Source organism: Mercenaria mercenaria, chromosome 5 (genome assembly GCF_021730395.1).
Source record: "Mercenaria mercenaria strain notata chromosome 5, MADL_Memer_1, whole genome shotgun sequence".
In the NCBI taxonomy this organism is placed as follows: Eukaryota; Metazoa; Mollusca; class Bivalvia; order Venerida; family Veneridae; genus Mercenaria; species Mercenaria mercenaria.
The window spans coordinates 27,660,353-27,732,441 of NC_069365.1; the positions used below are offsets into that span (position 1 = coordinate 27,660,353).

General features: G+C 34.1%; 3 protein-coding genes across 3 annotated transcripts in view; 1 reads left to right on the forward strand and 2 right to left on the reverse strand.

The window, feature by feature from the left end:
* The first annotated feature begins 893 nt into the window (after positions 1-893).
* Positions 894-26,688, forward strand: LOC123556709 (uncharacterized). The gene is made up of 12 exons (XM_045347629.2): positions 894-1,033; positions 9,847-9,952; positions 10,458-10,558; positions 14,123-14,284; positions 14,424-14,520; positions 14,815-14,872; positions 18,671-18,753; positions 19,495-19,733; positions 21,410-21,467; positions 23,225-23,439; positions 24,097-24,305; positions 25,093-26,688. Exons 2-9 carry the CDS (start codon positions 9,856-9,858, stop codon positions 21,449-21,451), a joined length of 879 nt encoding a protein of 292 aa, XP_045203564.2. The 5' UTR covers positions 894-1,033; positions 9,847-9,855; the 3' UTR covers positions 21,452-21,467; positions 23,225-23,439; positions 24,097-24,305; positions 25,093-26,688.
* A 25,038-nt stretch (positions 26,689-51,726) lies between these two features.
* LOC123558238 (uncharacterized) lies at positions 51,727-54,216 on the reverse strand. The gene is made up of 2 exons (XM_053544835.1): positions 53,790-54,216; positions 51,727-53,439 (listed from the first exon to the last, which is right to left on the reverse strand). The coding sequence occupies exons 1-2, from the start codon at positions 53,909-53,911 to the stop codon at positions 52,653-52,655; spliced, it is 909 nt and encodes a 302-aa protein (XP_053400810.1). The 5' UTR covers positions 53,912-54,216; the 3' UTR covers positions 51,727-52,652.
* Positions 54,217-69,945: 15,729 nt separating this feature from the next.
* Positions 69,946-72,089, reverse strand: part of LOC123556710 (uncharacterized) — a 2,562-nt gene continuing 418 nt past the window's right edge. Inside the window, exon 2 of the mRNA XM_045347630.2 lies at positions 69,946-71,864. Within this exon, the coding sequence (XP_045203565.2) occupies positions 71,075-71,864 (790 nt within the window). The 3' untranslated portion in view covers positions 69,946-71,074. The remainder of the gene's footprint in view (positions 71,865-72,089) is intronic.

Here is a 72,089-nt window from a genome sequence, read left to right on the forward strand (position 1 = left end):
ACAATTAACCTTAAATGCATTTCATAGAAATATTATATGTTTTACATGTAGATTCTATCATAATTTATAGATTAGTGGTAATATTTCGGAAGCAAAATCGAGTAAGAGTTATTACGAAAGGTTTATTCTATCTATGGCTGTCGTCATAGTTAAATATTTTTTATTTTGATTTGAGGGAAATTTTATACGGAAAGATCAAAGGAGAGGTAGGCAGTACTTCATGTTCACCCTGTATAATTATCCCTTCAGTTCTAGGGTGATATATGTGTGAATATTTAGTTACCTAGACAATTGAAATTGGTATGTAAAACTATGTAATGGTTATGTTATTACTATTCTAGCTTTTTTCTAACATTTTCAGTCTCCAGTTTGTAAACGTTTCTATAAAACATGGTATCATTCTTCGATGAAAAGAAATAACAATATGAACATAGATCTTCGTTAGTTTCAACTCTGTCTGTGATTCGTTTTAGAATGAAACAGTTACAGGTGATAGTGTGTTGAGTGTTGCAGATATTAGTGTGGATATAGCACCTGCAAAGATTCTGCAGCACGTGAGTTTTTCAACTTGTAATGGAGACGTCCTTGCTGTCATGGGCCCGACAGGTAAGATCTTAATTCAAGTACCATTTTGTGTTTAAACTGCAATATATTTTAAGAAAATAAACATTTCTCTACTGAAACCATTGTTAGGCGTTTTGATACGATATTTTTATTGTGAAGTGAGAGACTGACCTATAATTTACATTAACTATACTTCTTTAAAGGTATGATGCAGCAAATTGTTACTTTAGTAATTATACGTCACAAAACATGTAAAGTATATTTATCATAATCAACTGTTATTTCATACAATTAGGGTCTGGAAAGACAACATTACTCAATGCAATAGCTGGACGTCAACCACTTTCTGCAGGAAACATATATATATCTTTCTGGACAAAAATTCAACAAAAGACTGCGCCGACAACTTGGTTTTGTCCTTCAGCAAGATGTTTTCTTTTCAGACCTTACGTTATGGGAAACGTTATATGTAAGTAACTGCATTTCCTAAATTTCACTTGCCGGAAACTATACATCCTAACCTGATAAGAGAAAATTTAACACATTGATGTTACACACAGAGGCTGCTTATAGGTCATTCGTTCCAGAAGCATATAACCCAACAGCAGGCTTTGTTAATAACTGATTATGGAATGTGCTAGCCGTTGTCACCACCTTCAGGGGTTATCTCTTTTTTAAAAATATATTTAAACGTGCTCAATTGTACCCTGTTATGAAAACCATCTATCAGATACTTTATGTGTGCTTCGTATACGCAATATCATACCAATATATACATATTTTTAAATATGTCAAACCACAGGATTCGCAATTTCACAATTAATTATGACATAAAATAATTTAATAATAACTATACATCCATACTAAATAAACACATACGTAAAATCCTAGATAAGTAGTGCCATATTAAGTCCATGATACTATAGTGAGATATTTCTGCCAACCAGACATCCACTTATTTATGTAGACAATTTTCTCTAAAAATGTCACATATCCAGTTATAATCTGGCAAGTGGCAAAATTGCGTGTTATCCAGATAATTATGTTAACAGGACAAAACTGCCTGTTAGTGCCAACTTTTGCCAACCGCATATTCACATAAATAAGTGGTTATCGTGAAAGTTTTCTTAATATCCAGTTAATATTCGTACCCAAATTGGCGATTAACGGTTAGACTTTTCGTCCCCTATACGGAATTGTCACAGTATTATGGTAGCATATTTCTGCTTACCACATATTCACTTATTTATCTCGAAATATTTCGTAAAAATGTCACTTATTCAGTTATTATCTGGCAAGTAACAAAACAGCTTGTTATCCATTTAAGGTATTAGATCACTAATAGTAATGTTTACAAAATGGCCTTTGCTTGGTATATTCTGAAAGGTAACCGTGTTTTGCACTATTTTGCAATTTTTAAACAACTTTTACCGTGCCGTTTTTTATAAATTTTGTATAACTTATGGTATCTCCTCGAGCTCAAGTAGAGACGAATTTCAAAGTGATAGCCACTATCCAAAACGTCTGCTGAGAACTCATTTTACCATTTATTTTAATAAAAGAAACATCAAACTATTGGTAAACAATTATAAAACACAAAATCAAAATGTCAGTATCATTTTTTCAATGGTGCCTCAAGTAAACGGATTTAATGAGACAGAATTCATACTTCAACATTGAAAAAATAAGAAAAAATAAGGCCGAATGCTGTGATTCTGTTTTGAATTTTGCTTACTCCATTTAAAAATAACCTTAGGGCAGACGTAAAACCTACCTAAATTTCTTCCACAATATATAATCTAAGAGTGAAAGCAAAAAATAGAGAACTTTCACCGCGTGTAACTCAATATTTTTAAAGATGTGTAACTCTAGCCCTTCTGTTTAAGTAGTAAATTCACTTTGAACACCAAGAAATCGCTTATAAGATTCGTCTTTTACCATTTTTGTACAAGAAATCAATAATAAGTCTTGAAAGAAGTAAAAACTTACTAGAAAAAAAGGAAAATAAGGAAAAAAAAATTGGTCCCAGTACGGCTTGAACCTACGCCCCCCTAAGAATTGCAGTAAAAGTAGGTTTATGGTAGGAATTGAATACTCTTCAAAAAGGAGATTCTGTGTTAGTGACCTAATACCTTAAGTATCTTAACAGGACAAAACTGCTTGTTAGTGCCCACTACTGCCATCCACATATTAACTTACGTTAACTAGGTATCTTGATTTTTGTCAGTTAGTCAGTTATAATTTGCAATATCTCGTAATCGTCCCCTGTCATTACAGAATAAATGAAAATGCGTAAAGGAGCATAACAATTATGCAAATTTATCATTCCAAATCCTATCTATAGGCACAAACCATTAGGGGTGGTGGTAGGGGATGAGGTGTATATACAATCATTCATTCTGTCACAGGGTGAGAAAAATATGAAGTCAGACCAAGACTCGAACCCGGGGCCGCGGAATGCCGTTCCGATAATCTACGGACTGAGCTACCCGACCGCCTAGACATTTCAATATTCAAGTTCTATAACGTGACATATGTCCCCACCATTTTGAAATTCGTCCTCGAACCCGGGCCTTGGAATACCGTTCCAATGCCGTACCGACTGAACTACCCGGTCACCTATACATTTTCTCCCCGCCTTAATATTCAAGTTCTATACTGTATGGTGGCATATTTCTGCCAACCACATATCCACTTATTTATCTCGAAATTTTTCGTAAAAATGTCACTTATTCAGTTATTATCTGGCAAGTAACAAAACTGCTTGTTATCCACTTAAGTATCTTAACAGGACAAACTGCTTGTTAATGCCCACTACTGCCATCCACATATTCACTTATGTTATTAATAACAAGGTATCTTGATTTTTGTCAGTTAGTCAGTTATGACTGGCAATATCCTGAAATCGTCCCCTATCATTACGGAATACTTTAGTAAATGAAAAAAACATAAAGGGGCATACCAGTTATGCAAATTTATCATTCAAAATCCTATCTATAGACACTAACCATTAGGGGTGGTGGTAGTGGATGAGGTGGATATACACTCATTCATTCTGTCACAGGGTGAGAAAAAATGTGAAGCCATTCCGGTAATCTACGGACTGAGCAACCCGACCGCTTACACATTTTCTCCCTGTTTCAATATTCAAGTTCTATACCGTGACATATTTCCCAATCATTTTGAAATTAGTCTTCAAATTTCAGCGGGTACTAATTCAAGCAATAACAGGCGTCGGAGACTAACCAATCTAATGCCGTCAAGGCCCCACGTAGGGCGACAAATGTCACATGATAAGCAGCCTGACCGGGACTCAAACCCGGAGCCTCGGAATATCGTTCCAATGTTGTACTGACTGAGCTACGCGGCCGCCTATACATTTTCTCCCCGTTTCAATATTCAAAATCTATAACGTGACAATTTCGTATAGGGGACGAAAAGTCTAAACGTTAATCGCCAATACTAACTCAATATAAAGAAACATTCACAATAAACACTTATTTATGTGAATATGTGGATGGCAGAGGTGGGCACTAACAGGCAGTTTTGTCCTGTTAACATAGTTATGTGAATAACACGCAATTTTGCCACTTGCCAATTAATAACTGGATATGTGACATTTTTACGAAAAATAAATAATTGGATATGTGGTTGGCAGAAATATGCCACCATACAGTACAGAACTTGAGTATTGAAATGGGGAGAAAATGTATAGGTGACCGGGTAGTTCAGTCGGTACGGCATTGGAACGGTATTCCGAGGCCCAGGTTCGAGGACGAATTTCAAAATGGTGGGGACATATGTCACGTTATAGAACTTGATTATTGAAATGTCTAGGCGGTCGGGTAGCTCAGTCCGTAGACTGTCTAAATAAATAAGTGGATATATGGTTGGCAGAAATATGCCACCATAAAAATCGCAAGAAAATTTGTCAATCTTAGAATTGTGTGTTGTTTTTTTTTTATTTACAAATAATGCTTCATTGTACTGCTGCTTGAATGCCTTCAGTTAGCATGAATAGTCTCGAGTAATTGATAAGATGTCATTTTAAAATTTTCAATTTTTGCTCCAGCAAAAGCAAGTTATTCAAAAAGTCCCCGGCTGATATACTCTATAATACGACTTGTCGAAGGACTATAGTACATTGTAATATCTATGTAATAAGTAATGAATAAAATATTTTGGCCACATTCATGAACATTTTTTCCTAAACCGTTTCTATTTACATACCGGGATTGATCATACTGTTTTGTCATGTTTAATAAGGATATTTTCAAGTGTTATGAAAGGCAAATTACATTTAGATTTAAAGTCATAATTTCTGGAGAAATTGGAAATATTGTCTTAACAATTATCTAATGATTTTTTATATGTATAGTAATTAGATGTATAAGTGATATTCAAAAGGACCTGATGAAGTGTCGTGTACATGTTTTCTATTAGATATAATAACGCACCATTTATGTAACATTGAGCATTATTAATAATTGACAATATTTGTCTGAAAGTAAGAACTTTCAAATATGCGGATATAGGACAGGTGAAAGGTTGTCAACTCTTACATCACCCGTAAGGACAGACTGGTTTGATAAGTGACCTCTGTCCTGTTTCACCGTGACTTTGAAGTGTCTGGCTTTTGCACAATATATCCATGGGTTTTTATTTATATATGTTACATGGGGATATTTGTGTTTAACAAAGTGTTTCCTATTTTTACATTTACGTATGTTAAGGACCCACCGGGCTTGGAGCGATTTTACTAACACTGTCCTGAACAACATACACGAACAGTGTATAAATTTGCAAGGATATGCCAGCTGGTGGTAGCCAGAAAATAAAATGCACCGAGTAGAAAACGCTGTAAAATACAAATTGTATACTTGCTATGACGCTGCACATTTATATAACCGCTATAATATATCATACTATAAACATTATGATAGTAAACGGATACCTGTAGATATTATAGTAAACAGATACATGTAGATATTATAGTAAACGGATACCTGTGCCACAAAAACACAAATCCGTCTTTAAATATATATCTATGATATAATACAAAGCTGTGCGGGTCTATGGTATCTTTGATTGTAGGTTTTCCTACCATGCTTTTATATGAAAAATGGTAAGTTATTAAATTAAAAGCAATTTTACCTGTATCATACGAGGGCTGTTCAAAAATACCGTTGACTTTTGCTGTCAAATGTTGCATGTTGTGTAAATAATAATGTGAAATATACCGTTGTAATTCGGAATCTTTCTACAATTTGGCCATACATTTTTGTAACAATTTTGCTGGTAGGCGAAGGTCGTCGGACGTCTTTTTACCATAGCTACGTATAACCGGCGCAGTCGCTTTTTGATCTGTCGTGATTTGAATTCGATCGCTAATGTTCGCACTAATAATAAACTTGTTTGCCCAAAAAATGCCCCAAAGTGCAGCAACACGTCAAGGCAATATGCACCTAGAGTATGGCGTCATTCCGACGTGGGAAGCGGAGGAAAACAACGTTTAAACAAAGTGAGTATTACTGTTTATAATGCATGTAATGTCGTCATCGACTCGCACTGATACTAAGACAGTTGCTTAATAATGGAGAAATTTTGGCGAACAGAAACTAGTGAAGCAGACGCCACAACGATGTTCAGTCAGCTGTGTCTTTATCTTCAAGTGGTACAAACGATTCTCAAATGATCCAGAATTGCTTAAAGACAGTGAAGATGGAGGGAGAAAACGGAAACACTGCGAATGGTTGTTAACGCCAATGTATGACGCCGTAGGTAAAGACCAAGTTCTCACGTTGAGTATCCTGTACGAGATGCGTGTCATAACTGTCCATACATTTTAGTATTCTAAACAAACAATTTCTTATGACCTAAATATTGCTCATGAAAATTTATAAAATAAATTTACAAATATTTATTAATGCAAACTTAATGAAATCATCACCATGAAAGCACGACGTCGTTAACGTTGTTGAAATATGATCGCCGTGCGCCGGGTCCGTGTAAGTGGCTGTTTTCGAGGAGGCGTAACTCCTACAAGCATAAGTAAGTAAGTAAGTTTTATTTGGCACAAGTGTACATGACATGGCAATATAGCGATAAAACAAATGACAAATCAATGCATAATAAATATTACATAGTGACAAACCAACAAATCATTAGACAGTTATATCATATTACAAAGCAAAGCATTGTAATGCTCACTAATACCAGGGATAACACAAAAAGATGAAATGATTCTTCTTATTTCCATTGTGGTCCCTGTTATTGGCGGCATGACACAGAAAGTCATGTTTAACTATTATATTTTGAGTAATAAAGCTAGATACATACTCTTAAATACTAAATAATTTATGAAAGCTAATTGAGATCACATATATGTATCACAGTAAAAGATTTATCACATAATATTTCATGAGGAATGATCAGTGAATGATAAAATGATCACAAAGTTGTCAGCCAAAATAGAAAACTCACTACTTCTGACGAAAATAAAAATATTTATACTTTAAAAATGTAAGCATAGCTACATTTAAATGAAATCAGTACAGCAGCAAAAATAAAAAATATAAATGACTGAGATAAGAAATATACTTCTAAGACTTGTCTGTTTAAATCAATTAAAAGATTTTAATATACTACAACTGAAAGACTATTAAAATCAATTAGGCATTAAATAGGATATGATGGCATGCTTAAATGAATGGGAAGATTCAATATCTCTAAGATGTTTAGGGAGACCATTCCACAAAACAATCCCATTGTAAGCAAAAGACTTTCTACTCATCCTCTCTGGCAAGGAAAACCGACCAGTATCAACAAAGGAATAATTAGAATCAAAAGAATTTGATGATGGAAGTGCAGACACTCTAGATCTGGTAAAATGGTTATGGGCTGGAAAATGGGATGTAAAATGCTCCTTAAGATATTCCGGTGCAGTGCCTGACCTTATTTTATCAACATGACAGAGAGTTATCTGATCTACTCTCTTTGAGACAGGTAACCAATTTAGAGACTTGAATTGCTCTGACCCAACATGAGACCTACTATCCATTGTCAAAACAAATCTGATCATTTTGTTTTGAGTAGTTTGAAGCCTATTTTTCCAATACTTGGTCAAACCTGGATACCAACTAGAGCATACATAATCAAAATGACACTGAAGATCCAATAACTGGTTCTTTCTATGAAGGAATTTTAACCGAGCATTAGACTTTGTGACCACTGAACGTGCAATTCCATCTCCGGAAAGATTTTGGTCTAATGTAGCACCCAGATACTTCACTGAACTGGTTGCTTGATTGTTTGTACCATTACAAGAAACATTTAAAGCATTTTGTGTCTTTAACCTAGGCTTAGACCCAAAGAGAATAATCATAATCACGTCAAATTTGCAGCGCATTTAGTAGAAAGATTGCAAACTATGATGGTATATGTCTTGTTTTGCTTCATTAAAGTATATAAAAGCTAGAGAAAAAGTCTACGTTATTTTTGAAGATCCCTCGTATGAGCTACTTAAGTAAAGATACGTAATAAACTAGGGAATATGATCTTAAGAAAGTAATAAAAAAAGAAAAGTATATTTGAAACTTTTATTACCGAATAGTAATAAGACATATTAACCTATATACCCTTGAGAAAATCCCTTCGTATTAATTGCGTCGTAACCATAGAAACAGGAAATTACCACAACATAGCACACAATGCAGTTTTACCTTGTAAAGGTAAATGTAACTTCTATTTACCGTCGCTTTGTGAAACAATTAACATAAGCCCTGTAGAGCTTTAAAACGACCCAGCTTTAAGAACAGACCAATTATACCGTACCCCCAGCAATCTGCTGGTACCCATTTATAGCTGGGTCGACTGAGGCGATCATGATGAAGTGCCTTGCCCAAGAACACACTGCAATAGGAGCAGCCAGGATTCAAACCAGGAGCCTTCACATCCGTAGGAAAGCATCATAGCTTTCTCGACCAATGCGTCCACATAAAATCGTCTGGCACAAATTCGAAACGTGTTAAACAAATATGAGGTGTGCTCAAAAATAAGTAGACAGACTAGAACTTTGTTCCCGTTATATGCAATGATAAAAATATTTTCCGACGCTACCAACTGCAACGAATAAAATTGCAAAACGTAACAGTACACAGTCATTGTTTATCTTGCCAACACGGCCATGTCGGCGTTTCACTGTGTTCAATGTAAAAACAACAAAACGTACAAATGACATTAGATCAATATCAGCAATCATCACACCTCCAAGACTCATTTTTGTAGTATCCAAGTGACATTCCCTCACCGACCAGTATTTTCTAATATAGAAGTTTCTCAGTCGAGGAAGAAAGTAGTACTAAACAAGGGGTTTAAAACAGTACACGCTTAATACATGTATAGTTAAACGCAGTAGAGATAGGTACTACCACTAAACAACTGGAAATTTCTAACAAACAAGAGTAAATGCATTGCCGTTAATGATAAATCACAATTGCTATATATATTTCATTTGATGACGATTGTCTACATTTGAAGTGATGATATATATATATAGGCAATCATATATATTATACCAGATTTATATAGCGCCCTTTTTATGATAAGCACGTTCAAAGGCGCTTTACATATAGCAAGCGGCGCGAAATTCATCCTGTACTAGTACAGTCACAGCGCGATCTGGCCAGAGGGACAGAGTGAGATAAAACCGCAAGAACAGATAGAGAGAAACTCTTTTAACTACAGGCTTGTCCGGCTAACATAGCCTAGCTCTTATCGAATAGACAGTCTGGTACTTTAACTTGCCTGGTGTATAGCACCGATACACACGAAGCCGTATTTCAATGAATATTTACAAACCTTTATACAGCGATACAATTTTGACATTTGTGGTCATCTTAAGTTAAATGACTAAATAACAGTATCATAATAAAATGAATTAATCTATAAGAAGTAATGCTGTTCTATACATTTAATTCCACAAACATATTTTGATAGTTTTAGATATTCACTATTGAAACAAAATAGCTGCACTTCAAGTGGTCACTGTGAGAGGTATATGTTACCTGTAAATCTGAGTTAGCATTTGCTGTATTTACCCTTATCATGCTTTACACAATTTATTCTTCCTTTGCGACCAGTGTAGATCATGCTCAGCCTGCACATCTGTTAGATATTTTGACAGTGAATGTCAAAATTGAAAGGTTGACAAGTCCATTATAGAAATTTAGCAGGGTAAGAGAAATGCACACTAGAGTCTTTAAATTCTTGGATGTCCTTCAGTTTACAGCTATGATTTCTCTTCCCGAATCTCTACCGAAAGCTGACAAGTTGAAAAGACTGGAAAACATAATCGATCTGCTGCAGTTAGGAAAATGTAAGAACACAGGTAAGAGAAAGCATTGCCATTGATATGAATTAAACCTAACACATAACTATAACAATACTAGGAATAGGTTTGACACCAGCTAAACATTATCCTGATCTTATGGCATATTGTAAGAATATTCAAAAACATAAAACAAGGCAAGACAAAACTGAATGAAATCTAATTACAAAGTCAAACGCTGGACCTTCCTTAATGAAAAATTGCGCTAAGGAAATAGAATCGATGCCCACTTTCCGCACGCGAATAAGATTTAAAAAAAAAAAACAATGCGTCCCTATATGAAATGCGAATAATACGTTAGAACTGAAATAGTAACGGATAGCAATTATCACATCAAAGATGTCGATGGCATTAATTATATCATTTTTGTTTGATTTATAGGCTCAATACATGTATTTTACAAATTTAAGTTTTGCTAGTGTTAAGCATGTTTTAATGTAAGCAACGGGTTCTGTAAAATCTGTGTTGTGAATTTATATGTACTGAATTTATAGTTTCCTTTCAGTGATAGGTGGCATATTTCTCAAAGGCCTCTCTGGTGGTGAGAAGAAAAGAGCCAGCATAGCAAAAACACTGCTCACAGATCCTAATATTCTCTTACTTGATGTAAGTAAAATAACAACACAAGAACATTTTTACATGCGTTGATATTCCCTTACTAAGTATATCAATATATCACATACCATGTTTTTACTCTTACTAGATTTAGTTTTATCAATGTATTATTAAATAAACTCATCACATACTGTAATTTTATTATTACTTTATGTATGTTTTGTTTGTTTGCCGTTTTACAAGTGTTTCAGTTACGTAACGGCGGGCAGTTAACCTACCAGTGTTTCTGGATTCTGTACCAGTACAAACCTGTTTCTGCAAGTAACTGCCAACTTCTCCACAGAGAATCAGAGATAGAGGGCTAATGATTTCAAACACTATGAAAGTATATCGGCATATAGCAAGCGCACTGCTCATATACTTGATATCCCCTTGCCTGATAATAGTAAATCAGCAAATGGTAAAAATAGAACACATATATCCTAGTAATATACTTTTATTTTAGTTATATTAGGCACATGGAGATTTTGATGCACTAGATACTAGGTTAAATCATCATTGCAAGTACACTTGCCCTCTACCTTCATGCAAGTAATGCTGATACTCTCGTAATTTGTGATAGTAGAGAGCAAGGTATCTGCTTACATGTTACTTCAAAGATGTATGTTAGGATAACAAATAACATCCCGAGACTAATTAATTAAAGCTAGTTCAGGATTAGTACAAGTACACTGCTCACAGAACCCGACACCCCTTACTTATTTATAGTTCAGGATTAGTACAAGTACACTGCTCACAGATCCCGACACACCTTACTTAATGATAGTTCAGGATTAATACAATTACAATGCTCACAGATCCCGAGACCCCTTACCTAATGACAGTTCAGGATGAGTACAAGTACACTGCTTACAGATCCCGAGACCCCTTATTGAATAACAGTTCATGATGAGTACAAGTACACTGCTCACAGATCCTAATAGAGATTTTCAGCTTACTTCGACGCGTACTGCGGACTTACTATAGGGGTTTTCTCAAACTGTACATAATGAAGTTATGCATAACTGAACAGTGGCATATTTAGCATCCGGTTCTAAAGTCGTAATACTGTTTCTATTTAAAATATCTTTCTGAGAAGACAACGATGAAAGGTTATAAGATTTATTAATATCCGTTTTATTGTAAATGAATTACCAATATATTTTGTCTAACAAAAATTTGTAATAGCTTGGACGCATTTTTTTATTTTACCCATTACCTTTCATATCACTTTTTTGTTAATGTATTTTAATGTAATCTTACGGTCGAAACCACCGTATTTATGAACAAGAACCTAGAGGATCGCAAACTTGTTCTTTTTTGATTGAAATACTGCAACTTACTTATCCGCTTGCTGTAAATTTCGTGAGTTTCTAGCCAGTATTCGCTAGCAGTAAAATTGGCAGTTGATTCAACGATCACATTACCCTATAATCCAGGATTTGAACCAATGACCACCCGGTGAGGAGACAGACACTCTTCCTCTGCACCGGAAGAGGTTCAACTTTTTTAGTTCAGAGGCGATCCCTATGCGTAGGGGATCGCAACAACATATGTTTTTTATTTAATATCAAAGAATGTATGTAGTGTATATGGAAACGTGGAGCGACACTAAAATAATACTGTGGGAAGCATATTTTTTTGGATATGCAACATTTTAATGCATCGCGGTAAAATAATATCGCACGTGGTATTATATATTCGTAACCATATCAAACCATACAATTTCAGTTCTATACTATACTGAATTCATTTCCTGGTCACCTTATCATGATATACCTAATGGCTACAGTATGTTTTCAAATCAATACCAGTATAGACTTGTGTTTTTACTAGTATTTATCTTTGTTCAAGTCCACTTAAGCCGAATATTTGCACATCATATATGCATGTGTTCGAATAGGTTCTCGTCTAAAAAAGCTTTGTCAATGATAAAAAGCTAGGCTCGACTTCTAAGTTGGTCTTTCAAATGGTCTCTGTGAAGTTAGCAGAACAGCAGAATAGCAGAATAACTCCAGCATAATAGCAGAATAATTCGAGCAGAATAGCAGCATAACTCCAGCAGAATAGCAGAATAACTCCAGTAGAATAGCAGAATAGCAGCATAACTCCAGCAGAATAGCAGAATAATTCCAGCAGAATTGCAGAATAGCAGAATAACTTTTTTTTGCTTCATTTTACCTCGCATCTGTAAGGCAATTAAAATTAGCCTAAGACTATTTTAGCGGTAAACATGTAACCATAATTTGTTAAAAAAAACATTTTTATCAGTTAAAATAACAACTTTAAGACCGACTTCAAACATTATACGTCTCGCATATTACCTCACATAATTAGCAGCAGAATAACTCCAACATTCAGAATAGCAGAATAACTCCAGCAGAATAGCAGAATAACTCCAGCAGAATATCAAAATAGAGGAATAACTCCAGCAGAATAGCAGAATAGCAGAATAGCAGAACAACTCCAGCAGAATAGCAGAATAACATTAAATGACAAAAATGCTAAATGATTTTTTTTTCATTTTACCTCGCATCTGTATGACAATTAGAATTAGCTTAAGACTATTTTTGCTGTAAACATGTTACCATTAACGGATATATGCAGGACATGCTAAGGGGAAGTAAAATGCGACAGAGCATTTAGCTGAATCTAGAGGCATCTTAAATATAGACATTTGTGGAGCCGAATCGTTAAAATGTGTCAAAAACTGATTTCTAAAAATAAATAGCATATGAACTTCTGAAAACTGCGTGTAAGATGTGTGCTGATCATTATCCATATATTTTCAAACGTATGTATTGTATTAGCAGAGATCTATATCACAATATACTAATTTCTACAATGAAGACGACAAAATGTACTACACATATAGGTAAAAGTAACACATATAGAATAGGTATGTTTTCCTTCTTGCGTACCTTTAAATGTTTTGAGAAAACCCCTATTGTAAGTACGCAGACCGCTGTCCACAGTCCGCGTCGAAGTAAGTTGAAAATCTCTATTACCCCTTACTTAATGATATTTCAGGATTAGTACAAGTACACTATGTCCTCTTCAAAAGTCATGCGGTCAAAATCGCAGCACTACAGCTTATGTGTCCTACAAAAAACGCTTATCGTTTTGGATTTAAATGATATCACAAGTTAAATTGTTATTACAGCACGAATATTTACAGAGCAATGGACAATATATAAATTTTATATAAATTCTGTATGTACATACACAAATGTTTCACTATAGCCATTCTAAAGGTAATACATAAAAAAACAAAAAACATGACACATATGAAACTAACGCTCTTATCCCATTTATTTCACTATAAAATGAATCGTCGATTCTATATTTTAGAAGTTGAAGTCTGTTGTTTTAATGTTTCTACTTTATATATCCAAACGTTCCATAAGGCCGTCTCGCTTCGCCATAAACACTAGTATTCTGAGGGATTATGGTTATGCAATAAAATCAATAGCCGAAGTTCTTCGGATCAAATGAAAGAAAACTGTATCAGATTTTTGGAATCAAGTTTAACCATATCTATATTAGTTTTAGATCTTTTTGCTTGTTATCACACAGGAACCGACATCTGGCCTTGACTCTAGTATGGCGTTACAGATGGTCAGACAGCTAAAGACTCTAGCTAGCGAGTACAACAAGACTATCATAGTAACTATACATCAGCCTTCCAGTCAAGTGTACCACATGTTTGATAGCTTGCTTTTGTTGTCCCAAGGAAAGGTAGAGTATTCTGGAAATAAATGTTTGATTGGTCGTATTTTCTGTGCAGTTGTTTTGCTCTAACATGTATGTGTTTGTTACCAAATTTTTTACCTGCTGTGTTAGTGGCGCTATTATATGAATTTGTTCTATTTCTCAGGTTGTTTATAATGGAAGTGCACATCGAGAGCCGCTGACTTTTCTTGAACGTTCAGGATACAAATGTGACCCCTTGTATAATCCAGCTGACTTTATGAGTAATATATTTCAAATTATACTGCTTGTTTGTACCTTTCTAAAATACTTACGTTCCAACACAATTGTGTACTCCGTATCAAACGCCAAAATTAGGATAATACTGCTACAGTTCTTTGCATCATCAAATATCTAAACGCAGATATCATGTTATACGCATATAGTGTGAGGTAGACATATAGAAAAGACTATAGCCCCACTCAACAGAAAAACTAAAGCGTCGAAAAGGAAATAGAGATTTTAATGTAAAGTATATATTCAAAGGTTTATTATATGCTCATTGTATATTCTTTCAGTTGATGTTCTGAGTTCAGATGGCTCTGAAATAGATAAATTAGTCAAGACCAGAGAACTGTAAGTATTTACATCATTGGTGTATTTATTATAAATATTGATTATTTGTGGTTCTATGTCTACATACATATGGATTGGACTCCATGACAAAATCTACTAGAAAATAAATAACAATGAGTACAAGTACTGGGGACTATTTACGACCGCTACATTGCATCTAAAACCTGCAGAATAAAAATGATATATGGGATAACTTAACTTTTCAAACTGAGACTCCTGTGTGTTTGGTAATCATAAAATTGTTGCAAAAAATGAACCGAAGCATTTATTATTTAACGACAAGTAACATTGCGCATGGGAAATCAACGTAATCCACAATTCACTAATATACTGTTAAAATGTATGTAACATATAATGAGTTACTAACATCTGTACACAAATGGTGAGCAACTTAAAGTGAAATTTCCGATGATGTTCACGAGACATTAATGAAGTCTGATTTTCAGATATACGACATCAACAGTCGTTCCAAGGCTGTAAATAGATAAAATCAAAGCAAAATATAGAATTAAAGACTTATTCAAAGATGTTTGATTTTCAACCGTTTAATATGCAAGCAAAATTACTATCTCCAGAGTATTTAAACCAAGACTCGGATTACTTTTACCCCAAATCCAATTTTAATTCGAATTAAATTGATAATAGATCTTTCTAGCTTTAAAATCAACTGTACCTGCCACATGAAATTTGTAAGTACAATATAACTAACAGATAAAATATGGACTTCTATCGGGTATATCATTTGCATATATAACATTTAAGTTCTGTGATCATATAGAACCCAGATTAGTCAGTATTTCGAAATGTTTGCCTATTTCATAAGTACTACACGCAGTCTCATTTGAACACTGGTAAAATTGTTTAACTATGATCTAACAATTCTGTCCCAATACTGCGGCGCTCTGCAGCTAAGGAACTTCCTAGCTACTGTTCTCATTCTTCCTCATAAGTGTGTTGCAGGCTACAAGGTGAAATAGCAAAGCCGTCTGCTGATACTTCCGGGAATTACCTACACATTTTAAGCGAAAAATGAATTCCCTAAAAAATCCATAAAAAGTGAGAAATGAAAGTGACTAATGGTATAAACTGATTGACATACGAGTTTTGCAAGGTATTCTTATAAATAACCAAAAGTATTGTGCAGAAGGTAGTAAACTGTTGCAACTTTAAATAATGCAGAAAATTAACACTCTTCTTGCATTTTAACCAATATCTATGACTTTTATTTTTACCCACTTACCTTTTTCATTTCAATATATACATTCTATGCCACATTCTATCTTAGTGGAAACGAACATGTCGAAAATTTCACCCAAAGATTACTTTGATCTTGTCCAATGCGCAGTTCATATGACTTCAAGAAATATAGTATAAATTTCAGGTAAAATATACTTAGATGATTTTGAGGCAAATATGAAAGTACAATACAAGATGTCCTATAGTAGGGATTTTGAAATTTGAAATATTGGTTTGAAACGGCTGTAAGAATATCTAAATTTAAAAAATGGTCTCCTTTGTCAGTACAGCACCCGCATTTTAGCGCATTTATCATATGTGCAAAATATTCTAAACATAATGGCAATTGTGCGCTACAGTACAAGTTTGACACACAAGAAACTCGCATTTTACATGGATGATACATTACTGCTTTATACTCCTGTAAAGTTATATTGAAAAATGTTGGAAAGTTTCGGAGAAATTTAGTTTTGTAAAATTTATGGTCATATAAAGTAAATAAAATAGATGTTGCTATGAAAAGCGAACACAAATCTGAACTAAGAGCGTACATTAAAGGTGCTGATCTCCAGATTTGGCTAAACCAGAAATATATTCTGCATGTTGTTGCGCCAGCACCTTTGACCTCTAAGTGTGGCCTTGAGCTTAGACCTTGGGACCTGGTTCTTGCGCACGACATCATAAAGGTGAACATTCATGCCAAGTTACACCAAAAACCCACCATGTATGAAGAAGAAATGCTCCGGACATTTGACTTCCAACTGTTACCTTGACATTTAAGACAGGAACATGTGGTTTACTCATGACATTCCTTCTCATTGAGGTAAACATTCACTCCAAATATAAACAAGATTGCTCCATGCAAAGTTATATTCCGGACAAAATCATACGGACGCTAGGACGCAAGGACGCACGTACGCATGCGGGCTAAACAAAATAATCTTTCTTTCAAATTGAAGTTTGGTCATATTATGAACATTAGAATATGAGTTTTTGCTTCTAAAATATTTATAAAAATTCCAAATAAAGAAAAAAAGATTACCGCGCCGGGAATCGAACCCCGGACCGCCGTGGCAATAAAGATTTTTTCCGTCGTCGTAACCAATAGAGCTATAACGGAATTAGTGAATTTTGACTTCAGAATATAGATTTTTATAATCGAGACAGTTTACCTGCCGATTTTCAACGTAAAAAGGAGTAAAAACTGCAAATTCTCATGTGTTTCCGTAACATATAGTTTGTCAGTAGTTAAGTTTTAAAGCCTTCTTAAGAAATATAGCATTTATTTCCAGAATTCTAAAAAAATTATTTGTTGTCGAATTATCTGGAGGCCAGTCCCTTTAAAGTACGTTGTGTCAAGACAAATACTCTGTGAATTGCATACTTCATAAGAGAAGTTTGTAGCATCAGAGAAAACTGTTTACAAGAGTTGGTACGTATTTTTACAACTCGTAATGTAGTCCTTAAAGATCTGGCTCGTCCTGGCTGGCAGGCCCCGAACCAGCAGTGACATCAAAGAACAGTGCTGCTTTAAGACGTTTGATTGAACACAGTGTCAGAGAAAACGTTTTTTCTTGAGAACTCATAAGATTCTCATTCAACACTTTTCTGCCCGATAAGTGCCTCACATGTTAATCGAGGAGCAAAAGGCCAATAGGGTCAAATGAGCTAACGAAACGCTGATAAAGTTTCCCAATTTAAATTACCCTACAATGTCACAGCTCCTAACACGAGATGGAATCTGGATATACGTTGACGACAGACAGTGGCTGCGAAAAGGTGACCGTGGGCGAGTAATTGCAAAAATAGCTAAAAGTGTAGTCCAGCTTCTTTAACTCAATTGATGCTATTGTACAAATCACTACAATTTTAAGCAAAGTAAAACACTGGTTTTATAGAAAGAAAACACTGAAAGCTGTTAGATGAAAATACAAAAATATGCGTACAAAGACTGGTCTTCGCTGTCTCCAGTCGATCCATGACAACGCTGTGGCTCACATAAGTTCCATCATTCTAAAGTTGTTGAGAGACGAATAAATGGTACAAATCCCGCTTAATAATCAGATCAAAATCTTTGTGAATTTTTTCTCTTTCCAAGACAGTTAAAATGATGGCTGGGCTGAAATATATGTCGAATAATGCACTTGGCAAATATATATCGAATATTGCACTTTGGTGTGATATTGTTTTTATCTACGTAAGATCAGGGAGAGTCTTCTCTGCAGCGTTCATCTCTTGGACTTCTCGACTGCGGAAGTACGTTGAAGTCTGGGATAAACTGAATTTGAAGACTGTACACTGACTGTGTACGATCGTCATTACTTTTAGAATGACCCTCGTATATATATATTTCAGAATACTAACAAAGCTGTTTAGCATATTTTTGTTTGAATCTCATTTAGTAAATAAAAGTGAAAAACATATTCATCAAAAAGAAAAATCTTACTTATTTTTTTCTCATTTTATGTACATAATAAAGAAAGATCGCACTATCAGATGGACATTGAGTTTGATAATTACTATGTGCAAGTTTATTTTATGTGTTCTTTTCTTTATCTTCAGTGTCGAGAAAGAAGTTGTAAACCGAAACTCAACAAACTCCATTCATGAAGATGGCCTAAGCACAATATCGACAACAATGAGGTGTAGGTATTACATCTTCAGAGCAATATTAAATGTTAAATGCAGCTATGAAAAATAAAAATAACATAATTGACTTTGTTGCAAAAGTTTACGCAACATAATACGTTAGGAATTAAGGACATAGTGCAAGCGGAGAAGGATATAATTTTTTTATCTACAATCTCAAATTGATGGCACAGAGGTTGTACGTGTTCGATGTAAGGACTTAAATAAATGGTTCTTGTTACGAGGATGTATAGTTTTTCCCACACCTACTTTAGGTTTATGGTACAGGCAATGAATAGCATAATTTGTATCTATTTAGTGTTATAGGAACTTTGGTAAAACTTAAAATCTGGCAAAATGAGGGTGGAAATAGACTATTTTGATTAGAATTTGATAAAAAATGACTTTTTTGCAATTGGGCTGTTAAACTGGATGAAACCAGACAATATCATATTTTCATAGTTCCGTAGTAAGTACCAGAAAAACGGACACTTTAGTGAAAGAGTAAATATGGCACATACTAGATAAATGATACTACAGTTATCACTTGTAGCAACACACACGGAGAAATTACTTCTCATATTGTTTGGATCGTATGTGCATGTATTTCGAAACTTCATAGAACTTTTGTGAAGAACATTGGACTAAATGTCCAAAATATATAACATTAAAGATGTGAAAATATACAAGTTACAGTTTTAACCTAGAACAATTCGTAAATAAGACACTGTTACAGATTTGAAACCATTAAATTACAGATTCTTCCAGCTCAATGGTATCCATTACAACACACGACAGTGACTTCAGCGTTTCAGAAAAAGAGAAATGGCCAACAGGGTTCGCAATGCAGTTTCGTATGCTTACTTGGAGAAGTTTTAAACAATCAAGAGGAACACTGTTACATGTGTATAGCCTCACTGATTTCCTCCTGTTAGGAGTTTTAGTCGGCCTATTAATGCTGGATAACTCCGAGATGTTCAGAGATATAAGGGGAGTGGTAAGAATTACTTCCCTAGTCTACCTTATTTTCTTCCTATTTTCAGCACGTGAAACAAACCAAATTAATGCGTGTTTCAAGAGAAAATAAGTTTATAGTTGAGGGAATATTCTACAAAGTTCTGTATAAAATGTGATCTAACTGACCTCGGTACATATGTGGATATCACCTAAGATGACCCGATCGGCTTTAAGATAATGAAAGTGTACCATGACTACAAAGTGCTACATATTTATGCTTACTTTGTCCGTGTTATACTATGAATTCTAACACTTTTAAGATTTTCTTTTGTATAAACAAAGGAGGATTTCACCGTGTATAGTCTTGTCGATTAGAACACGTTCCGCAAAATGACCTACTTTTGGCTATTCGGGTTTACTCGCTCGTATTTCAAACAACATTTTATAAATGAAATCTCGTGATGTAAATACAGATATCTCTACTTGGTAAAATTCGAACGTGTTAAAATGGAAATAGGCTTTAGTTTTAGCGTTCTTTGTTGTCAAATAAAACACGGGCTTGAGTTCATATGCGTAGTAAATCTAATCACAAAGGCCGAACATCTTGAATATAAAACACATGTCTTTGTGAAAATTCTATATTAAGAAAATGCTGCATAAATCAATTTTGTTGTTTTATAGATATTATTAAAATCATAAAAATATTACATAAATGTACTATTTTTTGGAAAAATACGAAATATCGAGTGGCCGTTATAAGTTTGGACAAATATATCTGAACGATCACTTCATATGTTGTACATAACATTTATTTATATTCAACTCTTGTTTTAATTCTAATATATAGTGCGTTTTTTTTCGATCTGGTGGGGCGGAGTTAATTTCTGACTTATGCAAATAATGGTAATCTCAAAAAATAAGCAAAATGGTTGAGCAATATAATTCTTTAATTCCGTAATCTTCGGGAACAAACCACTAAAATTCAACGCCTCATTGGTTACATGTACTACATACCCTGCACAATATTTTGTATAAAGGTGGCGATATACTTTCCTAATGTTGAATAACTCAGTGAAAAATCGTCCATCCGGAACACATGAAGATAGTATATGCTACTCCTCTTTGAAGTTAATCTTTCAATGACATGGAGTTGCGGACAAGAATTGGCACTATACATAATAGCAAAAGGGCAGTAACTCAGCGAAACTTTTCCGACCAAAACTTGAAGAAAAAATTTAAAAGTAAGACTTCCTATGAAGTTTCACTGAATTCCAGTTAGTTTGTTGCCGTGGAATACTCCGGACAAGAAACGGTGCTTTAGTATAGCGATGCTGAATACTAAAAGGGCAATAACTCTGTGAAGAATTTACTAACCTCATATCAGGAAGGTAATATGCGCATCTCCTTTTAGCAGTTAAGCTTCCTATGAAGTTTCACTGAATTCCAGCCGGTAGTTGCTGAGAAATACTCTGTACAAGAATTGCGGGATGGACAGACAGACGAGGCGTCGACTAAATGCCTCCTCTTCGCGAAGCATAAAAGAAGGAAATTGTTGAAAAAGTGTACTTGTTTAGCAAACATAAAAACATGTATAACTGAATGATTTTATTCCATAATAAATAAAACACTTAATTAGCACACATATTGTTTTAGTTTGCAATGTTTTTGAGTAGTATTCCTTTAAGACAATGAAATATGTATTTTTGTATATTGAAGGCTTTCTACATGGTCGTGGTATCTACAATCTCAGTTGCATAACAACCCGCGGCAATATGTAAGCATCTGTCAGCTTGGTAACACATTTATTAAATTTTCCACCTGATAAATATTTTGCAAAATGTCTGTGTGACTCTTCCTGAATTCATTTCATTCAAGACTGATAGTATATATTTATGAAATCAATAAAATGCCGTTAAAAGTACATCTGAGTATTGACACTTAGTAAGAGTTGTCACAATTAAAACTTAAATGAACCTTGACTTATAGAGACAATAGTAAACACATGTTGTCTTTACACATTGTGTAACCAACATAGGTAACATGTTTTGGCGGTACAACATACAATGTTCTCCTCGGAAAGAATTAGCTTAGCCAAAACATTCATATCAAAAATAGGATACATTTCTGTAACTGTTTACGTAAGTGTGATTGTAATATCTAAGTGTAGTGGTCAGTATAAAAGACAATTACTTTTGCATTCAAGCTCTTTAATTCAATAACTATTCCAACACTATTACAATAATTGTGCATTTTCATTTTTTCAATCGGCACAATATTGAAGCGAAACATTTCATAATTAACTTGTGCTTCACCTCCCCCCGCCCACCCCATCTCTCACACTACATCTGCCTATGTTCTCATCGGTGCTAGAAAACCTTACACTTTGTGATGTTATACTTTTCATGTAAAACCTGATCAAAATTAAATATCTTGATAGTTTCATTTGTATCCTTACATTATTATATTTCTCGATTCAAAGTTCCATTTCTATCCTTACATTATATTTCTCAATTCATAACACTTTTTTATAGAAAAAAGTACATTACATCAAATCAAATCTGTACTCTGCATTGTGTTTTGCCTTTGAAACGTCATAATGTATGATTGATGCATACTTCTTACGATTATTTAAGTTTACTCTCTCTACTGTAAGTAAATAATGTTAGGAAGAATATTCGTTTCATCTCTTATTTGTTGAAAACAATGATTTTATCGCTGATATAAGGCGTGGATAAGAATATCCAGCAGAGCTTCCTCAATCCCTATACAATTAGCATGCCACCAGAAGATTGGGAGATATATATTTTCGGATGAGAGCACCAAGTATCTGTTCCATCACCTCAATCATAAGAATGATATAGTGTGGGGCTCTCAGGTAGATGAGGCACCTGACGTAATTTGTGCAAAGAACAGTGCACAATTTATGGTATGGGGTGCCATTGGGGGCTTATAGCCTTTCTCGCCTTCATATTGTTCCTACTAGTATCAGACTCAGATCCTTGAGAAAGAACTTAAACCAGCTTTTAAAAGATGTCTACGTCTGGCTTGGAGCAAGCTATCTCCAACTCACCTAAAGACTCTGATTCATTCTATGCCTGATCGTCTTAAAAATGTCAAAAAAATAATGGTGGTCTCTCTGGATATTAAATATGAAATATCAATTTTCTCTGTTATTTATTTCTGTTATTTCAGGCCACTTTAAACCGGGAACGAACATTTTACACACCCTTTAGATTACACTCTACAATGCCATATACTTGATAAACATCAATATAGATAGATCATTACTTAAATGGATGGATTTCGTTAATGTGTGGTTTTAATGTTTTCCCATGCAACATTATTTTATACCTGTGCAGTTTAAAAATACCACAGGTCTGTATAACGGTAGCGGAAGTTTTTCTGCTTTAAGCGTTGATTTAGCACTAAAAACTACTAGTTCTTGTACAATAAGTTATTATTACTAAGAATTTAACTTTAATATGATTACATGCTTCAATGAACTTGATTACATTTTTTTGGTCTTTACAGTTCCAGATGAAATTGAAGTCGTTTCAAGGGAGCGTGCAAGCGGTGCATATCAGATGTCTGCCGATTACTTTTCCAAAATGGCTGGAGAATTACCGTTGACGTTTGCAAAACCTACAATATTTTGCACAGCCATTTATTGGATAGCTCGGCTGAATGGTGTACAGCAATTTTTTATTACGTATTCAATAATTCTATTGAATGTCATCAGTATACAGGTACCGTAGCTGTTCGGTTACATTATTATCAAGGTTTCATATATTATATTGTCCTCCTAGTTACTCGATCTTTTCGCGGTCTCCGTGGCCGAGTGGTTAATGTTGCTGACTTCGAATCACTTGCCGCTCACTGATGTGGGTTCGAGCCTCACTCGGAGTGTTGACTGTAACTATGAAAGTAATAATTATAAAAACATCCAAAGATACATCGGTTTATAAAATCTCACGATCCAGCCAGCACAAATTTTTGTGGTGGCAATTGAAAAGAATTATGTGTATGTATTTTGCACAGAGCAGAAGGGAACATTATGATATCTTGACTTGGTCTCTTAATTCTTGGTGTAGATATAGGTTAGTCATAAATTACAAAACACAAAAGTTACAAATAGAAACGAATTCTAATTACACTTGCACTATCAAAACGGCAAAGGTTGAATGGCGCTTTTAACGCGGACTGGTCGGGTATCAGTCGATTGTAGAACATTTCATATTTAGGAAAATGATTTCTAATGATTTGTTTCGAAGATCTTTCAGAACTGGTCCATACACTGTAATTTATTTTCAAATGTATTGGTCTAATTTAACATTTTGTCACCACATAAACTCTTAAATGTTATTTTTAATTTCATTTGTGGTATTTTACATTTCTAATTACAGTGTGTTGGATTTTTTGTGAGCATCGTTTTCTCGGACAGACAGCTGAGTGCAGCAGTTCTTCATGGGGTGTTGCACTTTTCGTTGCTGCTTTGTGGATTTTTGATAAAAGATTTCCCTAGCTGGCTGGCCTGGGCAAAATATGTTTCTCACATGTACTACCCGTTCAGTGCATTATGCATAATCCTGTATGAAAATGCAGAACCGGTGCCGTATGTGTTTTTGCCACATATGTTTAATTATTTTTCAGCAGTACACTGCTTAGCGTCAGATATTTCAAAGGTTCATAAAGTAGGGTCATGATTTATTTACTCTTTTACTCGATTGGCTAAACACCCTTATGCATGCCGTGTTTCGTATTCCAGTATGTGGGAGAGACTATAATAGAGAAATGTGATTGACTTATAAAAATACACGCAGCATTGATTACGCAAAAGTCTTTTGCACGTCAATGTAAATTGATCAAGAAATGATAAGTTTCCAAACGTGGTTTATCGTAGAATAACCCGAGTTTTGAGTTCTTATGCGTAAGAATATATCACGAAGGCCGTAGGCCTGAGTGATATATTGTTTCGCAAAAGAACGAAAAACCCGGGTTATTCTACGATAAATCGCACTTGGGAACTTGTTATTTCGATTCTAACACGACATACTAGTATCAACAGTGTAAGAAAAAATGGTAACTACTTTTAACGACCGTGCTACGCACCTGGATCGGATGACGTCATTGCACGCGAGGAGTTTATTGCAGAATAACCCGAGATAGATTTTGCTCTACATGGTTATTCGCTGGTCGTGTTAGAATTTTAAATATCTATGGGTTTTTTTCCAAAAGACGGACTGATTATCTGTATAAAACATGTTTTACGAGACCCTTCCACTGGAATAATGATTTTAGTCTAATAAATGTCTTACTTTATGTATTTCTAGTAAAGTGAAACAATTTGACATCCAACACGGTAAGACAGGATAGTCGAAATACTATTCTTTCAATTTCAGTTGTAACACAACAGGTCTGATAACCTTCAGCAAATGTCTTCAGAACAGTTCAGACTATGTTACGTCTGTAGAAATACAACACGATGTTGGAATTGAACTTCCGGTGTATTGCTACGTTGGAACTATGATACTAATTTGTGTTATGCTGAGAGTAGTTGTATACATGGTATTACGGCTGAAGCGCCCTCGAATCAGTTAACCTTTATTATACTCTAGTGTCGCACTTGCGGCATAATTTGCTCCTGAAAGATTGTTTTATTTGATTTATAAAACTAATTAGATCTTTTTCACTTAAGAATAAATCAACTAGGGGTTTGACCGGACTATTTACAGCACGAACAACAACAAAGGTATTTGTTACATTGAGTTGGCCAAAGTATCCTCCCTGGCAAGAGGATGTTTGTCTAACTTTGTAATGGATTAGCATTCAAGCATATCACATGTTTCTTAATGTTACAGTACTTACAACAGATGTGTGTAAATGACGCAAACAATATAGTCGCATTTTGTGATATTTGTTAAAAAACTATCAGTAAAAATAAGCTGGGCTGTCGAGAAAAAGGGTCATTGATAGGGATTACTTGCAGCCAGGTAATGTTTTATCTATGTTGAAGCTCATTTGCTTCATACTGTTGTATGTTGCTAATAGTTTCTTCTCATCCCAATACGTTTTCAACTGACAGATACATTTTATTAAGCGCAGATGTTAACTTCTGTCAAAACTATGCTCATAAAGTTAAATTTTCATTATTTGTTTTACTTGTTAAAAAAACTGTTCTTATTATGTGTTTTTGTGACTTATTAAAATGGGTCCCGGTCCGTAAAATAACAAAAATATGATTGCTTAAATTTGTTTTATTAAATTTCATGTATGACATTAACAGAACAGAACAGAACAGAACAGAACATATATGTTATTAGATTTGTACATAGTACATCATCAATATAAATTTAACATTTACATTACATATAGTATAACCTCACGTGTGACTATGTGATGAATTATAATAAAAAGCAGTTTACATGGAGGATGGTCATATTTTGCTAGACATTTATGATAATATTTCTAATTTCCAAACATTTTTTAACAATTTTTTTGCAAATTTGTATAATGGAGATCTGTTAGTAGTTTGCAATAGCTGAATAAATTTGAACATCGATGGTCGTACATAAAAGTATTTCTTTATTTATTTCCTACGTAAATTACTGTAACAAGGACAAATTAAAATGAAATGGTACTCATTTTCAATATCAGGGGTATTACGAAAAAAAGTTTTTTCTAATCTAATTCATATGCACGTGTCATATTGCTTTTTATGACTGATATACCATAAGAAAGTTTGTTTTATAATATAAAGCAACACCACCGCTTGGCCTTTTCGCTATTTAATGTTTGAATTTTCTATAAAAGTCGTGCACTGTATAACCCATTAACTCAATATTACTGTCACTACTAGCCCATGTTTCATACAAGAAAATATTATCATGATTTTACAAACTCTGAATTGTCTCTTTTATTTCTTCCAAGTCCATTGCCGTTACAGGATAACATTTTCAGCTCCCTAATCTCGTACTGCCGTTAATGTAGAGGGTGTCATACGATATTCAGGACGTGTTACATTCCCGTCTGGCCTCCTATATATAGGGAAAGGGCTTCTTCCTTTTATCCACGATGTCTTTTGGGAATTGTTCATTCACATAATACGGAGTACTTGACAATGTCTTCCACTCTTTTCTGACAAGTTTTTTTCTTATATAGTGTGAATTTGACAACAATGTTGCGACATCTTCAATCATGCTTAGCTCCCATTCGATGAACTCTCTCGAAGTTTTTTTAAAGAAGTCCCAATAGTTTAACCTCGGTAGTGTCACTGGTTTCGGTCGGGGCCTCAGGAATATTAGAAAACACGACGTTGTTGCGCTAACCTCGGTAGTGTCACTGGTTTCGGTCGGGGCCTCAGGGATATTAGAAAACACGAGGTTGTTGCGCTAACCTCGGTAGTGTCACTGGTTTCGGTCGGGGCCACAGGGATATTAGAAAACACGAGGTTGTTGTGCTAACCCAGGTAGTGTCACTGGTTTCGGTCGGGGCCTCAGGGATATTAGAAAACACGAGGTTGTTGCGCATAGACTGCGACTGTAAATATGACTACTGTAAACATTTTTAGTTCCTCCTTTTGTTTTTCAAGTGTTGATAATTTTATACTTGTCTTTATCAGAGCAAAATCTACGCTTTCAGTTTTCTCCTCAATTGATGTTAGCCTTTCGCTAGTTTTTTTATCAATGTCATGCAAATAGCTCCATATTTTTTTTAACAATGAGATACTTTAAACGTGAGCTAACTTTAAGTAATATTTAAGATATTGGCAAAAATAAGTGTGGCGATAATGTATAAATATCTTTTTGCCTTAGAACACGACTTCTTAATAGCAAAACATGACTGGTAGTATACTAATATTGAACATTTTGTAGATACAGAAATGCCTGAATTTATTAACAGACTGTATTTTTCCATGTGAGGGTATACGGACTGTTAGACTGTCATATGATCTTACGGTTTCGGGACCATCTATATTGTACTAGAGTGGATACCATATGACAGTTAAAGATCAAAAGATGGTGTGTAGGTTAATCAAATATATTAGGAGAGAGTTTGGCAAATTAGATCGCAAGCAAACAAATGACTTGGTTTGAATGGTTTTGTTCTTGAGACGTCATGAAATGTACATCACGCACCGGCACCGTTGTTAATGCTAGTATATGGCTTATCGACTTTCGGTTAAATATCTTAACCAAACATTTATCATAGACTTTTTTCAACGTAATCTTTCGCCCCCACACTGATGCCTTATTTTTGCATAGAAGCCTATCAAATTAACTAAGCTGTCTGGAGTAGGAAGTTAACTGCCCCAATATTTTCTGTATATTTATAAAAAGTAGTATATTTCTTGAAAACCAACAGTCCTATTTTCCTATTTTTAAATGATATACTATGTTTTAGGATACTGCAGATTTTCAACAAATGAATCGATTCTCCACGTTCGGTTTCTTCTCTTGGAAAAAAAATACATTTCTGGATTTTAATCCCTACACTCAGCCTATTTGAAATGACAATAATGGTAACATATAACTGACGCAATAACAATCCTGTTTGCTATTTATCTCTTGGTGATTATTCATTTCATTCAATGTCAAAATTAAATTGAGTTTATGTTTTTATATACCATGTGTGAATTATGTTACACTAAAAATTACATCAACAATGCAGCTTACGAAGTGATATTAATTTATTTTATTAGACAGCAAAACATATTTTGATGCCGTAAAATATATATGTACTTGACAACTACTTCACATTCAGATAAGACAGACAGACAGAACTGCAATCTGTAGACATTTCTGTCAAAAATATTAATATATAAAAATGTTAATGTATACAAACAAAATAAGTGTAAATATATGTTCGTTAGAAATGGTTTTACATGAACCAGAATTTATTATAGAGGGCGTGTCTAATTATATATTTAAACACGGCCAATCCAAAGCATCCAGAGAGTAAAAAAGATATGGCAACTGAAAACAAAACGTGTGTGATTGCTTATTTTTCAAAATAAAAGCTGTCGGCAATGATAAATAAATCATAAATTGTATTGTTGTTGGTGGATTCTTTTATTATTTTCCAGACATAGCTGGCACATGAATCCTCGCTCTGACCAATTCACTAATGACAAAATAAACTGAATCTTTTAATGCAGTCTCTACGTTGCCAAAGAATCACATGTCTAGCTGTGAAGAGAGGGTATACAATGTATACCGATTTTTGACCGAATAAGATATGTGTCGAGCAAAACCGTAAGACACTTCATTTTAATCTTGTAAGCCATGACGGTTAAAACACCTCTTGTAATTGTGGCTGAAATTAGACTGCATTCTCTGCCTCCGAATCATAAGGCAGATTAAAACTACAGAAGGGGAAATCAGTAATTTACATTTTAGGGGATGTACGTTTAGGGAGCTGGAGTGAGTTTCTATAAGGTTATAAACATGACTTTTTCTAACATTCCCAGCTTCAAATTGTTAAATGTTAATTAAAACCGTTTTGATATATTTGCAAGGACATTTTATCATGCTACTAACGTAATATATCGCAGCATATGACAATTAATACTGCGACATAACTAGTTCTGAAAGTAAATAATAAAACTCCTAAGCACTATTCTACGATCAATGATAATAGATAAAGGTAGATTTCTCAAAACCACAGAGCGCTAAAAATATAGCCTAAGAGCCACGTATTTGCAAAGTAGGCCCACAACAAAAAAAAGCTGTAACGGAAAAATATTAGAAACGGGTTGCCTCAAAAATCCTACAAGTACATTTAAATTTTATGCAAAATATAGATAGAGGGGGAGGAAGGGTAAGGGGTAGAAAGGGGGAGGAGGTTGAAGGGGAAAGTAGAACGAGGATGAATATACAAAGGGAATGCTACGTTCCTTAATCACAGTTACACTACAACGTAAACCACAATAGCGCAGACGTTCATGTACCAAAGATAAAAACACACAACCACACCAACTAACTAACATAAATAAACAGATACACAAGCACACAAACTCACACTTATAAGCAGGGAAAAAAACAATCGTGTACCGCCGCAGCCAAAATAAATGGGGGCACGAAAACCAACTCACAATAAAGAGGGAGGGGATGCCAAAATAAGGGAGCGCAGTTGCAAGGGGGAAGGATGGGGGCGATAGGGGGAGTGAGAGAATGAGGAAAATCGCTAACAACAAACAAGACAACATACGCAACACCAAATACAAGACAGGCAGAAAACCAGTTGAAAATAGGGAAAAAGTAGACTAATTTTGTCATGTTAAAAGGGAATTATATGTAAGGTATACAAATATAAATAGGAGATATCATTATTACTTCTGCTATTATGAGTAACGTCATGACCTGCTCTTTACTATTTTTATATGAAAAGATTGCTATATAAATGTGGTATATAATAATAATAATAATATACCACAGTGTGATATTTTAAACAGTTATCGTATAGGACATTCATGTACAACTTCTCAACGAGAGAGAGAGAGAGAGAGAGCATCTCTCATCTTGTATAAAAATATTTGATTGTACATATAGCAATCAATACGTTTCCTAGAGCCTGCTTAATACCCCAGTACTATATACGGCGCGGATTGCTACGTCTAGCCACGGATAGAAACGTAGTAATCCGTATCGATCCGTAACTGAGCCGTACGGATTGATACGGATTACTACTTAAAGGTATGGCTCAGGCACGGATCGATACAGTTTACTACGTTTCTATCCGTGGCTAGACGTAGCTATAGGCGCCGTATGTCTGACTGGGGTATAAAGGCCAATTTTGTCTTTCGCTTAACCACATATAGTATAAATTTACCTGTGTTGAGAGACCACCTTGCAATACAGACCAATTGGTTTCATTTCTTAACAGACAGGTTTAAAGACATCCATTTAGGCCTAAAAAAAGTTCTTTGTTTCCGGAAACATGCTCAAAAAATTAGGGTAGGTAGGTCGAATTTTTTTTTTTTTTTTTTGAATTTTTTTTTATTAAGGGAGACTTTTCAGAAAATATTTTTGTGTCAAAACATGAATACAAACAAGGGGGTTGTGCCTTTAGAGCATCAGTAAGTTGATTTTTAACATCACTGAGCATGTTTAAAGTATACAAAGTGCAGTTTTGCAATTTTTTGTTAAAAAGTTGGAAAAAATATTCTCCAAGGCCATAAAAACATTTAGGGTCGGGCCAAAAATTTAGGGTAGGTCGGGATACGGAAACAAACAAATTTGTTTTACCCCCAACAGTTATCTTTCCTTTAAATATTCACACTTAGATATTTACTTCATGTAAAAGGTCCTCAACAAATGAATTTAAATTTACTAAATATGTTACTTGGGTATGTCTGCAGTCATAATTAAATGTCATGCAGTAACAGTCGATTGTTTAAAAAAAATCAAGTTCTTAGAGGTCAATACTGTGTTCAGCTATACATGTAGCTTGTTTTTTTTTAATCAAATGCATATTGTTTTGAATAAACATAAACCTGTTAATTATTATATAAAATACATGTTCATATTTTCAAATATGAAATTTGGGTCTAGTATACCTTTAATATCAGCTATCAGTGCAAACAATTGAATTGATTAGGATTGTGTTACAATGTTCATGTTATTGTATATTACAAATCACAAAATGTTTTAACTGTCCCAGATCGCCTGCCTCAAATGACACAAAAAGAGAGAAAAAAAAGATAGATTCTTCTACAAAGCTTTGTTGTAGAAATTATCTCTATATATCGTGCAAACTGAAACTGGATATAATTTCACGTTAACAAAATAATCCTCAGTTTGAAGGTTTGTAACCTTAGAGTAATGAAAATCAAATGTTAGTTAACTTGTAATACAATATGATACTGTTAATATCTTGGACTTTTTTGAACTGGTAATCAGATATGATCTTGACAATATCTGTAACCATTTTCCATTTGTGCAGTTTGTCATCTGCATAGCTCCATTTTATGATAAACTTCAGCAAATTAAAAACAAATCTTTTATACCCCTAATTAGTGATAATACTTAAGGCAAAAAACTGAAAAGTTGAGTGAAAGTTACGGACAGTTAGTGTACTGTTTTGTCGGCAAACACTATACCGACATTCTGTTCTTGTCATTTTGCTTTGATGTTACAGCGTGTTCTGCAGTGTGTGAGATTCGTCCTTGTTTGGTTAGGATTCAAATTTTGGCGGCTTGAAGCAGTGTATGCGTTGTTTTCCACTAATTGTCCAGGATTTCAAATATTTGTTCAAAACATCAAATATCTGACTATTCAACAGCATAACTTTCCATATCCGGTCAATCATTTTCTTCAGATGCTGAAAAAAAAATCAGCTGCATATGCGAAATAAGGAAATGAACATTCTGTGTACAGGAATATCTTTAGAAAAACGCTTCGACAAGTTTTACTGTTGTTTTTTTTTTTCAAGATTTTCAAGCTCTTGCTAAGTAATGGCATAAATATCTTAAATATAAAAATTGCATGTAGTATATATTTATTCTGTTAATTAATGAAATGGGTTCATAAAATAAAACAAGTAACCTTGGTCTTATATTCATGATGAATATTTGGAAAAGTGCTTTTATATATTGGTACTATACAAACTGTGACATGCAAATTATAATTTATCAACAACATTAAGTTATAAGTCATTACTCAAACACAATAGAAACAGTTTTTTACAATTCCCTCTACAGTTTCTTCCTGTTTGTCCAGTCTATTAAGTTCCAGAATGTGGTAACAGAAGTCCAAAGCCTGAAATCTTTTCTGTTACCCTAACAACACAATAATTGCACATCCAGCCCAGTGCAAACTGTCTCCAAATATTGCCCTTAAATTTAATGTATTTTAAAATGTACGAAAACATACAAAGGCTTACGATTGCTTCATACGAAATTCTTTTCAACCAACAATAAAATGAATAAAATAGGTAAGTCTGTTCCTTTGATACGCATATACCAAAAGCAGGAATACATTTGCACAAAATAGATACACAAAATAGATTCAAAGATTGACCATTTTGATACTTTTGAGGAATTATCGAAATTAAGTAAAATATAAAGAAATATATAACGTAAATACAAATTTTATAAAAAAAGAAAGAAAACACGGATTAACGTGTTTCAGCTGTAAGCACTTAAACGTATGTAATTTGTACTCATTCTACAAAAAGGAAAGTTGCATACGTGCGTGCGTGATAGCGTGAGAGAAAAAGAAATAGAGGGAGAGAGAGAGTGTGTGAGAGAGCTTCTTTATAGTCGCCACCAGTAATCGGTATGTGCAACACATCAGGAAGACTGTTAGTAACTTTTAGCGAGGCGATATTGCAAGATACAGAAGACGTTTCCAGAAGCTTGCAATTGTCTTGCTTGTGAGGTGTAAAACACCCAAATAGAAGATATTAACTATTTATAGTCAGATAAGCGGGAAACCGAACTTACTACCCCTTGCTTCATAGTCACACAGAGTTATTATTGGACGAAATATAGTAAGAGACTCGGAGGGAAGGTAGTCCATATAGTGAGTCTCGGAGGGAAAGGTAGCCTATAAAATGACAGTCTCGAGGAAAGGAAAGGTAGCCTATATTAAAAGAGACTCGAGGGGGGAAAGGTAGCCATATATATTGAGAGACTCATGACTTTACTGTGAGAATCTCGAAGGTAGAGGTAGCGTATATATCTAAAGACTCGGAAGAAAATGTAGCCTATATACTGAGAGACTCCGGGGCGGGGAAGAGATAGCCTATATACTGAGAGACTCGGGGAGAAAGTTAACCTATAAAGTGAGAGTTTAAGTACCTATAGACTGACAGCGTAGATACAAAAGTAACTGGATGGTTATCTTATTGTTTGTACCATGTTCTAACAAGGGGGCACTGCGTTAAATAGACGAATGTAGTCACATTGTACCTAATCTTAACTTTAAGCTGAATAAAACGAGATAAATTAACTAAATATTTTCTTTGAAAACGAAATTTGGTTATTAGATAATTGATACTGAATTGGAACCTTATTATCATGGACACTTCAAAAGCACTTTTGCTATTGATGTGTTTTTATTTCTGCAATGGAAAAGAAACACAGTGCATATTAAATAAGTTTTTGTATCATATTTCTACCAACAACACCTAATTTATTTAAATTGTTTGGGGTTTTCGTTTTTAGACTTTACAAATATGTAAATCAGGTCATTGTTGTTTGAGGGTGCTCTGTTGCTTATAATAAAGATGGCATCTAAAATTGTGTTGCATCTGATACAGCTTTCTGTCTGAGTACCTTAATTTTATAACAAGGTTAGTTTTTAGTAAAAGCTAATCAACAGCACGTTTATTATGCTAATGTTCAACATAACTGACACTGAAAGGTCTGCGATATATATGTACTAGTATACTGTCGACCATAACAACTTTTCATTTGAAACAGTCTCTTTAGGTTTAATGTTTTCGGTAGCTGGTTCTCAGCTTGCCATTGCATTTGCAATTGCTCGCTTAGAAAGAAAAGTAAAACAAGCCTCGCTTAGAAAGAAAAGTAAAACAGGTCTCGCTTAGTAAGAAAAGTAAAACAGGTCTCGCTTAGAAAGAAAAGTAAAACAGGCCTCGCTTAGAAAGAAAAGTAAAACAAGCCTCGCTTAGAAAGAAAAGTAAAACAGGTCTTAGAAAGAAAAGTAAAACATGCCTCGCTTAGAAAGAAAAGTAAAACAGGCCTCGCTTAGAAAGAAAAGTAAAACAGGTCTCGCTTAGAAAGAAAAGCAAAACAAGCCTCGCTTAGAAAGAAAAGCAGAACAGGCCTCGCTTAGAAAGAAAAGTAAAACAGGTCTCGCTTAGAAAGAATAGTAAAACAGGCCTCGCTTAGAAAGAAAAGCAAAACAAGCCTCGCTTAGAAAGAAAAGTAGAACAGGCCTCGCTTAGAAAGAAAAGTAAAACAGGTCTCGCTTAGAAAGAATAGTAAAACAGGCCTCGCTTAGAAAGAAAAGTAAAAAAGGTCTCGCTTAGAAAGAAAAGTAAAACAGGCCTCGCTTAGAAAGAAAAGTAAAACAGGTCTCGCTTAGAAAGAAAAGTAAAACAAGCCTCGCTTAGAAAGAAAAGTAAAACAGGTCTCCATATGGAATTCGAAAGCTTCGGTCTATTTAATTGTTTTTAATTAAAAAAAGCCTATCGTAATACCGCCCACTCGAGACGGGGTTGAATGATTTAGCTGTCATACTTCTTTCTTCATGTTGAAAGGCAATATTTCAACCGAATTGTGATGTCCTACTTGGAAAAGGTAAGCCGGTGATAGATAATGCTTCAACAACTATTTTGTTGTCCAGACAAAGTATGCATAGATTGTAACGTGTTTCCCAAAATATAGTGTATTTCAAGGTCTGTGGTCTATTAATCAAACAAGAAAGCTAACATCATCTTTAATTTTCAAGTAACTTAACCCGAAGAACAACTTCGTATTTATTACTATTGATAATTTACAGGTATGGTATAATCGTAGAAATGAAAAAACATTCATAAAGAAATTTGTAAATATTGACTGTATGAAGTTTACGGCATCAAAACTTTCGATAATTTTGTAAAATTAGTTTTCCAATAATGATTAAAGGACAAAAATCAAGCAGATATAAAAATGTATATTCTATGTGATAATCACACTTAAACCAAATTAAAGTTGTGCCAAAAGAAGCTACTGGTATTCCACTTTTTATGACACGCACCTAGTGTTTTCAAATGTACCTAATTTGAAATTTAATTTGAAATTTAACTGAGATGTATCAAATCGAAGTTACAACAAGTTATGTTTATACCATGGAGACGTTCTCAAGAATAAATAAAATGCTAGTGTTAGCTAAATAGAAATGTTAACAAATCTGCCTGTTGTATTCTTTGTCAATGAAACCATAGTTTAGTGAGATTTGAAATATACTTTTTCGTGTAACATAATATGAAACATCCGGTCTGGAAAATATAAACGTATACTAATCTACAATTGTGTTCTCCATATATCTATTTATTTATTCCATACACATAGAACATCTGGCAACGAGGAGAATTACTTCAGTGAAGTTGGATTTTATTGTTCTTTAGTCTGTCCCACCTAATTTTAGACCTCAACTTTGGGCCGATATGAAGAAATGAAACGGGATGAAAGAACATAAAACATGTTTTTGTAAATAAAAAAAAAGTCACCCTCGAGAATTTCAAGGATTTTTGCAACAATCGTCTGGTTTTCCCGTGCGATTTCAGTTTCTCTATGGGAATTCGCTGTTGTTTATTTCTGGTCGCCATTGCCAAATATTCTCCATTTTGGAGATTTTCGGGAAATTTCACGTGTTATTCCTCGGGGACGTTTTTTACACTTAGCTTTTTTTGACAATTTTACATACAGTAAAAATAAATTATCGGAGGTCCAAAATTAGATGGGACAGACTATAGTCTTGTTTAATTGATGGATTACGAGATTAAACATTGAAATCAGCTATGAACAATCTCCCGAATGTTCTGACGTTCGATGTCGAGACGGACAGATCAAATGCTGGGATACGGTGGGAAAAATTGCTCGGGCGCCTTGAAAACTTTGTATGAATGAAAATCACCACCGGAGGACAGAAGCGTGCTTTACTTTTGCACTACGCCGGGGAAAAGGTTTTGATATATATGACGTGGAAAAAAAGACACTGAAGCCACATATGAGGCGACCAAGAAAGTGCTGAATGACTATTTTGCCCCTAAGAAAAACATTCAAATGGAAATATACACATTCAGATCATATAGGCAGAAAATGGGACAAACTCTCGATGAATATGTGACCGAGTTGAGAATCCTTGCTCTTGAACTGTGAATTCACGAACATTGACGGTGAAATTCTGCAACAGGTCATTCAAAACTGTAAATCTAATCAATTACGCCGCCGTGCTTTAAGAGAACCGGACAAAGGACTTAATAATATCTTGAGAATGGGACGTTTGTTTGAGCAATCTGACATGCAAGCAGCGGCCATAGAATGTCCCCAGGTTGACAAAAATGTGCAGAAAATTTCCAGGTCTCGCGGTAGGTCAAGGCGTTTTCGCGGCCGAAGCAGGCAGCCAGTGAATTTCCCAAATATGGAACGTAGACCTGCAAACAAGTCACGTAATCACGCACCAGCCAATACCTGCAGAAACTGTGGCTATGAGTATCCACACAGAAATTCGCCCTACCCAGCAAAAGGGAAGATATGTAATTTCTGCAAACGGGCCAATCATTTCAGCCAACGAGATAAAATGCAACTAAAAGAAGTATACGATGAGGCGCTACAGTCAAGTTCAGAAAATGAGTACAACTACAATATCAAAGTGCAGAGTGTCGGCCAAAACAGAACACTGAAAACGGAATAATGACAAGAACATTCACTCAACAATCGATACCGGTTCAACTGTCAATATTATTGATGAAAAAGCGTATATCAACCTTGTAAAACCTCTGCTAAAAACAAAGCGCTTGCCCAAGTTACTGCCTTATAGAGGAGGTCCGAAATTGCAAATTAAGGACTGCTGTGAAATGACTGTTGAAAAGAATGGAAAAGTAACTGTCGATAAGTTTTACCTCGTCAAAGGTAACTATGGTACATTATTAGGAATCCAAACAGTTTGCGAACTAGGGGTTGTAAAAATAACTCAAAACATTAACCATTCTACTGATAGTATTCAAAACCAGTACCGAGGGATATACGGGGGCATAGGAAAACTGAAAAATCAAACAGTAAAACTGCATATTAACAAGGATGTAAAACCTGTCGCTCAGAAAAGCCGACGGACACCTTTCCACTTAAGGAAGAAAGTAGAAAAGGAAATTAGGAAATTGATTCAGGACGATATTATTGAGAACTGAAAAATGAATCAACACCGTGGGTGTCACCAATTCTCACCCCACCAAAGAAAAATGGTGATGTACGATTATGCGTAGACATGCACGAAGCTAATAGGGCTATTGAAAGAGAACGGAACCCCATGCCGACGATAGATGAACTGATCCATTACCTGATAGTTCAACGGTTTTCTCAACGGTAAACTCGACTTAAAGTCTGGATACAACCAACTGGTACTTGATGAAAGCTCTAGACCAATCACTACATTTTCGACGCATATGGGAATATATTGCTATAAACGTTTGAACTTTGGGACAAATTTTGCATCGGAAGTTTTTCAGTTCAGTGATTCAGGGCATAAATGGTGCAAAGAACATTTCCGATGACAATCTGCTCTATGACTGAGAATCAAGTTTAAAACGGAAATATGTATTAAAAATCATAGGTACCGGTGCTTGATCTTGAATTATCTGCCCTTGAAAATCTGAAAATACTAAAAAATCCAATTTTCAAGGGCAGATAAATCAAGATTAAGGCAAGGAAACTGTGCATTTTAATTTATATTTCTGTTTCAGTCATCATTTGCATTCAGTATACAAAGTTTAAAGAAATTCGGTCCATGGGAAAGACAAGGACTTTGAGGTATCATTTTGTCATGTGCATCGTCGAGGACAATTGCCACAGTGTCTATATTGACATGGGTCAAAATTTTCTTACGGACAGAAATTCTTCTTTAAACTGTGTTTACTGACGGAGAATCAAATCAAAAACAGAAATGAAAAATAAAGCAAATCATAGGTACCCAGCCTTAGTCATAAATTATCTGCCCTTGAAAGCCGGAAAATACTGAAAATTCTATTTTCAAGGGCATATAATTCAAGATCAAGCACCGATACCTATGATTTTTAATACATATTTCCGTTTGAAACTTGATTCTCAGTCAGTATACAAAGTTTAAAGAAATTCTGTCCGTAGGAAAATTTTGCCTATACACATATAGGAAACTGTCAGATGTGTCTTTAAAATGAAGGCTTATAGTTGTACATAATACTATAATGATATAACAGTTATAATTATGACATGAGCATGAAATTGCAATTAGAAACACACCACCATTTGTTTTCTGACATTAAGCTTATTATAAGTGAAATGTGTGGTTTTCCGATTGAATCTGCAACAGTATTGTAAGTAAAAGGTCGCCACGTTTGTCTAGTGTCCTGTTGTTTTCACCAATGAAAAAAATGCAATTAAAATTGCCTCTGCATTTAGGCAAATAGTATCTAAATGGACGGTGTTTATTACAATGAAGGTTTTCCATTTTCATTTTTATATTAATTATAACAAAGATCAACAGCAAAGAAATATTTAAAAAGGCAGTCGAGTGGGCAAGGATTCGAACATCCTCCAATACTATTTATAAATCATAATTATACCTTAGAAAGAGTTGAAACTCCACCGGTCGTTCAGTGCGATAAAAATGAAAACGCATTTCTTGGTAATTCACTCTACTGTGACTTTTTGCTAGATCTAATCTAACAATACAAGTTTTAAAAAATCACTGAAGTTTGTAATTTATTGCATTTGATTTATAGATGTCATTCGTTTTGCTGGTACAAAAATAAAAACATATTTATTTTCTTGCTGTGTTTAACGTCACTTCGACACAAGTATAGTCATTTTGGTGCTGGAATCTTTCATGGCGAAGGAAAACTCATAAGCCCCTCCAGACATTATTTCAGGCACCAGCGGGAACCTTAGAAGAATCCACCACTGTCCGTAAGCTAGTTTGGTAGAGATTACCATGTGACATACTTTTATACCTGGAGGCCTAGCGGTAAAGGTTGCTGAATTAAATTCTTGTGTTCCTCACTTTTGTTTGTTCAAGCCAAATCAAGGCGAAAATGGCAACCAGCTAACTTCCGGCTTATTGTTACTTACTCGGTCCATCTCCTATTCGACCTTAGTTTAACAATCACAAACTTAGTAAAATGCTCTTATTTGTAGGAATCATTTACCAGGGTGCATGTAACACGTGATTTTTCGCTAATCTGGGGTGCCAAAAACATGGCGGATTCCTCGATAAAAGTGACATTTTCTTAAATAGCTTTTAACCAACTTGTTCAAATAAAGGAAAAGATAGATGAGTGCCGTCTCATATGAAAATCCAACACTCGGCTACAAGCTTTTTGTTTCAAAGTCCGCTCGTTTTCTCTAAAAGCGCAACCGCGCAACTGAAATGAACAAAGTGGATGATGTTAAGACGGGGGACATTTTCGTAAATTCAATAAATTAACCTTTTAAAACACAGAAAAAGACTACTTTGCGACACATATATTTGTATGAATATTCTCTCGACATATGCACCTTAAGAAATTACAAAATAAGAGCCTTACATAGCTTCCGGGGCCAGATTTATGAAATTGCTAAGTAGGGGTTCAGTTTTGTTAATGCTAAGACGGGGGCATGATTCAACGATTTGGTAATGGAAGTCTTTGGTATTTCATTTACCCGCTTCATTGAAGTTTTTCCATGTTGATGCTGCTCATTTTAAAATAACCCCGTTATATGTATGTTAAAGGTGTACTGGTCAGGAACCCAGGCAATCCTTGCGTGTATCGGTGCTATACACTGGACACGTTAAAGAACCAGGCTGTCTATTCGCAACGAGCTAGGCTCAGTAAGCCGGACAAGCCTGTATCTGATTTCTGATCTCTCTGTCGTGGGGGCTTTGTCTCACTCTGTCCCTCTGGGCAGATCGCTCTGTGTCTGTACTAGTAGAGGATGAATTATGTGCCCTGTGTGGCTGCATTTGAACTGTGTAAAGCGCCTTTGAACGTGAAATTGATCATGAAAAGGGCGCAATATAAATCTGGTATAATAATAATAATAATAATGATAATAATAATTAAAAAAAAATCGTCATGACAAATGAAAGCTTTTTACCGACTTTAAACTGCATAATTTACCTAAGGTGAAATACTTAATTTGACTGATTTAATGAAAAATGCATCAACTTTCACTCTGTGGTGTCGGCCCGGTACAATTTCTCCTTCTTTGCTGTAGGTAATAACACACTAAATAGTTGTTGTTCTTTATTCTATATAAAATTGACCTAATTCCAATGACCGCAGCACACATCAGGACCCATGTTAAATTTCTGTAAGCTATATTTTCTTGAAGAATATTGTCAGTACTAACTAAAAATCAAATTAAAAATGGGGGTCATGTTCTTTATGATTTCCCACCCAATGTCATGGCCGCCAGTCTGGAATAGTTTTCCGCACAGAAATGTAGTCCTGAAAAAAAAAACACGAACAAAACAACTGTTAAAGACATCAGGAATGACACAAAATGTTTAACAAGTCAAAGTAGAGATGGCTTCAAATTGGGAACTTCACATTTCAAAGAACTGCTTCCTAGGATACAACGACCCGGAAGTACTTCAATACCTGGGTGACACCCTATGTGGCAAGTTGACTCTTCTTAACAGTATATTACTACATTTCCAAGTCGGCTTTGGAAAAAATAGTAAGTCTGTTTTTTTTCGCATTGGTTTTATCTTCATTGTTTAAGTCAGTTGGTTTCTTTCGTTTAACTTTCGATAACTCTAACTGAAACATTTCTCTAATTATTAAAATGTGAACCGTTCTTGCTTTTGCTTTGCTTCTGAAAATGGTTTAGAATCTGCGCGGCAGTGTTAATCTCCAAATTTGTCTTTTTAGATCATAACTGTGAGCTGTTTTTATCGCTTTTGTTGGAATATATATCTAAACTGCAGTTCGAAGGTTAAAGTTTAAAGAACTTTTTTTAAAACCATTGAATTACCACAAAAGAAAACAAAATACACAGCCAATATTTGTCATAAAACATATTGCAGGTTTAATAGACGCAGTGATCATTTTGATACTTAATCATACTATAAAGAGGTCGACCGCCTCAGTTGTCGAGTTGTAAGATCTCTCTCACAAATGACCATGATTCGAAGCCCGAAACCGACCATGTCTCTTGTGAAAGAAAGTGGACATTTTCTTTAAGAAGATTTGAATATGGTGCCGGTCCTTCCCAGGAACGATGGTTCGAGAAACTGACCACAATACAACTGGCGTTAAATTTCATAAAATGAAATAAAAATAAAGACAAATAAGTTGAAGGTAAAATCATTTATGAATGCATGCAAAAACGTTGACACTATAAAGTTTCTTAGTAAGTTGTTGCAAAGCAAATGACACTGAAAAAGAATGGAAGCCAATTTCAGTCCCTTTCGATCTACAAAAAAGATGAGAATTGGTTTCAAGCGTATACATCGCAGACCGATTACTCATTCAAACGACTTGGGACACTTACATGCTCAGTAAAATGATATTCTTGGGCTGTATAGGCTATTCGATAAAAAAAACTAATTTTTACCAACAATATCATCGAAACAAAAACGTGCCTAGCAACAAACTAACATTTTTGGTAAAAATAATTTCAAACATTTGGTAACAATCAAGGCAGCCGGGTACAATCATTCCAGGTTGTAATGCCTCAATTCATATCCAAAAATAAAAGAACTCTTATCAACAAGAATTTTTCTTAAATGCATTTTTATCACAAAATTTCCTTTTTGAACCCATTTATTAAATTAAATGTACTAAATGCACTATACTTGAAATTAATGAAGAACAATAATCCATAAAAAATAAAGGAGAAAAGCGCTACCTTTCCGACCAAAAGTAAATAAAAAATGACCATATTTTGAAATTCGAAATGATTTTCAAATTTACTTTGATTGAGAAGTTGAACACCAAAGCATACTGTATGGGAATAATTAAGGGTCATTGAAACACAGGACCAAAATATCCACCCTTTGCGATCTCCTACAAACCACGGCATATCAGCTGTGAAAGATTGAAAGTAATCAGCATTATAGTCAAACAATTTCTAGAAGTAAGAAGAGATGGACAAAATGTGCAATGCTTAAAATATGCCAATGTAAGGTCGTGCTATAATAATGTTATTAGTCTCACCGGAAAAGACCGCTCGCCGCAGTTATACATGTAAGGTCCAAGATTTCTCTGGCCTCTTTCGTGGCGCAGAAGGTTTTTTTTTTTTTTTGAAATATATGCCCTTCCGCATTCCTGGCACACAAATGTCTGAAATGTAAATGCGCTTTAGTACTACAAAGGTAATAATAATTCATATTTTTAAACCAAAAATGACATGCCGAACAAAATGTCTTAAAATAAGATATCTGAAAATAACATTTACATTTCGATTTTTATTTTTTGACAACTAAATGACGCAAATGCCAGATGCGCAAATGTATTTTATTCAGCCTAAAAAAGAATTCAAAGTTAATGCGACTGAAACAGAATTCAATATAAACTGATGCTTTTTCAAAAACTTAACAGTATTCTTTACAAAGGTTACAAAAATTATCCGGACATGACATTTTAGTTCTCGTTAGAAATGTAGTACATAAAGTGAAAATTGATGCATTTTCAATTAAATCAGTCAAATTAAATACTAGGTAGTTCACCTTAGGTAAAATTTCATAGTTTACAATCGGCGAAAAGCTTTCATTTGTCATAACCATTTGAAATTTACCAGACATACAGCTAGATTTTTCTTAAATTAAGCAGTATAAACATGGAAAAAAAACTTAAATGAAGCAGGTTAATGAAATACAAGACTTCCAATAACAAATCTTTTAATCACGCCCCCGTCTTAGCATCAAGAAAAACGGACCCCTGCTTAGCAATTTGATAAGTAGTCTTTTATGGCCTTTTAAAGGGTTTATCTATTGAATTTGCGAAATGTCCCCCGTCTTAACATCCTCAAATTTGTTCACTTCAGATGCGCGGTTGCACTTTTAGAGAAAACGAGCGGACTTTGAAACAAAAAACTTGTAGCCGAGTGTTGGATTTTCATATGAGACGGCACTCATCTATGTTTCTTTTTATTTGAACAAGTTGGTGAAAAGATATTTAAGAAAATGTTACCTTTATCGAGGAACCCGCCATGTTTTTGGCACCCCAGATTAGCGAAAAAATCACGTGGTACATGCACCCTGATTTACGGCGCACGTTGTCCTGACGGATGGATATCTTTTCAGGGATCTTGTTACCTATTTCAACAACCTCAGACGGACTTTGTCAGGGCAGAGGTAAAACGTTTCTAATATCTTAGAGTTGTTTTACTGCCTATATATTTATTTGAGTTTGACCGATTTAAAAGAGATTCAAAATTTCATTGGTCAATTATCCTAAACCTTTATTAGCAAAACTGACAGGCAAAATGTCTGTCTTGTTTGAAATGCAGCCGAAAAACACTCTTTCAGAAGACCTATCCAAATTGGGACCCTAGTTGAAAATTGTATAAATGTCTTGAGTTTTAGTGCTTTGTAGTGTAACTGAACTATCATCATTAAATATGTATGAGTTCAAATTCTTAACGTTTTGGTAGACGGCTGGACTTGGAATATTAATGACTTTTAAAGCAGATTGTTTTACCTCAATCGTAATTTCTTCAAGCGCTTTGTAAATGTTAGATGTTACCTCGTATTATAAATTTATCTTTTCTGACCTAGTTGAACAACTAGATATATAAAGTATACTTTTTTAAACAGATTTGAATAAGGAGTGAAACTGATATAAGGTTTTTAAATTATTGTCATAATTTTTCTTCTTTTCTACAACACTGAATAATATTAATGATAAATGGACATTTAGTACAGCTATCGTATTGAGATAAAAGCATTAAATTTAACAGGAATTTTGCAGATTCCATATTTTTTAGTCAATTCTTTTTATGTATATACATTTACTATGTGAATGTTCATATTAAAAGTTTAAAAAAAGAAAATCCAAGTTCCTTAAAGTATGATTACTGCTCTTTCGTCTATCTTCGTTATCTAAAGATATAGGCTTTTGTCAAAATCTCCAAGTGGATGATAAATGGTTATGTAAAACAAGAAATTCTGTTGAAAAGAAATACTTAGATGTGTAGAAATGTTCACCTTCAATGGAAAATATTTTAAAGTTTTTTTTAGAAGGCTTCTAATAGGTATTGCACATTTTTCCTATTTAAAGATCTCAATGATAAAGTATAGAATTTTAGTATGAAGGGTAGAAAATGCGTTAAATGCTGCTTTAATGCGATCGATCGCATTTGAACCTGGTGCACATTTTAAAATGCACATTGTCATTTTCCAGCTTCTATGTAAGGAATACGATGATCACCTGGTACATGTTGACAGCGTAATAGAAAACACTCTCCTTAAAGATCAACTGAAGGAATTAACAGGTATGACTATTTGTAATCATTTCGTAAAAGACGTTCCCGGCGAAATGATAAAAAATATCAGTTAACATCCTTTTACTTCTTACTTAGAGGATAATATAAGCAAGTGACATGTCAGTATAAAATATTTTATTATAATTATGTATTCTTTAATGAAATAGGTATTTAAGAATTCAGTCGCAAGTCTAGATTTTGAAACAGTACTGATATGATGTACTCTAAAGGGAAATACATTCATTTTAGTCACGAAAAGAACTTTCTGTAAAGGTCCAGTATTTGGCAATTCCGGCATAAAGCATTATGCTCTAAATTAATGTATCTAAATGTTACAATTGTGCAAGATTGGTAAAACTACAGAATATTTATGGTAAAAGTCATGATACTTTTATATATTTAAGCGGTCACCAGAAATCTCTGGGGTAGAAAAATGAATGGGGTGTCAGGGAAAGGGGAAAACATGGATGAATATTAACAGGGAAAGCCTTCCTAGACCGCAAACCACAGAAGCGCATGCATGGATGCGCACAAGACCAACACACAAACACATACACACACGAATGCGCGCAGGTTCACACACATAGCAAAGCAGAACAAACAGACAAGAAAGACAAAAGGCACAAACAAATTTAAGGAACACAGTCGGGCATCGCTCAGGGACAGCCGGTGGTAAAATCACCGTTTGAGTGCTCTTTCAAATGTATGGTGGGTACTTAACCTCATAGTGAAGAGGAGAAGAGGGGGGAGGTTATGTGATGGTCAGCAAGTGGAGAGTTTTTTTTGTGGGGGGGAGGGTGGGGGCGGGGAGAGGATAAGGAAGTAACACCACTAACAAACAAGACACTAAACATAAAATATAATACGAAACGAAAAAATAGCAAGTTCAAAATTGGGGTACCACCTTGGAATGGTCAGTAATCTGTGGATAAACGCATTTGGGGCATGTCAACCTCATACTTACCCGATTTTCAACAAGTAAGACATGGTAGTTTAAATACATGTAGAATAACTCCTAACATTAGTGACAAAATACCAGATTGGTTAAATAGGGTCAGTCTGAAGAATATGTACACCAATGTACGCTTCATCTGGTCTGTAGTCAGCGCATTTAATGGCACGACTAAGCAAGCTGCGATAGTATGCTGTAAAATAAATCGCCCAATGAGATAATGTATAAATATATAATGTGATATTGTAATATTAGAGTGTACTGATTTAGAAAACAAATCAAAAGTTAACGAGAAATATGTTGCAGTTACTAAAAGTTTAATTCACAAAATTGTCATAACTATGAATATGCTAAATTATTAAGCGTCATTAAAATATGCATTATAATCATGCCTTAGGTAAATAAAAGTTTCCATACACCAACAAGAATTTATCTGAAATTACATTCTGATGCATTTTGGTATGAAGTCATTTTGTATTACTTAGTTGTTTCAAAAACCATGCACAGTCAAACATTCCATTTGTTTGATGTTGAGACGTTTCTTTTTTATTTTTCAACACCCCATGTTGTTCATTCCTATAACCCATTACAGATCAGCGACAGGCAACAGAGTACACATTTGTGAATATATACATTTAAAGAAAAACAATGTGTCCTACCAAAACTAATGAGTCATCCTTTGGACTTAATTATTTTTAAAATAAAAAACGTTTTGTACCCTTTGTCACAGAAAACAAAACAAAATGCTATTGAAGATTCTATATGCACATATATAAATGAACCAACCTGAAGTACAGATCTATCCATATATTATGCAGTCACATCAAAATCTGAATATTATACATTTTTACAGTATTCTTTTCAGGAAATGAATAAACTGAATACCATTGCTAGTCTCAGGTGCCTAAATAAATGAGATTATATCTTATGGAACCTAGGATCAATAATCCTGAATGTGTCAATAATACAACATGAAAACGAGAAGATGGTAAAATGCCTTAAAACAAAGGCTGCGATAACGATTATAATATCTTTCACATACAAATGCAAGGTAATGAATGACTAAGTATGCATTCAAGAAGATTTATTGATATCTTATATCATTTTTGTGTTAAACTTATCAGTGGTATTGAATTAAACATTCTGTTCTCTATAGAGAGTCAATATTGGATTGGTTTAACGGATGTCGAGACAGAGGGGACATTCAAATGGTATGGTACTGACGACGTGGCCTCATTCACAGACTGGAACGATCGCCAACCCGATAATCACAGTGAAGGTCAACATTGGGCTGTATTTCATGATGTAATGAATCATAGATGGGATGATAGAAGATGTGAGATTCTTTTAAAATCGATATGTGAAAAGAAAACAAACTAAAATTGATCGAAAACTATTTTCAAATATTCAGTAGAAATATATGAAAAACTGTACCTATTCAATAGAAATAAATGAAAAACTGTACCTACCAATTTACAGCGGGGTTATTTTCCAGCGGGGGATGGGGGTGTCCAGCAGGCGTCAGGATAGCCGGTTATCCAGTGTGCTTTTGTAATAAGAAAAGATATGTAGACAAGTGTTCAAAGTCTCATCGAGTAAACAAATCAATATCAAAACATCATAAAATTTCATATACATGTACTCTTTGTTAGAAATATTAGACACAGTTCAGAACATAATAAAACATTATCAAAAATTCAATAATTACAACGCATTTAAAACTAATCCACCCCTGTTTAAACTATAAACTGCTTTAACATTTTATAACACAAAGAAGTAGAATTTATTTCTAAGACCTGTTGTACGACTTTGAAAGTAGTGACAGAAAGTAAATGACCCAAACATCCTAATCCCTTTTTCTTACCTATTTTTATATCTTGCATATAATTAAAATTTATTTGTTGTTGGATTTTTGAATTTGAAGCAACCAGTCTGCTATTTCACTCTACCACAGTTTTTATTTGTGGCTGGCCTGCTGAGTTTGCTGTGCTCCCTGCTTCCCGGAAATCAACCCTTGCCATTTTTTAGACTCAGTATAATTGTTATATTTTCTGGTCCCTTTGAATCATGGAATATATTCATTTTACTATGATTAAATTCTATGAGCTAGGGTGGGTATGGTTGTTGCATATTTCATTACTTCTCATGAACTGACTAGTTAACTGTTTGATTTCTATGTTTCAAAAGTATCTTTTCACAAATTTTATAACTCGGTAATTAGTATAAACTAGTTCACCGAAAGAAATCATATCACACAGAATTTGATTAAGTAGAGCGATTTAGTATAAAATGAATATTGCATATGATGTAATACACTGCATACGTAGTGAAACTAAAATATATTGCTTTAAAGGATTCAAGACTATGTGTCAATTAAAGGCAGTTTAATAGTACAAAAGGAAGAAATAATGAAACTCAAAAACAAAACAAGTCATCGAACTAGGTGTCATATTTTAGATATTGGGATTATATTGAAACTTCTAATAATCATCTCCATAAACAGAGCAAGACTCTGTTTCCAACTAGAATTAAAACAAGAAAAGTTCTTCAATTCTGTATTAATTAATGAGGAGCATAAAAATGCAGCTGCACTATTTAATAAACATATCATTACAAGGGAACATATATTAATATCATTAACATTATTTTATCCCAACTGTAACAAAAAGCTATCTTATACATTTACCGGACTCTATGATACAAAAGGACCAGAAATATAGTAACTACACTGAATCCAAGTACGGGCAGGCCGACACACGGCACTTTAACGATTGTTGTGTCATTGTTAAGGGGGATTAAACACTTTGTAATATTTTAACAACCCACATATGATTTTGATATCTTGGTAAATGCGTGTAAAAAGTTCCTCCAACTTGCTTAGAAATTGTATGCCTCTATAATTCGCAAAGTCAATACTATCGACACCCTTATTTGGAGGAACGATAAAACCGTTTGATCAAACGTCACAAAACTATCCGACACATTATCATGTATTAAGCAATAAAACGTAAAATAAGTGTGTCATTCCAATATACAAAAAAAAAAATTGTTTAGATATGTATTATGATATTCGTTGCTTTATTGAGTTCGCTCAAAGGTATTTCTATATTAAATTCTGAGAACATATTTTGCATTTCTCCATCTATAAAACGTTAATTTAAATATAATAAATTTTATTCTAATCCGCTAAACAAAAACGACCGTTTGGATCATTAACAGAGTTAAAACGTATTCCGCCAAATTGTTTTATTGTTACAACTCTCACCAATACAGTTAAGCATTTTCGAACCTAACCTCAGTCAATTTGTTTGTGTTAATATTTCTATATAATGTATGTTCATGTTTAATATTTCTTTTAAATTCCGCTCTTGGTTTACATAATTAAATTTGTATATCTTAATTGCGGTTGCATGTAAACTCATTATTCAATATTCAGATCGTCATAAAATTGCTTTCTTTTCGAATCGCATTCATCATCGAACCAAAGACTTTCTCCTCTTTGCCTATTGTACTCGGGAGGAAATGTGATATACTGTTTACGGTTCTCTTCGACGACGTTGAACATATATCATCCATTATTTTATTAAATTGAAACAAAAATTGATCGCTGTTTGAAGGGCTTCCAGTATTACCAAACTTTTCTGTCAAAGCATCAGATGATAATTTTACATCATCGCAATCCCATTTATGTTGTAATCAATAACTTTCCGCGTGTCCCATTATCAGATTGAAAAGTCGTTAAACTGAATGGCAGTTCATATCTTAGGCTCACGAACATTAAAAGAAACATATATGTCAATAAGTGACTGGCTACAATTTATATAGCCAACAAGACAGCAACGAGAGCTCTAGACGTAAGAGTAAGAGCCGACGCCGGCATCATAACCTGTTCGTCCATTCATGATGTAAACCTGTCCGCTTAGCTCAATGTGGAGTTCGCAAATCTACGGATCGCGGGGTCGTGAGTTCGATCCCCGGGTTAGGCGTATGTGACGATTTAATAAAACACATTGTATCTGAAATCATTCGTCCTTCACTTCTGATTCGTGTTTCATAGCCGAAACATTGTTGAAAAACGGTGTTAACCCCAAAACAAACAAACAAACATTCATAATGCATACGCCGCTCTCTCTGCAAAATATATTAGAGGTCTGTCATTTCTATTTATAACTGTACCTTGAAAAGCCCTTTGAATGTAATAAATCGTACATAATATTCCAATAGTATATTTGCATTTAAATCTAACGATGCTCATACTCCTCGAATACCTGCTACATGCTACAAAGTATAAACAAAGGTGGGCGCAGCTATCTTGGTTTCACCGTAAGTTCCGGATTTATTTTCGGAGAGAAATTTTCTTTGTACGAGTTTAGTAAAATCAACGAGAGCCAAATAAACCATCCCAGATCAAGCGACTGTTGAAATGACCCTTTTTTATAGACCTCCATGTACATAAACGTATTTACTAAAACAACACAAAATGCAATGTTACAGGTGATATTTTACATTGGAACTCTTTTATTTAAAGTCTGTCTCACAGTTTGGACCTGCGATAATTATGTTAATTGCTTGTAAAGTTACTAGAAATAGCATCATTAATACAAAAAAGTCAATACTTCTAGGCATGTTTTTCTTTTCTTTTTTTGAAAGTATATTTTAAGTTAAAAATCAAAATGTTGTGATTTTCCTCATTGACTTACGTTGTGAAATGACGTGATGTCAATACCAAGATGGAGGCGTCAATACAAACAAATTCACATTTTCCCAATGATTTAGTAATCATTTCCGTTGAACCTGTTCAGCATTTTTTTTTTGAAAATGATTTTTATCTTCACTTAGTCGAAACTAAGAAACTGTTCTAGATATCAGTTAAATGCAAGTCAAATACGTATCATTATTTTAGCCATAAAAGAGCAGCCTGTAGTCTCAGTAAATGTACATACACACCATTTCGTGCATTTTCATTTATGTTCCAATATATTGGTTAAAGGATTGACGCTGCCAGTTTTTAGCCCGAAAACAGTGTTTACAAATGGATACTGATTGATGCTTTTTATAAGGCTCTTCAGTCAAAAGATTCTTTAAAAGTTATTTCACACATCTTTTTTTTGGACGAAACAAAACTAAACATGTCAAAAACTGAAACCTGTCATCCCATGAAATTGCAGCAACAAATCCATATGCTTTATTACTTTAGACCCTAAAATATTTCTGCCAGCATGAAAGCAATTTTCCAGCCACAAGTACGTATAAAACGTTTCTAGTATGAATGCAATGGTGACAAGGGATAGTTATTCCTCAAAAACAGCGGGGAAAATTGAGTTGCCGTTAAACTAATTTGCGACCATTAAAAATCTTATACAGAGGTTTTGCTAAAATGACTTGCACTTGCCACAACTTGCCACTGCAATTCTCCATGAGAGGAAGTCATCCGGATTGCTTGAAACTCGCACATCATACTCCAAGTAATTCAAATTGACGTTTAGACATGTCACCTTGACATTCAAATACTTACCTGAACATAACTGTTTCATTTCTTTATGGATCCCTATCGTAATAACAGGCCTTGGAAGTCAAGTTTTTCAAAGACAAACACCAACCAAATTTATACGCAACTTATTTTCCAAATATACTGCGCCGACCGTCTTTTCTAAAGATATTTCTTGTTAGTTTTATTTTTGTTTGGACTATTTGTAGAACCGGGCCGTGGATATTAATGAAAGAAGTCCGGACACATACATAATACGTAACTGGATTTCAACAAAGTACAATACGGAAATTGCTTCTGTTTGTTATATCTAGTGTGAAATTCAAGTCGTACTTCTTACGTAGTTTATGCAGGTGCGTAATAAAAGAAAACAACTCATGAATACGGCTATCAAGAACACTCAGCTCAACTCGCATATAATTGTGGGGAAACATACATATTACCCCATCTTAATTTACAATTATAATTTATTTTTTAACATCATAGATATAACTTCAAAACAATAATTCAAATAAAATATATCACAGTCATTTTGGTTTAACAAATAACGATGTGCTGAGAAACATATACAAGCAACCAAACAAGAAAAATGTTAACTAAAGCATATATAAACACAGTTCGATGAACTGTTTCCTTAGCTGATCATTTGAACGACGTATTACTTAGTAAATCTATAAAGAAACGTGTTTTACGTACATTAAATATCATATCAAAACTCATCAATAAAACAAAGTTTGTTACTTGAAAGCAGACACAAAGAATTATTTTCAGTTAAATCACCTTACACATTTAACTTATTTTGAAGAAAAAAGTTAATGCTGAACACTATTCGTTATTCTTTACCTACTCTGGATGTTAGACTTTAACACGACATGGCATTCAATAATGAATTAAGTAAAGTTTAATCACTTACAATATTATTTACAAGAAACGTCAATGTGCATTTTATAACTGCATATATGTACGACCTCACTGTATCTAGCTACATGCACATATTCTTAAACTGCAACATTCTTTCAACAAATAGCAAACAAAATGAAATGCTTGCATAATATTAGCTTATATAGGTAAAGCTATATTTAGCTTAAGTCGTTATCTAACTAAAGGTAATGTAAATTTATATTTTCGGAAACTCAATTCGAATGCTATATAAAGAATTTTTCCACTACATCTAAAATCAAAATGGTTATTCATGCTATTTTTATTCTTATTACTCATAAGAAAAAGACATCGCAGCAGAAGGACAATTTAAAATGTTGAATTGCATTTTTACCCTTTTACAAATATGATATTGTGCTCTGACACTTTTAATTAACATTTTCATTTAACGTTATAGACGATCAGACTTGGAAGGCAAAAACCTGATCACTGTATTTAAATGAAAACTTGAACACTTTATAAAAACAACAGTTTATGTATATATAGCAAGAACTGAAATTAACACTAAAAGTAGAACAACCATTATGGCGATTATAATGATACATCGTATTTTACATTTCTTAGTAGTATCAGTCTGTGTCGTTTTCGGGTTTGCTGCAACAGTAAAATTATTGTTATTGTCTTCATCAACAACATTCTGACAAATTGGAATGTCTAATTCTATAGCGGTTTCATCTAAAACATTAACTTTTAAACTCACTTCCTGAACCGTTTGCTTTTCTTGGGATGACGACTTATCCGAATTTCCAGAGGATGTAAGATATTTACTTTGCCCCAAGGAACAACTTGTGGACACTGTATCTGTATCGCCGCCCGGTTTGGAGTGTAAACTGATAGTTTCATCTATCACGCTACAGTTAGAAACAAAATTTCCCATTTCCTGAAATGGGCGCCTTCCTGATGAATCGGTTGTGTTGTCATCAATGTTATATACCTTTGCAACATTTTCCGTATTATTATCCTTGACAGATACTGGTATTTTGTTAATTGTTATAGCAGGAGTAGGCGTTGGCTTTTTCACACTTGATTTTCGATGCCAGAATCCTCCTGGTGAGCCATTGCGAACATAAACCGATTCGCCTCCATTATATGTGGTAAACTTGGATGGAGGAATATAAAACCCCTCACTAACATATATTTTGTCACACTTTCCCAGTCTCTCCAGGTTCCGGAAAACCCAAAGCCGCCTATTATCTGCTGTGAACCATTTATTGTTATGCTTTACAACTGATATAGTTGGTATGCTACCTACAGAGCACCTGAAAAAAAAATGAAATGACATTTATAATTGTACACATTAGTTTGTTAGAAAAAAATGAATGAGATGCAATTTCGTATAGAATGCATACATTTAAAAAAGGTTGTAGTGCACAATAAATCTTCTGTATTTGATATAGGTAATGTATAAGACAACATGCAAAATGATAGGTGTTGCTTGCACCCAGTGAGGCATTAAAATGTCTGCTTTATACACGAAAACATTGTAATAAATACTTGCTGATTTTATACAAATTGATAATAAAACATTATTACAGATATTTAGTCAGATTACTTGATTTGCAGAAGAGATACAATAACTAAATAAGGAAATATATAATCGAAAACTTACCTTCCTTCGCACAGTGCATCAAGTGTTTCGCCTATCGGCTTATATTTATGACCGCAATTTTTATCAAAAACATTATTAATTGAATCTTGAGAGAAGAATATTTCTGAAGGTTTTAGATACATTGTGCTCGAACTCTCCTCAGTGCCAACAATTATGCTTTAAAGCGAATGTATATATTTTTTAAAGAATTGGATCGGTTTTCCCCATAATTTGATTGGCCACTAAATTGTGGTATTTCCAAATCCCTGTACTCGCGTTTTTCTAATATATTTGATGAAATGACCTCGAGTTTAAGAAAATATTACTTATAGTGAGGTATAAATAATTAGACCATTTATCTATACAATTAAATGCGTATTCCAAACAAAATGTATTCATAAAATCAAAAGTTTATTATGTTTGGCAAAATTCACAAGACAGAATTTTAAGTACGTTCATATTTTCGGAAAAATAATTTTGCATTTGCTTTATCGATAAAAGATTGATTTAACACAGTGACACGTTTATCTTACAATATATTTACATCGCAAGTCTAACCTATTTTAGCTAAAGTACGTAGTCATTCTTTTGACGGTTAAACAATACTCCCGGTTGTTTTCAAAAATATAAATATTCAATACAATTTATAAAGCCTAAAATGTTCTATCGATAAGCAGTATCATTGATTATAATCACATGATCAAATAAAACATTACTTGTTCCTTCTTTCTATATAATTTTAGGTAGTCTTGTATAATTATAACAGATTTTTTTGATAGCAAATTCGGTTTTACAACCACCTGTTTAACCAGGTATTATGGTAGACAGATAAATATTTGAAGAGTTGGAAATTCTAATTTGAAAACTAAAAAGAAATCTACAACTATATTATCCGGCCAAGTCTAGCTAAACAGCAGCATGTATAAAACATAAGATATCTGTGAGTACTACTAACTGTATCAAATATGCATAGTATTTGTGTATATAACATACTATGTATTGTTGAGACATTTATAAACAAGATTGAACATATTTCCAAAGGAAATAAATTTATGGCAGGAAAACCTCTTTTAAGATCTGTAAAGAAATAATAGATATTGGATCATCATTTTTATTTATGTTTCTCAAATAGTGAAAGCTAACCTTGTATACCTGCAGCATTATTGCTATACTCCTGATTAACTTGAAATATCTGTAGAGGAAGCTCACTAAAGACCGGGTGTGTCTACATACACTCTTATACATAATTCTGTTAAAATTGTTGGATCTTCTTAAAAATAAGCAAAGAAAAAAATCGATCATGAATGTAAATAACTATGTTAACAGTTTATTATTATTATTATTTGCATTAGAATGTTCACTACTTTGCTCTACAATAATGTCCGCGTTTTCTTCGTAGTTTGTTAATCTTAGAAAAGATATTAGCCAAAGCATAAGTTTGTAAATGTCAGCGTAGCCCAAAACCGGTGTAATGAAGTATTTTGACCCCCATAGAATAACGACCCCCCGGTCATTATTCTATAGAAAATGTAACTCCTTTCCTGTGAAATATTGACTCCCCTTATAAAAAACTGACTCCCTTTGAAAATTCTATAGAATAACGACCCCTGGTCATTATTCTATAGAAAAACTGACCCCTCCAAGTAAAATACTGACTCCCTAAAGATGACTCCCTTCGAATCTCATAGAATAACGACCCCGGTTATTATTCTATAGAAAAAGTGACTCCTTCCATGTAAAATACTCACTGCCGAAATTACTACTTTCGAACTCTCATACAATATCGATTCCCGGACATTATTCTATTTAAAAAAGTTACTCTTTCCGTGTAAAACACCGGCTCCTAAAAAGACTTTCGACGATAATATCTATTAAAAAGTGATCCCCACCAAACCTAACGGACAATTTTACTAGATCTACAACTCAAATACCCTCCATTGCCAATAGTTAACATTTTGATTGTACTACTACTACTGGTGCCGCTACTTCTATTGCTATTACTACATGTACTTCTTCTTCTTCTACTACTACTACTACTACTACTACTACTTCAACTACTACTACTACAACTGTTGCTACTGATACTACTATACCTGCTTCCACTAATACGTCTTGAACATCTACCTCTTCTTCTCCTGCTGCTGTTGTTGCTGTCACTTATTCCTCTGCTGCTGCTGCTGCTGATGCTGCTACTGCAACTGCCACTTCCACTGTCACTACTACTACTACTACTACTACTACTACTACTACTACTTTCTATTGTTGCCGCTACCGTACTTTACTGCCACTGCTAAGTATTGCAACTTCTATTAATACTAAGTTCTATGCTAGCAGTTTCTTGTGCAGTTTTCTTCTGAAGAATTACTTCATACCGAAGTTTGCAGAGAATTACTGACACTGGTGTGTTTTGTGAACGTATTGTGAATTGTTATTTTCCTGAAAAAAAATGTATACACCAAGATACAGCGTCTTAAAAAATAGAATCCCTTTTCCCGTTGCGGAATGCTCTGATTTCTGTGTCAAGTGATGGTATCTGGGGCTAATGGCCAAACGGACGGACGGAAGGACGGACGGACGGACAAGGGCAAATCTATATGCCCCCTCCCCCGAGTTGGGGCATAAAATGCAGCAATTAGGCCTTAGATACATGAGTTATCACTAAATTTGACCAAATGACCGGGGGTCGTTTTTTTTATGGGAGTCAATATTCTTCGTGAGGTTCAGTTTACTTCACGTGGGGGAGTCATAGTACTATGATCTGGAGGTCATAATACTATGACCGGGGGGTCACTTTTTCTATAGAATAATGACCAGGGGGTCATTATTCTATGGGGGTCGAAATACTTCATTACACCGGCATTAAATATATGGGTTCGTATGTGTGGACGTAAAGACAACGTCTGCAAATGTAAATATTAAAGATATTTAATAATAAATAAATGCATGTAATGCATAAACAGAACGTTGCATACAATGGTCTAATGACAAGTGCAACAAAGCATTGCATTTGTCACCTGAGCACAATAGGCAACATCATGGGTGAATAGTTAATATAGGTAAGTAATAAACAGTATAGGACGGAACGGGATAAAGGTACAGTCGATAGGATTATAGGAATATGACTGAATAAGGTGCTATGTAGCAAAAAAGAAAATAAAAAACACGGATATGGTGGAAATAATATATATATAACATATTTATATATTGTAATTAAACACATTAAGCTTCAGCCCTATGACATAAATTAATAACATATTTTGTAATTTATTCATGCACACAAACAAGAAAAAATTCAGATAGGTTTAGCCACGTTCCCAAACGAAACCGAATCAGTGGAACGGTTTTTCAAGTTGTTATGTAAGAAAGATAATGCGCAACACTTTAAATAAACAGACTAATCAGTTAAACGCTGGCATTTGCATTTATTGAGATAGGCAGAAAATCAATTGGCAAACAATTTCAGGGAATTCCATATTTCTAAATTCTAAAAATACTTTATAAACTCTACAAGTTAATATGCTAATTAACCAACACATTTGATACTGACATTTGTATTAATCATGATGTACCTTAGACCAGATGAAATATTTTACACACAGGATTCTATAAGTGCATACTTTGACAAGAATAGCAGTCATCCAAAGACTCGAATTGGAGAGACGCTAGATGCATTATGTGAACAAAGGTTCGTTTTGTTGTTGTTCTTATTCTTCGTAGACATAAGTGATTTATTTGTTTATCAATTTACCAATTAGATCAATAGATGAGGCCAGCCTCAGCTCTTCACTGAGAAGCACAGAGTAACAACAACAAAAGTGTGCTTAAGTAGAAAATATGTAGAAGTCCAACGGCATATCCTTTCCGCAGCCTTAACATACTATAATGTATTAGCGTCTGATGCCCCTTTCACGCTTCCGTAGAAACGACATTTATTACACGAAATTTATTTTGAAAATATTTCTGAAATGCCTAGGTCTGCAGCTCTTAAATACGGTTATATCTTACATCCGAGGCATATACTGACACTGTCAGACAACATCAAAAATGACATTTTGAGCGATTTGATGAAGTTCCAAAATTATCAATGTACCCTTGGTCCGTTACGGACCCCTGTGGGATTTGTGTTTATCCCGAGCTCAAATATCTTTTTGTAGGTGAAAAGCTGACATGCCATATTAAAACCCAAGTAATTTCAATTCGTAAGAAAGTGCTGAAAATTTACTCCCCCCCCCCCCCCCCCCCCAAAAAAAGGAAGTCCACGCGCATACATTTAGACGGGGTGACCCCTGCGCGTGACCCCTGACTATCTACGCATCAAAATACGGCTTTGGTTTTCAAGTTTAGAATTTCTACATTCATTTTCTTTACTTCCGGAAATAGCTGAAGGTCGAGTGACGTCATTTTCTGTGTTGTCAAAATCATTCATATGCCTGGCAAGATTGCATAAATATGTGATAGCCGTCCTATGTCCTTAATATATACATCTATACGTTAACTCTTTTGGGTTTCTTGTATGGCATTTACCTTCTTAATGTTGATTTCCAGTTTTATCAAAATGGCAAGACCACTTCTTCCTACTCGGAGAACTCTGCTTGACAAATATTTCGGCCAAGCGTTTAGCCAGTTGTGAAGCTTACTTCAGTAAATTGTACATATAAGAGTATATAAGTAGTGGCTGATTTACATACCACAGCTGCTTAAATTGAACTGTAAATGTGTCAGTCTTATTTAGTTCCTTAATTAATACTTCAACATTTCTTATTTAACGGACAAAGGAAATATTTTAGTTGCAGAGTTGAAGATATTCCAACGATATCAGTTATGCATAAAGAAGGAAGATGGATTACGGCAGATAATTGACGGCTCTGGGTATTCAGACAACTACAACGCTTGGGAAAATGTGAAACAATTCCAGTCATCGTTACATATCATATAAATCCCGGGAAGTTTACATCGGTTACTAACGGGGAATCTGTTGGTGTAAGGGGTTCCCCAGGAGGACAATGGCATATGAAAGAGGATGATAACAAATATAAGTTATACATGATAAATCCAAGAGAGTCAAAGATTGACGTTGAACGATGTGAAGCAAATAGTAACTCGTCCGCTGATGACTGCGTTATGTGTTGTTGCAGTATTGTTTTTCTAGTCATTATTTTAGTATTCTTTTTGTATGCACTTGCATTTTAGTATTTTAGCCTTGTACATTCTCTGAACGTTTGTTCTTCTTCAGTATTTTCTCACAATTGGCTGTTGACATGTTGTTTTGTTGAAATGTAGACAAAGTACATTAACAAAAAAAGTAAAAATGGCCATTATTTATTTTAAAAATATATGTACATTATTGATTGACATTACACCTTTATAATAAACGACCATATTGTCAGACATACTGAAAAAGAACTAGAAGAGTAAAAAAGAGAAAGAATACAAAATGAGTGGGTCCTTTGTCAACAGGTTTAGCTGCACTACTTCTCATACACGTTCTGTAATGTTGTCAAAAGCTGATCACTTTTGTTGTTCTGTTTTGCTATCCGTTATGGCTACTTCTTTTTCTATTCTAATTTGCAGCTCCATGTATAATATAAAACTGTCAAAATATTTGCGGTAAGAGTCTAACAGATAAAACTACATTTTAAAAATGCAACACTCTACATGGAAATATGGATACCTACATATTACGCAGAGTACATGCAACCATACACAGAATTTCATATTACGAGACACTTTGAATAAATTACACTAGCCGGCTGAATCTCTTGCAAAGGTAACAGTAACCACAGGAAAACACTGTAAAACAAATATACCCAGGTAAAGATATATAAAACAAAAGTCATAAGCAGGTAAACGTATGTACTCGAGGCCTCTATTTTCTGTATTTCACCTGCAAAATGTTAAATTTCCTGAATATGTTTAAATTTCTATCACCTTGATCTGCTTTGATTCTTGATAATTATGTCATTTTCAATGCTGTCATTACTTATATGATGTTACGATCTTCCTATTAGTAGTTTTAGTTATGTCGATATACGTATATACTATACATGCATAAGACCAACTGAAATCTCGCTTTATTTCTGTTCGAGAATAATAAATTGACAATTCCATTTCTAAGCAAAGGCGAATGTACTTTGTTATTTCTGCATTTTTCATTTGCTTATGGTGCATGTAAAATCGTTAAATTTTCACTAGGAAACACGACAGATGAATACAACTTTATCCGAACAATTAAGAGCATTTACCTTGGCAAAACCGTACGATGTTAGAGAACAAGACCGTCATGCAGATTAAAGATATATTCAAAGTTTTAATACATAAGAGTCTCATTCAATCTTTAATCTGGTTACATCCACAGCATCCTTATGGTAGTACTTATAATTCAATTGCTACTGTAAGAGTTATACTACAGATATCTAAATGTTGTTTTTTTCAGACATTTTGTATAAAGAAATGCAGACAAATATTACTTTCTTGCAGACCCATGTTGAGTGTATTATGTGACCTTGTCGCACTAAACGAAAAATATGTTTCAAATTATATCAGAGCCTCTGTCAGCGGTCACATTTTAACCTCAGTGACCAAAAAGAGGGCATTTAACCGAAGAAATGATACTTCAGCAATAACGCAATTATGTTGCATCCGGTCCAGAAAATAAACAAAGGGCCTTAGAGTAAAAATGTTACTTACTGACTTATTTGGTCACTTACACGTTTTATTCATGATGAAACCGTGGCTTATTTAAATATGTAATGGAATATTGGTGCAGAGTTCGATTCAAGGGGTTCGGAATACTATGTTAATGCTCTTCTAATCTATTGAAACACTTGTGAACAGTTTTAGCAATCTTACATGGCTGTATAAGCCGTTCTGTAAATATAATTCATATATAATAAATTATGCTATTTTTTAATACATGAAAGCGTTGACATTTACTTAGAAATACTTCTACGGTTACTAGGTTCTATCTACAAGTTTACATGCAGCTAACAATGACTTATGGAAGAAAAAGCGAAACCAATCAGCAGTCACTGTTCATCAGAGGTAACAAAATGATAAACAACCCTCAGGCACCCTAACACCGGCTTAAGCAAACTGCTACATGTATTATATAGGTCACACTACAGTAAATAGTTTTCCCTATATATTCTAGATAAAACTGACATTTTTTAGGGCTACCAAACATAGCTAGACCCATTTCAGAGAACAAATCCTTACCTCATTTCAAAGAGTTATGATAAAACTGATATAAAATGAAGAGAAAAGTAGGGGTCATGTATCTTTTAAGAGAGATTTCTCTTGTCACATTTGCTTACAATAAAATCACATCAAAATCACACTGCTGTGACCTGGAAGTACTACTCATACTAAAATTGAGTTTCTCTTCACCAAGTACAACTTCCTCTTCCATTTTTCCTACCAAAATGTCAAAAATACATCCACAATGACATTTAAATAGAAACAAGCTTTAATTTAGACCTCTGTTGCCATGCCAAGTGAAAAATTGTTGTTCAAAAACCTATCCGCCATTACGCGACAGACCAGATGGCTCCCACGTTGGTTTCTTTACTAAAGTTAGGCCTATAAGTTACCAGGTTTAATCTACAAGTTTACATGCAGCTAACAATGGAAGCAAAAAGCGGAACCAATCAAAACAATAGCAGTCACTGTTCATTAGAGGTAACAAAATGATAAACAACCCTCAGGCACCCTAGCACCGGCTTAAGCAAATTCCTACATGTATTATATATACTGTGTATGAACTACTTGAACATTGAAAATATAACAACATTTGCTCAAAGCCGACTAGTATTTCCCAATCCTTTGGTTTTTAGAAAATGTAATATAATTATGTATACCTACACACGTGTTATCTGGTAAAACTTGATAGGCTTGCTAAAATAGATTACCATTGCATTTTGGCATTCCTAAATTATTACGTAATAACGTATATTACACAAAGTGAATAAAGGAGAAAACAGTTTTCTGTATTGCTGTCGCAGCATATTTGGGGTATTTTAATATGAAATTTATTCATAGTAGCTATATATATAGTACCTCCGTGTCGTTTCCTATTTTCGGAAAATAATTGTTCAATAAAAACTACATTGACAGATTGACACACTGACATGCTTAACTGTTAATAGATTTGCGTTGTAAATTGTCCCAGTTAGTAATAGTAGAAATAAAAACATTGTCAAGCATGTCTACATGAGCTCAACTGTTTGTTTCTATGATAGGTTATTTTGTATTTTTTCTATTAAACCGAATACTTGCACTAGTCAGTTAAGTGTATTAGAAGAGAATAATCGTATTTACATGCAGCTGCGTTTACTTCTTATTATATCCCCTTCATGTTTCGAATAAAAAAGCTAATCAATCTACCAGCTCTGTGAAACAAACAAGGAAAGTGATGTACCTGTGTTCAATAGCCTGCCTCGGAAAGCCCATGTCGTTTAATTAAATTATAGGTTCCAAACGTTGATAACGACAATGTACTGATATTTCTTTATTGTTAACATGAATGTACTAGCACTGACAGTAATAACAGCGATTTGGGTGTGAAATTAGCCAGTATCACAAGTTGTAAAATCAGTCACTGTTGCATACAAATATACAATATATTCAATTAGTTTTGATAGTTCAGCTATCATACATACCCAGTGTCCATGTTTCATTAAAATATCTTATCTTTAGATATTTACTCCAAAGACAGAAAATTCTGATCGAATTTATTAAACTTCACTAAGTATAAAATTAATTAATATAGACTAATCATTTATATACACCTACATAAGCAATAAATTTTCGTGTAGTAACAATCGATTATTAATAAACGTCCAGCTTTTTCTGGTCGTACACATTTATACTGTGTTTAGCTTTACATGTGTCTAATATCTTAAACCTAATGCATAGTACTGTTAATACACATAAACTATGTGTCTCAAATTTGGATCTAGTTAACCTGAAAGAGAGATTGAAACTTGACTTGTCTCCAACGAGGGCGCATATTCTTTATGATAATCAAATGCAAACGTTTTTTTATGAACCTAAATGTCATATCATCTTACAAAAAGTTAGTTATAACATTGTATGTTGTCACTTTTGTAGTAATAATTCATTTCTAGAATTTAGTATATAATATAGGGGCGTAGCGTGATCTGTTTAGATGTTACTCAAGAGAAGAGTGTAGGGGGGTGGGGTGGGGGCGGGGGAGGATTAATCCCCCCTCCGGCTGGGTCCGGAGAGCCTCCCCGTGGAAACTGTAGAGCAAACCTAGAGGAAGCAGGGTGGCTTCTGGTGACTCTTCTCACCAAAACTATGCTTCCTCAGTTTTGAACAAAATATTCACAAACGGCTCGGAATATAAAGAAAGGTCTATATAAGTTGATGAACGATACAAATCGGGGTCGGTGAGAGGGGTGGGGCTGGCATTTTGGAAGGACTTGCACTAGGCTGTTTATTTATTCAGGACAAAATTTGTTATTCACAGATTAAGCAACATGAGCTCTTTTTCCAAACTGATTTGTTGTATACAAAATTTGCATTCACTATACACTTTACTATGGAAAGACAAAAGCTTTAAACATTGCAGTAATAATATCAATGACGGACCTTTCCGCGAGATTACACGCGTAATCTGACGTCCTTCACCAAAAACATAAATAAAATGGCCTCGTTCCAAACATTCATTCAAAATTGGACACCAAAACATTCAATAAGAACATTTAATTATAGCTTTAACTAATTTTTCTGACGTCAAAGACCACAACTGAATGATACGACTGTATAAATTATCACTGGAGTTAAACATAAATTTTAAATAAAAACCAGGAACTGTATTTTTATCAGAAGGCGAATTATAGTTGAACGTGGGCGGGTCTTTTTTACTGTGACTAAAAGATCGATATCTTGACATTTATTTTGATTTTCTGATACTCCTAGAAAGCAAATCAGTTATTTTTGTAGCAAGCTGTCGTAAAATTGGATGGTATTTTTGTGCGTTTATATGGGTATGAACCACACTGGAAGGCTTCTTGCCAATCAATCAAAAGAATCGCTAGCGCGATTCATGATTTGTAAGAAGTCCCAGAAAATAGCATTCAATTCTTAAATAAAGTACACAAGTGTGCATACGTGTTACAACGGAATATATGCAAATCACCTTGCAATAAATACTATAAACTGCCTAGGAACTGATTAGACTGCTGAGGACAAACTTTGACTTATGCACAATTTCAAAACAGGAAAAAATGAAGCTATTTCAATAGATTCTTATTTCATTCTTCAAGTAAAAATATTTTATTACTAATTTCGTCTACACATTTCCTTTATTATCGTTTCGTGAACTTGGATTTTATATTTCAGCCTATAAACATCTGTCACAAGACTTTTTTCTCTGTATCATTATTTACTTGATTTCCAAGGATGTAGAGATATATTTTTTTGAAAATCAATGTTCATGGCAAGGACGATTGTTATATTAAAATGCAACATGTAACTTGTAAACATTGTAAACATGCAACAGATGGCTAAAATACACCTTGGTCTAGAAATCTATATAATGCTTACAACATTATTCTTTAAGGGGACGCATACTTTGAAATTAGAAAAAAGTGGGTGGGGTATGATAAAATTTACCTGCAAAAAAGTACAAGATTTTGGTACATGAAATGGATACAGTTTCAACTGGTATAAGTACACAAAGGATTGCTCACTAAAACAAAAATGAGAAAAACTGAAACAAGAAAGTTATTGTTGAATTACATAAAACTTATTGTGTACATTCAAAGTCATCAATTAATACTTTTTGTGCGAAAATAATAGTGCTTCACCTTGTCCAAACATTTATCAATCTCCTACAGATTCTAATTTAAAGAAAGAATGTGCAATAAGTTCACTGTCTTGCTTTTCATTTCGCATATGTAAGCTAAAACACATTATTTAGTTTGTTTACAAAGTAGTGCATAAGAAAAGATACGGTGGTCAAGGAATGCCACATTCCAAAACTTAAAGAGTATATTCCCCTTAATACATTAAACATTTATCGTTACAGAAGTCTAGTGGCTTACAAAAAGGGCCTAGAAATGTTGCCATTATTAATTTTTAACTTGGTATTCATGAACTACAATGCACTTAAATATCAAAACACATTGAACAAACTTTTGAAAATGTATTGTCTTAAAAATGCCTAAAATAAGGTATGGAATTTGGTTGAGAGGTCCAATCAATGTGTATATGTGCAAAAGTAACATTCTAATCTTGTTCACAAAACTTACTAATACACAGCAGGAATGTCAATGATCAAAACTTGACGAATATGCAGTTATCCTCACTTTAATGTCATTTATAATTTGTCCTTGAATTCTCCACCATACTTTTCATAACTCTGTTTGCACGAGTTGCACGAGAATGCTGTCATTCACGTAAAAAACGGGGTCAAATAAGTTGTAAATGCAATATCATGTAAACGTAATTAATGGATTATTCAGTTCAAGATAAACTATATCCCATAACGTAACGAACATGTATAATGTTGTAACAACAACTACACCTACACTGATTTAAGTAGCAATCGGTTTATAAGTGACTTTATTGATTCATTTTGTGTTTTGTTATTGTTGTCAAAAAGTATAACGGAAGTGCCTCACAACTGAAGCGGAAACCAGTTTGATGCGCAAAGTAGTCCACTGTTAGTAATATTTTTTGATAAATGTCCGCACAAATTAATAATGTTCTAATATTAAAGACGAATATCTGAATAGGATTCATTATTTGATAAGAAATTATAATCAGCGACATGTTTTTTTTTTAAAAATCGTACACGTGCTGACACCTAAGTTGTCTCCCGTTGTTTATTAGAGTTACCTTTCGTCCGGCGCAGTAATACATTTGCAGTGAATCGCCGAGAAGTCGTGGGAAAATTAAAAACCATGTAAATAAAATAAAATTAGCCACCTGTTCAAGATGAATTTCAAGTGATCGACATTATGCATTTAACCCGCCTGACCTGTGTAGCAACTTAGATATCTGTTCTAAGGTATTCATTGTGTAGAAGTCATGTTATGCCCTTGCAATGCTAATCCCACTCTGATTTTTTTGTTTACATTTTTTTATCAATGAGAAATATGGCGTCCATCCCGAGATGAAATGACGTGGCGTTAAATGTTTACATGTTTAAGCAAACCCGGTGTGTTAGAAAGAAATTTCATCCCTTCAACATTATTTGGAACACTGTTATTGTAAAAAACCTGTTTTTTCCTTATACAAAAGCTTAATATTTTGTGTTGAATGTACTTTCAAAAAGACCTCTGTTTTCCTATTACATTCATAGTACCGCATCCTTATCCACAAAGTACTGAATATTACAGGTGTCCATCAGTATTATATCGGTTTAGGAATATGTTTTTTATTTTCCCACCATCGATTTCTTGAATATGCACCCCTTCCGCATTTCTGTATGAATTGTGAATGTAGCAATATGCGTCCCCTTAACTGCAATATTTAAAAGAGAATTTACCGTAAATGCTGGTTATGAGCATTTATTACATATGTGTATCCTAGGTTTAAAGAAATCGAGGTATTACCGTATTTCAAAGGTATTGAGGTGTAGGATATAATTATTTCATGCGTTAAATAATTTTGATTGATGTATTTTTCCGGCAATAAATTTTGGGAAATGAATGTCTGGGCATAAGAAGGTGACTGGTGTTGAAACTTTGTTTGAAGTAGGGATGAGTAGGTGCCTCTTAGCATAATGAGTCAGAAAGTATATTCATAAGGTAGAAATTAATGAATTGATCGTTTATATGACTGCTGTTGAGTGTTATACTATGGCTATGCGGATAACAAAGCCTAAATGTTAATTAATGAATTTGTTCTTTTTGCTCCCGTTGATTCTAATAGAGCAACAACAGTCTGCTAAGGACCAAGACAACAGCATACTCATATGCTATGACATTATCCCTACCTCCATACCTACTCCTGATCAGTTTTTTTTATTGCTTCTGTGGAGTTTTTAGCCTTTTTATTTTTTATTTTTGGATCTTAAATGATACTCAGCTGAGTAACCGAGTTTGGTTTTGAAGCCTTTATATCAAAATATAATGCGGCTATACAGGTCTACGCCGCAGAAGAAACTTTTGCACTAAAATGATTTTTGTTCAAATAGTAAGCAATTTTGGAATGAATTTTTAAATTGGATTACTGTAGCCGTTCATTATGTACTAATGCAGCTACTAATTTTCCACCAATTTCAAATGAAACTTTGAATGTATACATTATTCGCCTCAGATGACTACGTGTGTTCTTGTGACTTTCTTGCTCAAATATCTTCGAATAATTTTTGAATTTTTTCTACTCCTTTGAAGATTTGGAAAATATAACAACTATCTTTGAACCATTTGACTTCAACTCCTTGGTTCAACAGTACCATCCAATTAAAAATTGAACTCTGTAAACATAACCTACATCAAGAGAACATGGGCATTTTGTAAAGATGAAACATTTTTTAAAAAACACTTTTCCTTTTTTGACTTTACACTATTACATATATATTTGTACCTTATATATCTATACTTTTGAGACGTCATGTAATGTTTTTTATCCAGTTTAAATGAAATTTGGTATATATCATTAGCTCCCATTGAACAAATACATTTCCAGACTATCTAGTCAGAATGAAGATTTCTCGTGTTATATCCCTTTCAATGGTTAAAAACTCTGTGTGAAAAGTCTAATACTATCTAATGTATTAGTTCTATATAGGCTATTTCTTTTATCTTTACTATAATACGAAATAAGTCAAGATGTTATTTGCATTTATATATTTAACTACGCTATTTGGTCAAATAATCTTAAAACGTTTCAGCTTTTTTCCCCGGACAAGAAGTGCACGCTGACAAAGATTTCATCCTGAGCGACGTATACATTAGAATCAGGTAGGTTCCGCAATTAATGGCACGAAAGTTTGTTTAAGGAAAAGCACTATTACAGTTAAGAGCATGACAAATCATCAGTGTTTTCTCATATCTTGGCCAAGCGGCGGGCAATTTAATAGAACATTATGATTGAGATCAGTAAATCAATTACATGAATATTTTTCTTCAGAAATGAGACTGAATTATTTAACAAATGGTTCGTAACCTGTCATTGTTATCTAAATTTTGTAGAATTCCCTTAGGTACCCCCCGCAAGGTCGTCTTAAACCCATCTTAGTATGTACCACCTCTTCATAAGACCAGCACACTAAGAAGAACATCACACATAACTGGAGCTGTTCAAGAACAACCAACAGCACCAGCTATATGATTGCTGACAAGGTCTGTTTCAAAGACAAACTTCCACATACTCCACAACCTGGTCAAAGTACTTAAAGTAGTCTTATTCAACACGATTGTTTTCAACCACCAAAGACAGCCTGAAGTATAATGCGTCCGTCCTGCTACTCCGACGTGTACCTGCACTCTGTCTTCCCCTCTTCTATTGGACTGTGAAACTACTGGCCTAATATAAGATTGTCGAGGGCTTGAAGAGAGGGCTCACGCCATAGACACATAGGTACGAGTTTATTGTTTGAATCCTGTTTCACACATATGTTCAATCATCTGTATTTTATTGCCATGCCACAAATATTCAGTGTAAAACCCGTTACATTATTAATGCATCATTTTCCAACACTTATACAATGATTGCAAAGTTGCATTAATAATGTTTAGTTTAGCTTCTTTTACAGTTTTAGTAGTTCTCTTTTGCATTCGTCTTTTCGTGATTCCTGTAATACGCCATTTGGGATGCGTAGAGACACTTTGGAAAATATTCACCGAGAGTTATAAAATCGCTTTTCCTAGTTTTAACACAGTCAAATGTCTGTATAGATGTTTAGATTTGAAAGACTGAGTACTATACATTAAGGAAAAGGTTTGGAAAAACACACTATAGTCTAGTGCCTATATGCCCGCTAAAGAGTCTCAGAATTTGGCTTTGATGGCATTCTGTGTTATGTTTGACAACCATGTTCAATATTAACTTTATGAAAATTGGGAAATTTCACGGAGGCTGTCGCCTTCTAAAGGTCTATAAAGGTCAAAAGGACAAAGAAGTGCATTTTAAAATAATTTTCTAAATAGAAGCTTCTACTTTTTCGGGGATAATTATGAATTTGATAACTTAGTTTAGATCTATTAAATCTGATACTGACAAAACGATATTTCTAGAAAGAGCTAAAACAACATAAATCCAATTCTGAATGTATTTGGCATCTTAGCCTGGCATCTACAATGAAACAAATAATTGCTTACGATTTAGTTACAAAATTGTTTCAATGGATGTCATCATAGTCCAGCCCTGCATGAAGTTCTTTTTATGCATGAGATATCGCTCAAATACTACCGAACCACAACACTTCATCATTTTGATTGGTTAAAACATCATCCTTGTCAGTAATCATGAAAATGTTGAATGTCTACTTAACGATTTGATTACTTCACAGAATGCGCTGAATTCTTACTCTTATGAAAATCTTAGTCAATCGCTTTTCCAGTATTTTTCTGGGTTGTCTGCACTTGAAAGACTTATGTTCAGTGTCAAGGATACATTTTCCTCAGATACTCACATACTACTGACCACATTTCTGACGAGAAAGGTATAAACATGATAAAAGTTTGAAACTCGCACATGGTCATAAGTAGTTCACATTGACGTTTAGACATTTTTTTTTCATCTTGACATTCAAATACTTACCACAATTTTCAATGTTGGACATTACTTTTTCATTTCTTTATTGATGCCTTTAGTAATTACAGACCTTGGAAGTCAAGTTTTTCAAAGACATACACTAACCAAATTTACACATAACTTATTTTCAAAACATATTGCCCCGACCATCTTTTCTAAAGAAATTTCTTGTTGTTTTTTTTTTTATTATTGAACTATTTATAGAACCGGCCGTGGATATTAATGAAAGAAGTCCGGACACATGCATGGCACGGAACTGGATTACAACATAGTACAATACGGAAACTGTTTTCCGTCTGTTTGTATCCCGTGTGAAATATAAGCCGTTCTTTTTACGTACTTTATGCAGATGTATAATAAAAGAAAACACCACAGGTATACGGCTATCAATAATATGCAGCACAATACACATATAATTGCGGGAAAACATAGATATAACCACATCTTATTTTACAATCATAATTTATTTTTCAGCATGATAGATATAAATTCAAAACAATAATTGAAATGAAATATATCACAGTCACTATGGTTTAATAAATGGTGATTTGCTGAAAAACATATACATGTCAACAAAACAAGAAAATGTCAATTAAAGCATATACAAAGTTCGATGAACTGCTTCCTTAGCTGGCCATTTGGACGACGTGTTACTTAGTAAATCTAAAAGAAATGTGTTTTCGTACATTAATTATCATATGAAAACTCAACAATTTATTTATTTATTTGGGTTTTACGGCGCACCAACACAGTATAGGTTATATGGTGCCAAACAGGACTACAGATTTTGGTTCCACATCTCATTTACATCGGTATAAAAACATGAGGTATGGAATGAAAACTCAACAAAGTTTGTTACTTAAAATCAAATATAATTAGCTGACACAAAAAAAAATAATTTCAGTTAAATCACTTTACTCATTTAATAAATCAATTAAGTTGAATCACTTATGTAATATTATTTACAAAAAAAACGTCTACGTGCATTTTATAACATCATAAATGCATAAATGAGCTATATTAAACCTCACGGTGTCTACATAGTCTTCACAAATTGCAATTACGTAATATTAGCTTAGACAGGTAAAGCTATATTTAGCTTAAGTCGTTACCTTACTAAAGTGCATGTAAATTTATATTTTCGGAAAATTCATTTCGAGTTATTTATAGAGTATTTTCCACTACATCTAAAAATAAAATGGTTATTTATGCTATTTTTAGTCTTATAACTCATAAGATAGAAAAAGACATTGCACCCGCAAGGTCGCTGCAGACATCCTATTTAAATGAGGAATTGCATTTTTACCATTTTACAAACATAATTGTGTTCTAACACTTTTAATTTACATATAGATATCTTAGGCGAATGTGAATATCTATTGCGTTATTCATGAATGTAGATTAAAGTACATTGGCAGTGAAGAAGGACTATTGAACCAAATCACCCGATACTTCATTTCATTCAACCTTATAGACGATACAATTCGAAATCCAAAAACCTGATCACTGTATTTACTTAATAGAATTAAAATGAAAACCTGCATTGTTTACTGAATGGGAATAAAAACAATAGTTTAAGTATATATAGCAACAAGAACTGAAATTAACACTAAAAGTAGAACAACCATTATGGCGGTTATAACGATACATCGTATTTTACATTTCTTAGAAGTATCAGTCTGTGTCGTTTTCGGGTTTGCTGCAACAGTAAAATTATTGTTATTGTCTTCGTCAACAACATTCTGACAAGGTGGAATGTCTAATTCTATAGCGGTTTCATCTAAAACATTAACTTTTGAACTCACTTCCCGAACCGTTTGCTTTTCTTGGGGTGATGACTTATCCGAATTCCCAGAGGATGTTAGATATTTACTTTGCCCCAAGGAACAACTTGTGGACACTGTATCTGTATCGCCGCCCGGTTTGGAGAGTGAACTGATAGTTTCATCTATCACGCTACAGTTAGAAACAAAATTTCCCATTTCCTGAAATGGGCGCCTTCCTGATGAATCGGTTGTGTTGTCATCAATGTTATATACCTTTGCAACATTTTCCTTATTATTATCCTTGACAGATACTGGTATTTTGTTAATTGTTATAGTAGGAGTAGGCGTTGGCTTTTTCACACTTGGTTTTCGATGCCAAAATCCTCCTGGGGAGCCATTGCGTACATAAACCGATTCGCCTCCATTATATGTGGTAAACTTGGATGGAGGAATATAAAACCCCTCACTAACATATATTTTGTCACACTTTCCCAGTCTCTCCAGGTTCCGGAAAACCCAAAGCCGCCTATTATCTGCTGTGAACCATTTATTGTTATGCTTTACAACAGATATAGTTGGTATGCTACCTACAGAGCACCTGAAAAAAAATGATATGGTATTTATAATGGTATACATTACTTAGTTAGTTAGAAAAACAATGAATTAACAGAATTGCAATACAGAATGCATCAACCTAAAAATGTTGCAGTGCATAATAAATCTTTTATAGTTAATATCAGTAATGTATAAGACACCGTGTAAAATGACAAGTATTGATTGCATTCAGTACGAAAATAAAAATGCCTACTTTATACACGAAAAC

What these genes read in the sequence shown, in the direction of transcription:
- LOC123556709 (XM_045347629.2), top strand. Translation starts at nt 9,856, where the DNA reads ATGATTTCTCTTCCCGAATCTCTACCGAAAGCTGACAAGTTGAAAAGA. An exon ending in AGGAAAATGTAAGAACACAG is followed by an intron (nt 9,953 to 10,457) that starts GTAAGAGAAAGC and finishes GTTTCCTTTCAG; the next exon opens with TGATAGGTGGCATATTTCTC. An exon ending in TAATCCAGCTGACTTTATGA is followed by an intron (nt 14,521 to 14,814) that starts GTAATATATTTC and finishes ATATTCTTTCAG; the next exon opens with TTGATGTTCTGAGTTCAGAT.
- LOC123558238 (XM_053544835.1), bottom strand. Translation starts at nt 53,911, where the DNA reads ATGTATCTAAAACCTTCAGAAATATTCTTCTCTCAAGATTCAATTAAT. An exon ending in GATGCACTGTGCGAAGGAAG is followed by an intron (nt 53,440 to 53,789) that starts GTAAGTTTTCGA and finishes TTTTTTTTTCAG; the next exon opens with GTGCTCTGTAGGTAGCATAC.